This window comes from Acartia tonsa, chromosome 14, assembly GCF_053477335.1.
Source record: "Acartia tonsa isolate MP-2025a chromosome 14, ASM5347733v1, whole genome shotgun sequence".
Taxonomy (NCBI): domain Eukaryota; kingdom Metazoa; phylum Arthropoda; class Copepoda; order Calanoida; family Acartiidae; genus Acartia; species Acartia tonsa.
Window position 1 is genome coordinate 23,768,588 of NC_137273.1, and position 60,948 is coordinate 23,829,535.

The window sequence follows — 60,948 nt, forward strand, 5'->3', positions numbered from 1 at the left end:
GGCTAATTTTTTTGTTACGTCATAATCAGTCAGACACTATTACTGTGTTCTTCTAATATGCCTAAATTAGCGAAAAAAGCTATCCGTTACGGACGGACGTACGGACGGACGGACGGACCCTAATTATAGAAAAGCTTCGCTTTTAAAAAGCTTGGACGTCTTTGCCTATATGATATAAAAATAGAACCCACAGCCATATATAGCATCATAATATCTTTAAACTGAAGCTAAATAGGTTTAATGATTTCCCCTATCTCAGGGAATTAACAAATAAAATAAATAGAAAATATTTACGCATTTCTTTCTTTCATATAGCAACAATTCAAAATTAATTTTTTTTTGTGGTTTATATTATTTATTTTCTTATATCAGAATAATGATAAATCTAAAACCATTGCTCGTGGTTTTCCTAGGGAAAAAGTTGTCACTTCAAATATTAACATGAAATAGTTCAACGAACAATGTGCTTACAAATAACTAGAATTATTAGCGTTTTTCACTTGATGTTATTAAGTAAATAAGTGGGTAAGGGTAACATTTCGTTGTTTGTTATTTAACTAATGTCAGGTTAGGTTAAATTATATTGAATACTGGGAAAGATAAAATCCTCCAAACCCCATATTTTCAATTTATTTCAAAAAATAAAAAAAAAGGGGGGGGGGGGGTTAGTTATCGAAAGCCACTACACTTTGAAAGAAAGCACCAAATTTCATGATGTACATAACCAAGAATCTTATTAAGAACAAGAATTGGAAACTGTTATAATTTAGTTTATTTGCTGCATTAAATAAACATTTTATCTACCAAAGTAAACTATAAATATCTTATAAAAGTAAAAATTCATCATGATAAATTTTTCTCAAAACTGAAGTTTAATTCTTTTAACAAAACACAAGATTTTGATAAAACAATTTCAAAGCTCTATGCAGATCTAGATAAACATAAAAACCTTAGAAAATTGATTATATCAAAATTTTAATTAGCCAACAGCAAGAATTTTTTAGAAACTTATCCTTTATAAGAGCAGAAACTGCTTTTTTAAGAGGTTTGATATTAGATGGCAATAATAACTCTTACGCCTTCAGTCATTGTCGTAGAAAAACTAAAAATGAGCATATCTTAATTATTGATAATGTACTAACAAATGATCCATTAACAATTGTAAAACATTTAAGTAAAATGCATGCAGATATAGTTGCACCTTCTAATGTTCCTATCTCTTCTTTAGATACATTATTAACAGAATTTGATATTAGCTTAGATGAAATGTACCCCAGAATAACAACTAAAGAGTACAGAGATGTGATAAAATCAATGTCAAACAATAGCTGTCCAGGAATCTCCACTGAACCAAAAATTCTATATGAATTTCTTTTTGATTTCGTCCCTAACTTTTCAACCACTCAACTATTCACTGTATTGACATTGATAAATCACCTTTCTCAAGTATAAAAGATCGCAACATAGTTTTTATCAACAAAAAAGGATCTGATCCAAAACTGGCCAAAAATCTGAGAGGTATTTGCATGATGGAAACTATGTATAAGATCTCCTCTAAATCATTAAATTGTAAAGTTAAACCTTATTTAATCCAAATAGTACATCCTGATCAACATGGTTTTATACCAGGAAGACATATGCACACAGCAAGTGTTTCAATGACTGCTACTATGAATTACATCAAAAAACACGAAATAAATGCACAATTAGTATCATTTGACATTCAACGTGCTTTTGACCGCGTTTTACCTGAAGTGCTTCATAGAATACTTAAACATATCTTTCCTAGTGGAAACTTTGCTGATTCATGGATTAACTTAATTTCTAAGGGTAGATTTAGAGCAATTGCTAACAACTGTGTGTCTGAGTTTATTGATATCATTTTAGGGACGCCTCAAGGTGTTCCTTCAGCTGCAACTTTGTATGATATTGTTCATCATATTTTTTTGTCATGCCTTGACAGTAAATTATTTAAAGCCATTTCTTTGCATGTAAATTCAAAAATTATACCTGCAGCGGCATTTGCAGACGATTCTTGGAAATTTTATTGCTATAAAAATAAATAGATGTTGAAAAAGTATTTACCTTGCTTTCAAAATTAGAAGAAACAACTGGATTAAAAGTAAACTTCACTAAAACTAAGATATTAACTAATAGTAGCGCACCTGCCAACCTAGATATAATTGGAAAAGTTCAACCTTATTTTAAACACCTTGGTATAATCATTTCTTTTGATATGACACAAGGAGCAAAACTAACTTATGACGAACTTATCCAAAAACTAGATAGGAAGGCAAAACAGTATCCACTATTTAGTAACTATAGTATAATAAGACGCTGAAACCTTTGCATGTCACTTTTAAACTCCATGTGTTTTCATATTTTTCGTGTCTATTCACCTAATAGTACCCAAACTTAAAAACTATGGAAAGTTATGTCTAAATTCTTGTGGTCATCTGAAGGTATAAGTTACAGATAAAAGGTTGCATCTAAACAAATTGAGCTTAATCTTTGGCAGGGTGGTTTAAAGATCTTAAAACCCAAAAATCAAAGCATCTCAATTTTTATGCCAAGCCTATTACATCTTCTAAACCATGCCCATCTATATCCCTTTTCTTCCCTGGGTATACTACTCAAATTTTACAAAGTTGACATCAATTTCTTGCTTAACAATTTTGGTGTAAAGTCACTACAAAAAAATCGCAAATTTTTAAAGCCTTCCATTTTATCATTGCATTTTAAATGGTTTCAGAGAAAAATATGATCAACATGCCCCAAGTATTAAAACAAGGAAAAGAGATGGTCTTTATTTTCCAGATATTGAAAGTTTTGAAAACAGTTTTGAAAAAGTAATTTTGCACTATAAATCTTTCTTATTAGAACAGCTTGACAGAACTCTTGTAAGTAGAAAAAAGTTAATGCATTTTGGCTTACTTGACAATGCTAATTGTCTTAAATGTAATGTAGAATCCACAACTGAACATGGGAATTTTATTGTTATTTTATTCATGCATTTGCATTATTTCTAGACCAAAAATATAATGATGGGAATCCAGAATTCATTTTTTTAAAAGAAAACTTTTTCCTTTTTAAAATCACTTATCCTCAATTCAATGATAAAGATTTTCTTCAAATTTCAACAATCATTTTAGTAGCCAAAGACAGAGCATTGAAATCTAGCAAGGACGAAGCTATACAAAAATGGACTGTTAATAATTGCTACTCTCAAACACTTTTTGTTGCCCAATTTGCCATAAAAATTTTAGAAAAAACTTCTTCACATGTTAATATTCCATCTGAATTTTTGAATTTTCTTTTACAATATAAAGATAATATTACTTATTTTCAAACCTAAAAATGTTTTTTTTTTCCAAAAAAGTTAATATTTTTAAAAAAAAACTATTAAAACAAAACAAAATATTATACATATAGTTTCATTAATGTGAAATATTTTATTGTATTTAATTTATAAAAAAAAATCCAAAAATATTATAGTTTATTTCATGTTATTTGTAATTATAGTGAAATAAATTAAGCTAATAATAAAAAAATAAAAAAAGTTGTGTGTTTGTTAAAAAAAGATAAGAATGAGTATCCTTATACTAAAGTAACAAGATCTTTGGCTGCTTGTACCAAAGGATTTCGCTAACCGCTAAACTTATATGGTTCTCCTTTACAGGGTAGCTTCTCTTAGGTCCTGAAAGGGTTTATAACTAATTTTGGGAGGGTAGCACCATCCCATCAAGAGAAATCGCACTAAGAAAAAAATTCCCCCCCCGAAATTTTTTTTACATTTTTTAAAAACTAAAATTCAAAATTGGAATTGGGGTTGGTCGACTATTCCCCCAAAAAAATTGGGTTATCGAGTTCAACTCCCCCCTCCTCAAGTGCCCCTAGAGGCCTTTAAGGCCGTAGCCACTAGTAATTAATAAGTTCTATCTAAGATATTATTCAACAAAGCTACTGACACACTGAGATAATTGTTTATCTAAGGAGTGACCTTTTTTATTTCAAAAATTTCTTGGTTATGCCTAAAATGTACCTGGATGATCCAGCAAAGAAAAGTGTGGCTAGATCCGATGATCCGGTCCAGGTTGACATCATCATGCAATCTAGACAAGTTTTTAGTATTTAATTTTAATATTTAAAATAACTTTAAAAGCAATATAGCTATCCAAAGTATTGTTAAATATATATTGCAATTGAAATTTGTATTGTAAGGTTAGTTAATGCTAATTGAATTCAGATAGCTTGGCTTTATTGAACACGTTAAATAAACTATATACATTAAACATGCATTTTCAAGCAAATATATTGGGTCAATATTTATAAACAGATAAATGCTGCATAGAGACTGACTAGTAACTACGTTCCAGTGACTATTGGACATATCCCAATTATCGAAAAGCTTCGTTTTTATTTTTATTATCAGATTTGATGTTTAAAATCGGATGCACTGATCGGAACTAACCATAAATAAACAAATAAGACATCAAAATACTATTCATAATGTGATCACAATTCAACCAAATTTATCTTAATAATAAACAATGGTAATTTCCGGCAATACAGAACAAAAACGTATTTATTGAAATATGTATAATAGTTATAGAATAGCTGCTAAAAAAAATTAGCAGCTGTACTTTCATATATGCCTATTTGTAAAATTATCTGTTTAGATTGATGCAAAGACAATTGAAATTAGTGAGAAAAGGTGGAGGGGCGTAATACTCTGATATGGGAGGGTAAGAGAAAAAATTAGTATTGTTACAAAATAACCTAAACTATTAATCATCTAAAATATATTTTGAACCTTTTTTAGATGTTTCTCGGCTGCCATCTAGGACGCCCAAGCTTTTTTTTTTGGAGGGGGGGGGTAAAAAAGGGAAATTACATTTTTTTGTTGGGGGGGGGGGTAATCTTTATATCATTTAGGCAAGGACGTCCAAGCTTAATATAAAAATTAATTTAGGGCGGGGGGTGTTAATCACCCCTTTAGCCCCCCCCCCCCCATTGGACGTCTCTGGCTGCCATTGTAGAAAATGTCTGAATTGTTTTGTGAAGTTCCCTGTTTGAATGAGCATCCATTATTTAATCTATTTGGTTCGTCAGTTATGCATCAAAAGACATTTAAAAATTTTTTTTCCGAGGGGTGTTGTAATTTCTATGATTTAATGCATATTTATCAACTTTGTTTTTTTGTCCTTTCATGAATTTTTGTGCTTCGCTACTCCTGAAATTTTCATCCTTGCCCAAAAATACTGTGTTTGTCTCTTTAAATAAACTGGCACTGCTATATATGTTCGTTTTGTATCAATAGTAGCATTAAAAAGTCGACTAAATATTCACAAAATAGTCAGAGGTTTCTAAAGTTATTTGATTTGTTTGTTACCTTGTATGTTATATATCTATTTTGACAGTTACTGTATGGTTACTAATTGAAATAGTAGATCTTTAGAAATCGAACAATATAAATCTTTTGTGTCGAATTTAAATTCACAAATTTACACCTCCCAGATCAATTATAATATAGAGTAGAAATAAAGATATTTGAACTATAGCTTATCTTTTCAAAAAGCGTAGATATTTTATGTTTAGGTTCGGTCCGTAACAGACAGCCCTGCTTGTAGATAGAAGCCTAAAAAACCGTCCTAGCGCAATTATTCTATTTTTTAACAAATTGATTTCGAAATTTTTATTCCTAGATAAAATTTTTGAATCAATAACCATTACAATTATATTTAAGCTATTTATTTGCTTTTTCTATACTTCGATTTCAGATGTTAGGGATGCACATTGCACAGTGGCTAGTAAAAATGTACAATATAAAGATATACAATCATAATATTATAACCAGTTTTTAACAGCCCGTGCCTTAAGGCATCTCCGGGGCTAACCCAACTGGATTTATTCTTATAATTGTACATTTTTATATCAGCGGAAAGCTTTTATTATTCGATGCGATAAATAACTATTCCAGCACAAGCTTTCCTACACAAATATTGTGATTTACATATGCTTAATTTATTGCCTATTGTCAAGTGGTTTATAATTTATACACAAAAACGTTTTCCTATCTGATTGAAATCTGTCTACAAAACTCCAAAAACTTTATATGTTATAGTTTGTCTCTGCTTTGTATACCATTGAAGCGTAACTTTGATTAAGTCCAGAATATGTTTAGATAAATTAATTCTACGTCTAATGTTTTATACATTCAATTTTAGTAAAAAAGCTACTCTACAGATTATTTGCCTGTCACATTTCTTATCACACACACATTTTCAGTGATAAAACTAACCAGGATTATTGTCCGTATGGGGCGAAGCACAAAAACATAGATTAAATAAAAATAGAAAAATAAATAGAAAGAAGGAATGGAAGAAATTAAGAATAGAAAAAATCACGAAACCTTTATAAAAAGTATTTGCATGTACTGACAGACAAAGTAAATTGTATACTGAATGCTAATCACCACTTTCCCCCCCCCCCCCCTCCCCCCTTGGACGTCCTTATAACCAACCAATTATAATTTTAAAAAAGTACCTAAAGTCCCAAAAAATAATGGGTAAAACATTGGGTATCAGTGTAATTTACACTCCTCGATCCAAGGTCCTTTCCTTCCCTGGTTTTTCATTTATGATGAAATAAAATGAAAATCACGAAACCTCTCAAAATTAAAATAAGGTTTAGTGATTTTTTTTTATTTACTGAAGGATAATTCATATTAATTCTTTCAAAAGAATCTGACCCCAAAAATCATCAATCTGAAAAAGGAACTCCTGCAGCAGACAAAACACCTTAAAATTTTTCGAGTATATTGTTTCTTGAAAGCAAACTTTATTCTAAGGAATTTAATTATTCCTAGCTAAATATGTGAATGTAAAAATTTCTCATCTGGTTATCAAATCTTAGCATTTTCTAAGCACCTTTCCTTAAAAATGGAAAAACAAGGAAAATCTGAATTTTTTGTTTATTATAGTGTATCCTGGGATATTTAACTTGTCATATTTAGTTGAAACAATTTACTATCTGTTAATGATTCATTCATATGACATAAAATTGCCAATTCATGTTTTAATAACATAGTAATTAGGAAATAAAGAATTATTTTTAATTCGTGTTATTGACAAAAAAGTACCTCACTGTCTACAAAGGGTTGAATCTCAGAGGTTTAAAATGATAATATCCTTTTTTATTGTGTCGGACAGTAAAAAATCCACTCAGGATATTTAGATATTTCACTTTTATCAGACTGTTTATAAAGAAATATTGCACCTTTATTTTTTTAAAGTTTGTAATCAAAGGTGGGCAAGAGATGGGCCAACTGAAGTAACTTGGTTGCTAATAAATAAACCTGTTTTTAACTTTGTTATTGTATTTGATATTAAATAAGAAATCTTGCTTATTTTATCAATTTCTAAGTAACTAGTATACATTGGTTAAAGGCAAGGATTATGTTAAAAGTAGGCTTAACCTTTAGGAAAAAAAGAGAACTATGTCAAAAAGTTTAGTTTTATCTATAGACAGAGAAAAAAACAATTGATTGCACAAGCGGAAGAAGCCGTTTTTTAAGCAAATATTTCTCTCCCTCTCCAGCTACCCTCCATACAACCTCACCACCTGTGTTTAAGTCAGGAACCACTAAAGCAATAAGGAGCAAACTTTTAAATAAAGATTTAGATTTCCAAATTGCTTTGGGGAAGTAGCAATGTGTTGTCAATATTTCTTTTATAAGTCCAATAGGTTGGAGGAGATTATGCAGCAAAATAGTTGTACTAGATTGGGAGGGTTGTATTTTTAAAACAATTTTATTTACCCATACCACTTCCACTATTTCCAGCAAACGGAAGGGGGGGGGGGGGATTCAGCAATATTTGTAAAAGTAACTAATATCCTAAAAAAGCTTAAATCCAAAGTTTGCTTAATATAATTCAGTGATTTCAAAGTAACACAAGAGTATTTTCCACATCCACTGCCCCCCTCCTAATATTTTGTGGTCTAAGAAGGGGGGAGGGGGTTTGTTGCAGCAATATTTGTAAGAGATTTTGATGCCTACTAAATTTTAAGTACTAAAGCTTATATATTTCTTTATTGATATCTAAAGAACTATTCTGCCCCTTCACCCCCTTCCAATTGAATTCAACCAATGACAAGTGTTTAATGTTCTTCCACCCTAATGCTATTGGTGAAATCAGACATTATGTCTCTTGAGTAATCTCTCTACTATTCTTTCCTACAAACTTATATCTCAGCTATATCAAAACAAAATAAATCATAAATAGTAATACGTCCAAAGTCCTATCCGTAGAAACTTACCCATAATTTGTTTTGTCCATTGTCAACTTTCTTAATCATATTGTATAAAATAGCAAGGTTTTTTGTTTTTCCGATTCAGTTATCAATTTTAAGGGAGCTTCATATAGGTTCGGGGTCAGGCTTTAGGACATTTTTTTTTTATGCAAGCAACAATCCCTTTTCCAAACAAGTACAATCAAATTCATACATCAGCTTCATAATCCTTATCCTTACACGAAAGTAACAGGATGTTGGTTTGTGTGTGTCTGTTTTACAGGATCATGCAAACCGCTATACCGATATAGTTCTCCTTTTCAGTTTAGCTTCTTTTATGTCACGAAAAGGTTGATATTAAGGGGGATGATAACTTCACACTTCCAATAATTTCCACCTCTCCATTTTCATTTTAAACTAAAATCAAAAAAGTCTGGTCAACCTCCCCCCCCCCCTTCCCTTAAGTGTCAAGAAAGGCCTCTATGGACGAAAAGTATTGTTTTAAACAGAATGACAATATCCACAAAAAAGTAGCCCCAAAATATGGATGAAGAAAAGGTCAAAGTGAATTTTAGAGCAAATGTTTAGTAGCCAAGCCTAGAAAAAGAAGGATATAGGGAGGCAAAGTTAATTCGGCTTAAGCTTCACATTGATGTCTTAATAAGAGAGTAACTAGTCTAAATTATATTTTGCGTCATAATAAAACGTTGTAAAATTCCATTTAATAAGCAATATGTTTTTATTTTTATTTATGGAAACAATCATATTCAATACTCATTTTGATTTTTTTTTTATAATTAGGTTGTTGACATTTGTATCAGTCTTTTTAAAAGCGAAGCTTTTCTATAATTAGGGTCGGTCCAGCCGTACGTACGTACGTCCTTCCGTCCGTCCGTACGTCCGTAACGGATAGCTTTTTTCGTTTATTTAGTCATGTTAGAATTGTCCTATCGATTTCAAATTTTGCATGGTGATTCCTTTAATAGTCAATCAAGCAGTTTTTCAACAAATTTACTTACAATTTTGCTTTGACTCTTATACATATATATTATAATGTTAATGTCCATTTGTCCTACCGTTTCAGTGCTTCGCTTTTATGGATGTTGTCATCCTTGTTTCATTACAAATACACAACAATTACCACAAAGGATGACTCATTGTGATCTAACAGACGGCGAATCAATCCATAGGTTAATGGAAATCTAAAATTTTTATTAATCCTCTATTACCAGCTGGCACCCTAATCATGATATTTTAAACAATCTTGCAGTTGCAGGTAGCTATGCTGGCCATTTTCTTGGCCATTCTGCAGTCTTTTAGATTGGTTCAGCCGTAAAATAACTAAATCAGTGATTGTCCTAACTTTTCTCTGTCGCTCTTATAAGAGTAGTTCTGATCTTATGTTGAAAATCTATAATACAAAGTAGAACGATGTCTGTCTGTTTGTCTGTTTGTTTGTAGCGAAGGATCTCGCTACCCGCTGAACCGATCGGGTTCTCCTTTACAGGGTAGCTTCTCATAGGTCCCGGAAAGGTTTATAACTAAATATTTTCTTGGGGGGTGAAATGAAAAATGAAAACATTTTTTTTTGTAATTTTTCTGTAAATCTAAAATACGAAAAATTGGTTTGATTAAACCTCTTGGCGAAGCTATTCGCTTCAAAATATTAAAGAAGAACAAGGATGAAAACATCCAAAAAGTAAAATTCTGGTTGATTTAAAAACATTTTTGCCGACAATATTTGAAGTATTCGATTATTTATACGTAATTTTGGAATAATGATTCCTAGGAAAATAAGGTACAATATTATAAGCGAAGCATCTCTAGAAACAACTTCTTGAAATAAAAGTATTTATACAACAAATTTATGCAATTTGTTTAGATGTATAAATCAATATTCTACTGAATGGCAAGCAACCTTATGGTATAATAGTTTACTGTCTTTAGTTACAGATATCTTATAAACCACAAAACCTCTAAGAAAAAGATGTACTTAAGTCTTTTTTGTTTATCGGTTCAGAGAATCATCCATTAAAATTTCAGCTTTAAAATTTACGAATGTCAAGATGAACGGATAGACGGAAATTATATAATAACTTCCCCAATAACAAATTTAAAAGAAAATCACGAAACCTTTCACACGTTTTTATATTTTGATTTTTTTAAATGACTGACAGACCAAGTTCATCAAATACCAGATGTTTATTGTTATTTTACAAAAATTCAGCCGCCTGTCTTGAATAGCAGACTACATAATTAAATTTCTCCTTGAGCGTTGCGGACTGTTGGACGGACAGACAGACAAAGTAAATTATAGAATAGCTTTGCTACTAAAAATACTTGCTTTATTGAGTAACGAGCAAGAATGTGAAATACTAGCTCAGAAGATGCAATTAACACAAAAATAAAAAACTATTATTGCCTGAGGTGATCGTTATATAAGGAATTAATATTAAATATGATAGAACTTATATTACAAACAATTACAAGGAAAGAATCCTTTGACGTCTATTGTCGACTAGCTGCTGCGCCACTAGCCACTAGAGCTTTTTTTATTTCGGAAAAATTTAAAGCCTACATTGCAGGGGATAAATAAGAAGCCTTGATGAAATGCAGATTTGAGTACGAAAATTGGTTGGCGAGAGCTTAACAGACAAACAAAAAATCCTTACCCTACATCTTAAATAATAAATAATAAATCAGAATGTCGGACAAAAGAGAGACATAGAGAGAGTTAGAGAGATAGAAAAAGAGATAGAGAGAGAGAGAGAGAGAGAGAGAGAGAGAGAGAGAGAAAAGAGAGAGATGGAGAGAGAGAGAGAGAGAGAGACAGAGAGAAAGAAAGAGAGAGAGTTAGCGAGATAGAAAGAGTGAGAGTGATAGAAAGAGTGAGAGAGATAGAAAGAGTGAGAGAGAGAGAGAGATAAAGATAGATAGATAGATAGAGAGAGATAGAGAGAGAGAAAGAGAGAGAGAAAGAGAGAGAGAGAGAGAGAGAGAGAGAGAGAGAGAGAGAGAGAGAGAGAGAGAGAGAGAGAGAGAGAGAGAGAGAGAGAGAGAGAGAGAGAGAGAGAGAGAGAGAGATAGAGAGAGTGAGAAAGAGAAATAGAGAGTGTTTGAGACATAGAAAGAGTGAGAGAGATAGAGAGAGTGAGCAAGAGAAATAGAGAGTGTTAGAGACATAGAAAGAGTGAGAGAGATAGAGAGAGTGAGAAATAAAGAGAGAGAGAAAGAAAGAGTGAAAGAGAAAGAAAGAGAGTGAGAGGGGGGAGTTGTATCTACTACTGTGATATTGTTGCGTATGTTAGAGAAAATAGTTTGGTCGCATTATCTGTACCATATGGACGCACACTAGCAAGACCAAGTGACAGAGTGTGTGCGTGTGTTGTGTGTGTGTGTGTGCCTCGTATAGAGGGGAAGTGCAGTGGCTCCTAAAGTTGTTTGTATAACCATTAAAATCTCCGTAAGGATACGATAGAATATACGGTGTCAATACATTTATAACAAACTAAATTTTAGCAAAAAAAATACATTTATAAAAATTGTAAATGTTAATTAGGTAAGCTCCCATATTTTCAGGATTATAGATGGTTATATCAATAAACATTTTTTTTGTGTCTGTTGTATTGTATTGTATACTTAGACTAATTTTGACCACCATATGGGAGAATATGAAGCAATTCAGTTTTCTATAACATTTACACTAGTTAAAACTACTCTTCAGTAAAACATTAGATTTATAAAGCATACATGATTATAGAAATTCATAAAGTGAAAAATTGTTTAAAATTTATTGGTAAAAAAGCTACTTAATAATCTAGTACTGCTTCTGTCCGTACGGCACTGTCTTCAGTATTAAGGTTTCATAATTTAAAAAGGAAGTTGTTAAAAAGTTATGTTATGAAATTACTTAAATATCCTACAAATCAATAGACTATAAACTAAACTAAACTTAAAAATAAAATCATATCTTTGATAATTTAGTTGATGTTTTAAGAGATTTATAATCCGTTGAAATTATTGATTTTTATATATTATTTTTTCTTGTATAAAACTAGATCTATAATAAAAAGGTTTTTTTTATTGTTAAGTAATTTGATTTTTTTTATAATTATTGAGGTGTTGATTTGTACCATGCTCTCGTTTGAGCTTTGCTATTTTAACACTTACAGATCGGGGGGAAGGGGGGGCTAAATCAATGTCATTTATTTTAAAGTTTAGTAATTAATTATACGTCGGCAAGAGTTGATTTTATAAGAATATATGGTCTGTGTCGGTCGTGGTGTCCGGTGTCGGTTAGGTGGCATCAAAATTAGATAAAATTCTATATAAATCTAAATTTCTACAACATGAATTTTGTGTACAAGGTACAGACCTAAATTTTTTTTGGCGAATACTTAGATATCAATGAACATCTGAGAAAAGTAGTGTTATGACCGTTTGACCGCTTCATGGCCGATTTTTTGTCCAGCTTTTACTATAGACATATATCATGAATACCGTGGCTTCTATTACAGCTAGAGACCTAAAGAATTCGTGAGCAATAATAAACTTCCGTAAATAGTAAGGTCATGACCGTTTGACCACTTCTTGACCCATTTCCTACCTTTAATTTTGCCGTTTGTTAGCTGCCAGCCATCGAATTTCAAAACAGCTCTAGATCAGCCAAATTTTTATCTAGTCTTTTATTGTGATAAGAAACAGATAAAAATATTAATTGGTGCCGCCAACCGCCGTTTTACCGCCGTAACCACCGAAAACAGGACTACTGTAATAGTGTAGAGTAACACAATAAATCATTATATACATATCCTGTTGATGGTCCTGATTTTGGGTGGATGATTCCAACTTAAGACCTCTAAAACTTCTTTTGTCTTTTGAAGTCATACTTGACCTAAACTGCTGTATGGTCAAGACACGCTGAGAAATTCACGTTTCCTCTCGTTCTTACAGACGGGCGGACAGATATTTTATATTATAGATTATCTTCACTTCTATAAAGGATATGAAAATGATAAATGGTTGGTGCACGTGATTTCAAAGTCAAGTTAGTCATATGGTCTTTAAACATTATTATCAAATATTTTTAGCTTTTCTTCCTATACAACAACATAAATATTATATTTATAAGGATCACAATATCCATAACAGCGAAACTCAGCAGATCAGAGGGTCAAACAAGCAAACATAAATACAAAGCATAAAAGTTTTAATATTATTTAGAAGCCTGAACAAAATTCCTGAAAGTAACCCCAAATAAATATAAATTTACAGGAGGAATCATCATAGAAAGTTTAAATGGATAGGACGATATTATTTATGGACGGACCTACCCTAAATGTAGGTCCGTCATTGTTAACATAGGATCATATATATTATATACATAAGTTTACATATTTTAAGAACATACTATATAGGCCCACATACATTGTTATCAACCGAGTTTTTCATTAAATAATATCTAATTGTTGGGAAATATTGAATATTCAATTAAAACTGTTTTTAAAAGCGAAGCTTTTCTATAATTAGGGTCGGTCCGTCCGTACGCCCGTAACGGATAGCTTTTCCCGTTAATTTAGGCATGTTAGAATTGTCCTATCGATTTCAAATTTTGCCTAAAGATTCCTTTAATAGTTAGGTACGATTTAGAAAGCGTAGCAACTCTATAATCATTACCAAAATGTCCGTACGTCCATTTCAAACATGTTGATTTTTTTACCTTTTTAACAACAAATTTTTATGTGATCTAATCATCGGATTGATCTGATTTTTGGTATATTGATTCCTGGGACAAAAAAGTATAATGTAATAAGCAAAGCAACTCTATAATCAAGTCCTAAAAATGTAAGTAAGTATGTCCATAAAAATTATCCTGTATCAAGCAGTTTTACAACAAATTTACTTACAATTTTGCTTTGACTCTTATAAATTTATATTATAATAATTAAGTTCTAACACTATACAAGTGTTAATGTCCGTTTGTCCTACCGTTTCAGTGCTTCGCTTTTATGGATGTTGTCATCCTTGTTAATTTAATGATTTTATCTCTAAGGTATCCATTTTAAGACTCTATCATATCTTGTTGAATATCTTGTCGTCGATAAAACTGTCGTTGTCTGGAATGAAATCAAAGTAAATTGTCATAAAGTGATATTATAGGAATTTTTGTATTATTCTCAGTAAATGGAAGTGGAGTAGCTGCAATTGTATAAAGTTCCGTAAATCAAACCTATTAATAATTGGCTTCCTTCAAAGAAAACTAATAAGAAGTGTGTAAAAAATAATCACAGATTCTACATTTCAATTTATTAAATCATGATTGGTTGGATATTAACTACATAAATTTTTTTTTATATCTGTACACAACCAAAATAAAAAAATTAAAGATTTTTAAGAGATTTCACAAATTATATGTAAGTTTCGCTACTATTTAAGTCATATCACTGCTACCATAAATATGAAATGTAATATATCATTATTTTTGCAATTTAAACTTGTTTCAAACTTAGGTATATTTTCTTACCTTAAATTTTACACCATACAAGGATGACAACATCCATAAAAGCGAAGCACTGAAACGGTAGAACAAACGGACATTAACACTTGTATGGTGTCAGAACTGAATAATCAGAATATAAATGAATAAGAGTCAAAGCAAAATTGTAAATAAATTTGTTGAAATACTGCTTGATACAGGATAATGTTTATGGACATACTTACACTTTTAGGACTTGATTATAGAGTTGCTTCGCTTATTACATTATACTTTGTTGTCCTAGAAATCAATATACAAAAAATCTGATCAATCCGATGGTTAGATCACATAAAAATTTGTTGTTAAAAAAGTAAAAAAATCAACATGTTTAAAATGGACGCAGGGACATTTTGGTAATGATTATAGAGTTGCTACGCTTTCTAAATCGTACCTAATTTCTAAAGGAATCACCATGCAAAATTTGAAGTCGATAGGACAATTCTAACATGCCTAAATTAACGAAAAAAAGCTATCCGTTACGAACGTACGTACGGACCGACCCTAAGTATAGAAAAGCTTCGCTTTTAATAATCCATGTTGTAGTTTACTGCGTTTAAATGCGGCCAAAATAAAATTTAGCGCATGCAGCTTCTTTCTTTCAAGCTTTTTTTTTTAAAGCGAAGCTTTTCTATAATTAGCGTCGGTCCGTCCGTTTGACTTCTGTAACGGATAGATTTTTTCATTATTTCAGGCATGTTAAAACTGTCCTATCGATTTCAAATTTGCATGGTGATTCCTGTAGTAGTTAGGTACGATTTAGAAAGCGTAGCAACTCTATAATCATTACCAGAATGTCCGTACGTCCATTTTAAGCATGTTGATTTTTTAAAACTTTTTTAACAACAAATTTTTATGTGATCTAATTATCCAATTGATCTGATTTTTCGTATACTGATTCCTGGGACAACAAAGTACAATATTAAAAGCGAAACAACTCTATAATCAAGTCCTAAAAATGTAAGTATGTCCATAAACATTAATCTGTATCAAGTTTCATCAAATTTACTTATAATTTTGCTTCGACTCTTATACATTTATATTCTGCTTATTCAGTTCTGACAAAATACAAGTGATAATGTCCGTTTGTCTTACCGATTCAGTGCTTCGCTTTTATGGATGTTGTCATCCTTGTTTTATCAGAAAGGACTTAGCAAGATTTAACAGCATTGAGAAATAATATTTTACAAATAAAGGTAGAAACTGCTTGTATGATCCAGTTTACATTTTTTCCAAGTGTCGTATTTTAATAGTATAAATCACTTAATTTAATTCAGGATACAAGTAAAATTTATGATCATTTTATTCAATAAAAATCTGAACATAATGCACTTTAAATGGATTATTTATATTTCTATGATGTTTAAAGACATCTTTCACTGACAAGGAAGAAATTACTGAATAAAAAAGTTGTCAATAACATGTCTTTTTCCTTGAAGATACTATTGTACTTTGTCTTACGAATTTTTACAAACATCAGCACAGCTTTATATTTTAAAAGCATGGACTTTCTTGTAAAGTTTCATAGTCTGATGAATTGTTTAGTTATTAATAGCAAATATAACATGGGCAAAAATCACAAAATAAGCACAAAATTCTGTGGAATAATAATTTTGATACTATAGCCACCAAAATTTTTAAAATCAGACCAAAAACATAAGACATGGGGAAATTGAGAAAAACACAAAAACAGATAAAAGCTGCTTACAAGCAGTCTTACTGCCATGAGCAAGTAATACTTAATTATAATCTATAATGATTGGAATGTTGACATAAAATTTCAGTTGTCTATCTTAACTAAGAGCTAAAAAATCACGTATCCCCAATTTCGTTTCTAACGAACAGATGGACGGAAGGACATTTCGAATTATAGAGTAGCTGCAGCACGGAGACTTTTGTTTGAAGTAAAATTGTAAACATATGGTAGAACCGTCATTTTAATTTTACTTCTCTTCAACTTACAATTATAAAACGATAGATACAAAGTAAGTTTAATATTTTATACAAATTTTTTTTTACTTTTATAACCCTTTATTTGAAATTGAATTTTGTGGCTGTGGCCAAGGGAGGCTTAGGCTGTGTGTGGCTGCAGCTAAGGGTAGCTTAGGTAGAATGAGGCTAGTAGCTAGTGATGGTAGATTTAAATTTGCTATGATACAGAGTTGCTTTTTTTATTTTTATTTTAAAAGTTATAGAAAATCCTCAACCATATTTATAGTAGAAGGACTGCCTAGTACCTTGAATACTATGAGGGCTAGGAGCTGGCCCTCTTTTATTTCTATTTTGAGGCTTGTTGATTGATTGACCTAAGTAAGATATGCGGCTGGCGTTGATGCTTTTTAATCCTGTTTAAAAATGTATATTAATATAGACAGTATGTCCTAACTTTTAGAAACATTGGATAAGATTAAAAATACGCAAGAAAGAAGTTCATACAATGCATCAAATTTAAGAGATTTAAAATGGGACTTTGTAAATTTGAAGTAAAATGTTTGTAACCTTCAAATTGGATTGTAATTTTAAAATTCTTTTTATAAAAACAAAACAAAATATTAATATAATTTTTCCAATTCGTTCAAAATATATTGTTCCTACTTTTTCTTGCAGTACTTGAACTGAACTACAAATCTAGTTTCATTTAATATGTTATCTAATGACCATTAATGATCCTACAGCGAATTAGGCATTGTGTCGTCACTAGATATTGATAAAGAGCGAAAATTGTATCCTTAGTTTCTATTTATAATTACAACTGTTGTAACACGTTGTAATTACAACGTTGTTATTGCTAAACCTTTCCAAATCGTAATTACTGCTGCAATGACAGACGAATGATATTATCTTATTGATATTTTTTGCCCAGCAATATGTAAAACATTCAAAGAAAAGACTTTCTAAGGATTTGGGAATTATGTTCTAAAACGTGATAACTTTATTTTGTCACTTTCTAGAAAATATGACTTTATAAAGCTGCCAAACAATTTATCTCACTGCAGTCCATGACAATACATATTCTTAGTATAAAAATGTATATAAAAAGAAACGTAAAAAACATTATTGAGATTCCTTGCTTCTCAAAATATCTAATAGGTTAATAATTTTGATAATTACAGAGTCAAATTTATAAAATTTGTGTATTTTATCTTTTGGTTAGTTTTACAATTTTCTTATTCATAAACTTATAATTAAAAATTTAAAAAACAAGGATCACAACATCCATAAATGCGAAGCTATGGAATTTCAGAACTTGGTAAGCAGAATATAAGTTTATTAAACTAAGCGAATTGTACAAAATTGTTTAAATACAGGATATACTTAGATTTCCAATACTTGATTATAGAGATCCTTCACTCATAACATTTTTCCTTTTTGTCCTGGGAATCATTATTTCAAACATTAGAATAATAATAGAAGATGATTAAAGTTCCTCCACAGATTATGACGTTATACGATAGAATAGCCAATGAGAGGCCAGTATACACTGTAATTGACCAATGGTAAAAAATATTCTCGCCTCTCATTGGGTATTCTATCGTATGACGTCATAATCTGTGGAGGGACTTTAATCTTCATAATTGTAGCATATGTATGGAGATGCGACCTCCAAATTTCAAAATTCTTTGAACGTACAAACACGACTTTTACAGAAATGCTTCGCATCTAGTCCGACGTCACCGAAACTGTCCCAATTTTGTATAACTGTTGCGGAACAAGTTCCAATTACGTCATATTTTTCTTTCCCAAAAAAGAGAAGGGGGAAAGAAAGAAAAGGGAAGGGGGGAAGAAAAAAGAGATGGGAGAAAAGGGGGTTTTCCCCATCTCTTTTGAAGAGATTTTCTTCCCCCCCTCCCTTTTTCGGGAAAGAAAAATATGACATAATTGGAACTTGTTCCGCAAAAGTTATACAAAATTGGGACAGTTTCGGTGACGTCATCTAGTCCACTTACTTATATTCGCTATAAATTTTACACCATATAAAACTCTGATCTAAATAATGATTGACAAGCCATGGTAATTATCGCGCGTAACTCAGGCACAAGATACAATTACTCTGGCTAGCCCTTAGGTACTTTTTATATGTTTTTACGAATTTATTAGTCTATTCTTACCAATATAATACCTTATATGGGTAATACTAGCCTAATCATGGTAAGCTGTATGTGATTGAATATTGTTATATGCTTATAAAAACATTATATCTATTGTTAAAGTAACCATGTAACCATCCTGTACTAGTATGTATGCCTACAACCATAGCTTCATTTACGTCACAAGTTTAACATACAAACACTTTATTAAACAGACAAGGGCTTAGATCCTGATAAATAGTTGTTGTTATAGCTTGCACTTCTTAAAATATCTGAGTTATTCATTGACTCTCAAACCATCAAGTTCTTCTGGCTTAAAGGTAATGACTTAGTTGTTTTGGCATGCATTGTGCCTGGGTCTTATGTTAGAGATCTAACACTATGCACAATTTAATGCTTTGGACTTAGGGCATTTTCTGTCCTACACTACTTATGTTTATTATCACTTATCCTGTAAATATTTTCATACTTAACTGATTCACTTGTAATGTAAATACGCTTTATAAAACCATCTTCCTTCTAAGGTGCTTAATATACTTATATGATATAGATCGAACATCTTAACCAGCCATTTATTCTTAGATTAAAGCAATATAATACTTCGCGTGGGTATTTGTTGAGCTACCACGGGTTCAACCAAATTTGTATTATACTTGTGGGAATAAAAGGAAAAGCATTCTACACTGACGAACCGACGATGAGAATGTCTATGTGTATTGCAGTAAAAGTAGGATTTTAAGTAGTACTCATAGAAGAGTGATCTCCATACCATAATATTGGACAAGCGCCCCATTCGCACTACCATGTATAAAAATTTATTTATTGAAAATTGAAATAATCAACATGATTTAAATGGATCTACTGACTTTATTATCTATAATACAAAGTAGCTTGATGTCTGTCCATCCCTTAAGATCTCGGTAACCACTGAACTGATCGGATTCTACTCTTCAGGAAATATTTCTACTGGTCCTGTGGCGGTTTTAAGCTATTTTCTTTGGGGGGGGGGGGGGGGGGGGACAACCCAAACCCCCCAAAAAACAAATAAATCCCCCCCAATTCTAAAAAAAGAATTTTTATGAATTTTGCAAATTTGCCATTTATTCGCGAAAATTGCGATTCATTCGCATTTTTTTCCGCTGGGTAGGTAATAGAAGAGCTAGTAATAATTATAAAGTTTCTAAATCGAAACTAACTTTTTGGCGAAACCACATGCAAAGTTTGAAATCGATAGTACTATTTTAACCTGTCTAAATTAACGATAAGGCCCATCACAGATGCTTTTAAAAACCATTTCCTAAACCAAATTATGTTCAAAAAATATTTCTAAATTTTGATATACACGATTAGGAATGATAAAGTAAAAATGCAAATTATAGAGCAGCTACCTTACTGAAAAACGTGAATATAATTTTTTTGAAAAAGGAAACCTTAAAAAAAACTTCTCTAAAAAACCTCTTTGGTAGGTAAAATCAATTTACGATTGGAAAAAAAAATAGAAAAGGAAATCTTAGATTTATTAAAGTGCAGAAGAACAAGGACGAGATGTTTTGCTTATATATCGTGCTTGGAATCAACAAGCGTACAGCTAGGATAATTTTTGTACATAAAAATCATTATTTTTGAAATGGACTTAGTGTTTATGATCATAGAGTCGCTATTCTTTCTGAATTGCACCTAGCTTTTACAAGAATCATCATGCAAAGTTTTACATCGATCTTACGGGGTAGAGGGGGAGGAAAAGATATTTAGATGGGTGCAAAAAGGCTAAACCTATGAAATTACAATATTCATGGAAACTTTATACTTTAAACTGTATTAGTCTCGGGTTTGTTTTTTTTTCAAGAGAGTTTTTTTTTATTACAATATAATATTTAAAAAGTCTTTTATTGTCTACACTTTCATTCTAGAAAAAGGCATGAGAAAAAAGGGTGCAAGAAAAGAAAAATTGTTTTGGTAGAAAATTCTGAAAGTAGGTGAGACAATAGTGGTAAAATCAATTCTTATTTATAACTTTAGAGGGAAGAAATATTTTAAAAACTCTGCATATTTTTATTATTTTTCCTTGGTATTTTATATTAACAGTCAGGGACACAGATAAACAATAACATAACAAAACATTTGGGTCTTCAATTAATAAATTATTAATGTTTTTATTAGAATTCTACAAGGGTTTAAACCAAAACAGTGGAGAAGTCAAGGAGCACTCTTATATTTAAATTGGAGAGGCCTGCCCTTCCCTCTTCTTGACTTCTTTCATCCCCTCAAGGTTTTAATCCCCCAAGCAGAACGCCATTGGTTTACAAGCATATACTGTAATTAATCCACCTACGGGTGCCGAAATCTCATAACAATCTGTCCAATATATGAAATGAATGAAATCATTTGACTCCACATTTTAAAACTTTAAATATCTTTTTCCTGAGTACATGTATTTTATTATCGTGGTTGCTTATAATTTAGGTACAAAGACAATTCTTATTAACTATATCTACATTCTACATATATTACAAGGATCGGAAGAAATTCAAATCTGAATTACAAATTAAAAGACAATAGATTAAAAAAGCGTACATCTTATCTGAAAAAGCCAAGACCCCATAATAAAAAAGGATTGCATAAATGCGCTAAGACTTCATGCTTGTTTCTTCAAGCTTCATATCCAGTCATTTGCGTTCTCTGCCGACAAAAAGCTATTTCAGTAACGAATTTTGTTTAAGTTTGTGTGCAGCTAAAGTCTATGAAACAAATTGATTATTATCTATTAATTATCAGGTTTCTGCTGTTTCTTTTTCATATTGTGTATCTCTGTCTAACTATAATTATAATTCGTATTTTTTATAATGACATGGGAAAAGCAATTTAATATTTCCATGTAAACAACATAATTTCAATTTCTAATATCTCAAAATACTTTGAATTTTTTACCCTTTTTATGTATTAACTTCAATTACACAAAAATTTAGGTGAAAAGAGTCAATGTATTCAAAGTATTGGAGCCAAGGACGTTCAGGGGCGTCCAAGATTTTTATTTGGGGGGTGGGGGGGTATAATGGCAAATTTTTTTTACCCCACCCCAAAGTTTTTACCCCGGGGATAAAATTTGCTTGGGGTGGGGGGGGGAGGTAATTACCCCCCCTGAAATCTGTTGGCAGGGGTAATTTTTTTACCCCCCCTAAAATCACCCACCGTTGTAAAATTTTTGGGGGAGGGGGGGTAATCACCCCTTTACCTTTTCCCCCCTTGGACGTCCTTGAGGACGTTAAAGCCTTTTCTCTTTTTAGGTGATGGTTACCATATCCCAAATGGGGGGGGGGGGGGTCCCGGGGGGGATTACAGTTTGAAGGGAGGGTCGTAATATTAGCGGAGATTGCCGAAATGTTTTTACCTCCTAATTTTTTTATACTTCAGGGTAAAATTAAAATAAGGGGGTAATTATGTAAATGAAACCAGCTCAATGCAGCTACGAAAGTGAAATAGGCATTATTAAACTGCACTGCCAAACGAAGCCACAGCCAAAAGATGACTCAAGCTACCAAACTGGAAAACTATTTCATAATTGATGAGCAAATATCCAATTTTATCAGCAACTTATTAGCTGGAATCACAAAAAGCACTTCTAAATCTAAAAGCACTTAGGTATACTTATCTACATAAAAGTTATGCCTACCTAATACTGTCTAAATGTCAATGGTTTCAATATGTTAACTATGTGAATATGTAGCTGTGAATTTCTAGAAATATACAAGCTTAAACAATTTTTTCTGAGAGATAAGACTTAAAGGGACAGCGTACAAGAAAAGATATCGCACACAATTTTTAGTAGCGTAGCTACTCTATAATTTGAAATGTCCGTCTGCACGCAAGAAAAGGGGGAAACATGATTTTCTCGGCTTCTCTTCCAGATAGATAGCTGAAATTTTTAGTGAAGATTCCTATGACATATGTCCATCTAGATTAATTCCTAGATTTTGAAGTTTTCTTGATTTTCTCAACTAGTTTTTCATAGCGAAGCTACTCTATAATTCACTTTGTCTGTCCATCAGTCCGTCCGTCCGTCCATCTGTTTGTCTGTCCGTCAGTCCATCTGTCCATCAGTCTGTCTGTACATCAGTCTGTCAGTTTGTCCCTCAGTAATGCTATGGGGAAAATGGGATTTACTCAGCTCCTATAAAAGATAGAATGCTGAAATTTTTTGATAACATTCCCATCATTAAGGAGCACAATTAACTATAAAACATCAATGGCAGTCGGACAGCTTTTTAGCAGGTTTTGGTTTTTTTTTTAATTTTCCACATTTTTCTCCAGATCTTTGGTGTTTATGGTCGGATTTTCAAAAAATTTTCAGTTGAAGATATCAAAATTAAATTTCCTGTCGTTTGGAAAAACAACAATGATGGTCAGACTGCCTTTTTGCAGGTTTTTGGCTATTTTATATTTTTTACATTTTCCCCCATATCTTTTTTAGTCTGATTTTCAAAATTTTTTCAGTTAAAGATATCAAAATAAAATTTCCCATCGTTTGAAGAAAACAACAATGACGGTCTGTCCCATCCACAAATTATTGTTCTTTGCTACTTATGGATGTTGTCATCCTTGTTTAGAATGAGGGCTGAAATTTTAAGGGATTAATCAATTTTACATTCTACATATTTTTTGGGGAAACGTGATTTCCTCAGCTCCTATTAGAGATAGACAGCTGAAATTTTTAGTGAAGATTACTATGACATATGCTCATCTAATCTATACATTGTTTTGTCCATCTGTCTATTAATTGGGGTGCTAGACAGATTCCTGGATTTTTACATTTTTTCAATTCCTGTTCAAGATAAACAGCTGGAATTTTCAGGGATTAAATAAATTAACACTCTACATATTTCCATTATGTTTTGTTAAGATGCCTTAGTGGTTGGGGTGCTAGATTGATTCCTAGATTTTAAAGTTTTCATGACTGTTTTGATCCCTATACAAATGTTAATGTTAATGTTGTATGAGTAAGTTGCACTAGGACTGAACAGTCAACTTGTCAACTTAAGGCCAGACTCTTGGTCCTTCACCTCATACCCGTAGTACAGTACATTGCAGACAACCAACCCTTTGATTGCACGATCTTTGTCTGGAGATCCTAACAGTGCATGGTAATGAGTTGCTACTGTTTGGGGCCAAGGTATACCCCCAACTCTATTTTTTGAAGGTTTGTGCCAAACAAAGCAGGGAGGTACCATTATTAATATCTTTGGTATGATGTGGATTCAAGTTGCATCCTTCCCATCAATTTCCTTGACACTTTAATTACACTAGTGAGCTACTACACAATGCTAGTCCAAAAGGACTTTTCAATCAACCTATGATCTGCAGCATTTTACGATCACTAGTTCACCATGCAAAGGACCCCCCAGGCATAACTGATTAAGGGCTAAGGCTTCCCCCCCTACTCTTACTTCAAATCTCTAAAGCCTGAACAAGCAGCAGTAGGTACTAATATTACATCTTTAGTATTGATGCTGTCTGGGGACTTGAACCCGACACCTTCCCGACAGATAAGTGGATGTTAAACTACTGAGCCATATCTGTGGGTTCCCTAATGCCACACTTTCCCCCTTCTAAATTTGGGTTTCCTCAGAGCATTCCCTTGGCAAAGCCCTGTGCATGCAACTGATTTAAATGCACTCTAATGCTTTAAATCCTGTATACTTTTCCTGCTTATTCAGATTTTCATATATTAATTTTGTGTGTCAATACTATTTAAAAAATAATATTTCAACAGAAAAAAAGATTTGTAAATATTATGTTGTTCTTTTCCTCCTAAGTAAAATGAAGCTTCCATGTAAATTATTTCAATAGGTTTCTCCACATTTAATTTTTTCCTATGTATTCATTTTCTTGATAGTACACACACTATAAATCTTCCTTCAACGTTTCACCTAACGACTTTAACATATAATGTTTACATAGGTACTGTGTCGCTCAATAATGAATGTGTGTTGATATATTTTTTATGAATACTGACCCTTTGATTTTTCGTGAATTTATAAAACAATACTTCAAGTAAAAGTGAAACGATAACAATAACATAAATCATATGTTTTTTTTATTAATGTGAAGTGAAGGGAATTTGTATCCTTTTGGCTAAATTTCTGCTTGAATTTTAATCATCGCTATACTGATAATAATACGAAAAAACAAGCTTTGAACCGGGATGTGTCAGCATCAAGCCATCCATCTCTTATCTAATGTTTCAAAAATTAATGGTTTTTGTTACTGAATAATATTTTACATGAAAAATGAGAAAAACATATATAAATAGGATGTTATTTATTTTGATAATAGTGATTATTGTATGATATTATTGACATAGATCTGCCATTTATCATAATCAAGAGAAAATACTCTATTTACATAACACGATATAATTGTAATAAGCAAGGAAAGCACTTTTTTCATGCATTTTACACTTCTATCTGTATGTCCGCCAGAAATATCAAGATATAAATTATGATATTGAATTTGAAGTAAACGGCTGAATTTTTGTTTCTCTGACTAGAAAGCATTTACAATATGACTAACTTTTTGTATACGAAAAATTATATTAATAAAGTTGTTCTTTTTTTTAAGCTATGTGATAGGTCTGGAATAGGTTTTATATAAGAGGAGCATATAAATATCAAATATTACTTTTATGGATATTAGTATATAGTCATACAGATACAATAAAATATACAATACGGAAACAATCAACTTAAAAATTATCATGGTTTCATTAAATTTGTTTATTAATATCTCTCTTACTTCATAGTTGAGTTCTCCATTATAGGCAATCTTCAGATAGTTCCTGGGATGGTTTCCACAGAAGCTAGGGAAGCATCAGGTTCTTAACATACATTATACATATATCATTATTAATTTAACATTAAGTATTTTTATTTTCAGAGAAGGTTTTTTGAAAATGGCAGTGAATAGACTGCTTATTACTGCCACCTACTTTAGTTTAGGTAAGTGATTTTTAGAGTAATGTTTCAACTTCATTACTTTTGTCAGTATGTTTTAAAAATTTGTTATCGTTCTATTTTAATGTAAAAGAATGACATAAAAAAAAAGATAAAAAAAACAAGAAATAAATTAGGAAATGTAATTTTGAAGCCCCTACAAATAATTATTAAGATGAAGAAACTCATTTATGTAGCTGTTTTAATCTTTACTTCTAAATTTTATTGCAAAATACAGCAAATACTTTTTGGTTGCTCAAATTTTAACTAATTTAAAAAACTTTTTGAAAAGTATAATATTTGTTGATTTGATTTAAATTTCCAATAACATTCTGCCTAGGGCCTTTCAAAGTGAAACTTTACCGGTCTAAAACAGAGCACGAGAAAACAAGGATGATAACTTCCAACAACCTTGCAAATTAACTAAACATTTATAGCCGTAGGAACATTAGAGCAACAATAATTGAGTCTTCCGTTTTATCTTCATAATGATGATAATATCCATAAAAGAATTATTAGACAAACGAACATTGACATAGAGTAACAACGCATAATAAATTAAATGATATTTAGAATTCTTAAAGAAAATTCCGTAAATATCTTAACAAGGATAACAATTCTTCCATTAGAAGCGAAATAAAAGATGCCAAGAAAACAAAAGTACAAAAAAAAACAATTTAGCTGAGTAAATACTAGTAATTACTTTTTCCCTAATTTGAAGTGCAGCTGCGATCCTAAAATTGGGACAAATCTACTAAAAGTGTATATCTGGTAAGCCGAGCGTTCTCGGCCCACGGGGTAACGAGTTCGGATTCAACGAGCCCTAGCCTTTAAGTATTCTACCAAACAAACAAGCAGGATTCAATCATACAGAAATTATATATTTAAACTGAATAATATTTACAAGTTATGTTTACTATATATATACAACAAAGTATAACAATGGTTAGGTTTGAAGGGGGTGTGGGGCACTAGGGCTTAGCGCCCGACGGTAGACAGGCTGTGGGGGCAGTGGTGGTAAAAGGGGAGGCAGCGCCTCCCGATTATATAAGCGCGTGAGGGACTCGTGATAGTTGCATGTTCAAGTCCCCTCCCCACATTTAGGCAGGCTAGTTTGACCGCTGGGTGCGGGGTCAACAGCGGTCATGAGATGGATAGTGATATAATAGGATTAGTGCGGGGGGTTTGTTATCATAAGTCACAGCGAAGCAACTCTGTAAACGGCCTGTCCGTCTGGGTGTCGTATTACCACAACCTCCCCTTCAAGGGTTGCGTGGCTCCTGAGCCACCAGGCCTTGAACCTGGGGATACGACAGCCGGCTCCTGCGCCGGACAGGCAGTTCTTGGGGCACAGCTCGATGGAGGACAGCTCGGGCTACACAGGCTCCCTGGGACACTCGTTGCTCGGTCTGACTGTGGTTGGTGATCAGCATTGTCAGCTCCTGGTTGGCTTCTAGGCGTGGGTTGGCGACGGCCAGGCCTCGCCGCTGGAAATTTTGCCTCGTCTGCAGGATCAGTTCTGTCGCGGCTGGTAGCTGGACACGGAGGCCTAGGCAGACTCTGGTGGTTCCTAAGGGTGGAATGGTGATGGCAAAGGGTGCATAGAACTCCATGGGGGCGCCTGCTTGATTCAGGTTGCTTGGCCTCCTAGCTCCTACCCGGATGGGGATGGCTGTCATCAGCAGGGGGCACATGGCTTCTTCTTCTTCTTCTGGGGCGGCTTCTTCCATCGCTGTGGCTGGCTCTTCTCCTACAGGCTCGCTGCTGGCTGGCAGGTTCTCCATGTCCGCGTCAGGGTTCCAGATGGCATCTCTGAGTGGCTCTGGAGCGGGCGGCGGCGGCGGTGGTTCGTTGGGCTGCTCCTGCAGGTTTTCCTCCACTGGGTCACGATCTTGGCCGCTAGGCTGTGGGGCGGCTGCAGCTGGCTGGTGCACTGGGAACTCCCCTGGGTTGCTAGCTGCGGGCGCCGCCGCTCCAACTGGCAGCTCGGTGGCATCCTCGTCGCCGTCCATGTCAACTTGGATGTCTTCTGGGATCTGGTGGGCAGTCACATCTCCGGTGTATTTGCGCAGTCGGCCTACATGCGCGGTAACTTCTGAGATCCTGGCTACTGGAGAGGCAGGTTTAATGACATAATGGACTTCTGTAGCTTTCCTCACTACTTTCCAGGGGCCAGTCCATCTCTTGGTAATCTTGGCTGCCTTCCCTGGCACCAGGCGGGGGGCCAAGTACCAGACCAAGTCTCCAACCTCATACTTGGCCGTGCCTTCGTAAGCTGCCGCGCTCCTCCTGATGGCTCCCTCCTCCTTCTGCTGGATGGCATCATACACTGCATAGTAGCGCTGCAAGAGAGCTTGGACGTTGGCTGGAACTGAAGCATATTCGGTCTCTGGCAGCCGTAGCACCATGTCCACCGGAAGTTTGGCCTCTCTCCCAAAGAAGGCCAGGAACGGGGTCACACCAGTGGATCTGCAGGCCTTGGTGTTGTAGGCAAAGGCGATGGCAGGCAGGTGTGGCTCCCAGTTGTTATCGTCTCTGTCTAGGAACAGGCGCATGCCTGTGTTGAGCGTCCTATGAAACCTCTCCACTCGGTTGGACTGCGGGTTGTAGGGTGGTGGATGTGTCAGGCCAATCTCGAGCCTGGAGGCCAGTTCCTGGAATACCTGGCCGGTAAATTCCATTCCATTGTCGGAATGGATCTTCAGGGGGCATCCGAACGTGGCCAGGTGGCGGTGCAACAGGGCTTCAGCCACCGTGAGGGTGCGCTTGTTGGGGATGGCGTAGAGGCTGACAAACCGGCTGAATCCATCTTGGCAGGTGAGGATGTAGCGGTTCCCAGCTGGGGTTTCTGGCAGTGGCCCCACCAGGTCGATGAATAGGACTTGCTGTGGATACCCCTGGCGGGAGGGCACGTGGATCCCCTGCTTCAGCCTCTCCTTGGTAACTTTCTGGACACACTCAGGGCAGGTTTGTACCATCAGGCGGACGTCACGGGCCAGGTTGGGCCACCAGAAGTGCATGGCAACGCGGGCGATAGTTGCGTCCATCCCAAAGTGCCCAGCCATGGGGGTCCCATGGGCTAGAAAGAACGCGTCCTGCTGGAGGGCCGAAGGCAGCAGGTATCTTGTCCTCTCTCCTGTCAGAGTCTGGTCAGTGGTGGTGAGGCAGCCGTGCTCGTCAAGCCCCAGGGCTGGGAAGCGGCTGGCGTACTGCTGCTCGTCTCGTTCCTTGCCACGCAGCTCAGCCTTGGTTGGGGCCTTGCCATCAGCCACCCATTGGCGGACACGGAGCAGGAGGGGGTCCTGTGTCTGGGCTTCCAATACTCTAGCTGAATCCAGTCGGGCGGCAGGGGGCCGGCTAGCTGCGGCCTCCCCTAGCTGGCAAAGGTTGTGGATATACTCAGCCTGCTCTGCTAATTCTTCGGCGCTAGCCGTTGGCATGTTGGCATCCTCCCGGCGGCTGAGGGCGTCGGCGTTGGTATTCTGGGTGCCAGGCCTGTGGCAGACGGTAAAGTCTAAGGCCGCTAGCTCCTCCTGCCAGCGGGCCACCATCCCTGTGGAGGTGTTCAGTGATTTCATCTGTAGCAGGGCAGAGGAATCAGTGTTGATCTGGAAGCTGCGGTAGGACAAGATGCCGTGGAATTTTCGGATCCCATAGATAATGGCGGCCATCTCTCCCTTCCAGGACGGGTAGCGCGTCTCAGGGTCGGTTGTCTTGCGCCCCACGGCGGCAATCAGCCTCTCCTTGCCCTCCTGGCATTGACTCAGTATGGCAGAGATGGCGCGGCTGCTGAAATCTGTGGTGAGCTGGAACACTGCTGGCAAATCAAACCTGGGCGGCGCTCGGATGGGGGCCTTGCGGAACTTGTCCTTGAGTTGCAGCAGCTGGGCTTCCATCTCAGGCGTCCAGGTTAGGGCCTTGGCCGTCTTCTGCCGATTCATCTCGTAGGTGAGGTCTGCATACTCTGGGATGAACAGGCGGTAGTATCCAAAGAAGCCCAGCAACGCCAGCAAATCCTTGGGGGTGCTAGGGGCTGGCCAGTCCAAGATGCGGTCAATATAGTCCTCTTGCATGGCTATCCCCTCACAGCTGAGGGTGTGACCCAGATAATCCACCTTGGACCGGAACAACTTGGTCTTGGCTGGCTTGAGGCGGATCCCTCCCCTACGGTGGGCTTCCAAGACTTCTCGGAGCCTGGCCAGGTGGGCCCAGGTATCCTGATGGAAGGTCAGGACGTCGTCAAGGTATGACTGGAGGTTGGCTGTGCCTAGTGGGTTTAGGACCCCTGCAATAAACCTGGAATAGACAGACGGTGCCGTAGCCAGGCCAAAGGGCATCCTTTTCCATTGATACAAGCCCCTGGGGGTGGTGAAGGCGGTGCAGGGCCGGCTATCCTCAGACACACGGATGGTGTAGTATGCGGCCACCGCGTCTAAAGCACTGTAGACACGGTGCCCGCCAGCTCGTTCCACCAACTGCTGGATCCTAGGCAGGGGGTAGCTGTCCAGCTCCAGACACTTGTTGAGGGCTCTGTAGTCGACGGCCCAGCGGGTGCTCCCGTCCTTCTTCTTGATGGGCACCAGGGGGCTGCTCCAGGCGGAGTCCGACGGCTCTATAACTCCTTCCTGTAGCCAGGTGTCCAGTTGTTTCTCCAGTTCAGCCTCTTGCCGCGGGTTCAGATCCCTAAATCTCTGGCGGCCGGGGGTAGAATTGGAGAAGACGTCCCTGTACTCTGACAACGTAGTCCAGATCTCCTTCTTGAGCAAGGGGTCCTTGCGTAGGAACTCATTGTCTTCCATCTCCAGGGCCTCCCACAACTCCTGCATGTCTATAGGCTCAGCAGGTTCTTGGAACGAGTGGAGACGCGGGGGAGGCGTATCAGAGACCTCTAAAATGTCAGGTTTGACCAGCTCCCCTGCCACTGGGAGGCCAGCATCCAGCAAGAGGGGCACCTCCCCCTCATTGACCACCAGTACTCTAAACACAGTGGCAGAGCCAGGCCTGTGGGCATACAGGCCCTCTGGAATAACAAGGTCCTCCCCAAACCTCTGTTCTGGGGCAGCTAGTTGAATGGCATCCTTGGTGCGATGGCCTACTAGCTCAACAGGGACCGCCATAACCCCGCGGCCAGGCAGGACCACCCGCTTGGCTGTGCGGAGCTGGGGTGGTTGACCGTCAGTTGGAGTGACAGCGCTTAGCCTATACGTGGCTGGTGCGGGGTCAGCCTTGGCTCCGGGACCCACCGGCCGCGACTTGACGGGCTCGGCTTCTGGAAGGGCTGACGTGTCGGAGCCAGGCGTGGCTCCGGGGGCGTCCGGCCACGATTTGACGGGCTCGGCGTTGGGAGAGGCCAAAGTGCTGGGTCCAGCTTTGGCTCCGTGGGCGTCCGGCCGCGACTTGACGGGCACGGCGCCGGGAGAGGCTGGGGCCTGAGAGTTGAGTGTGGCTCCGGGTACATCGGACCGCGACTTGACGGGTCTGGACTCGGGCTTGGCTGGTGGACTGGCTGGAGGTCCCAGGTAGAGGGGGCCAGGTGGACACGGCTGGCCGTTGATAAAAATGTCGGCGGAGAAGATTGGTTCTGGAGGGCTGGCAATCTCAGGAAACGTTGTTGGCAGGCTCTCCCTTGGCACCTTGGGCACTGGGGGCAACCCCATGGCTAGCAGGTTAGCTCCCTTGTGTGCGTTGAGCTCAGCGTCCACCCAGTGTGTGCCTTTCTCAACCACACGCGGCTGCTCAGGCAGGGGGCCTGGCAGAGGCCCCTCATAGCTTAGCTCTCTCTCGGCTGTCTCCCGGTCAATGGGGACGCCACGGAGTGGGATAAACTCCCCACGCACCCACAAGCAAGGTGGTTGCATGTCGAAACAGAGCCTAGTTCCGAACTCCTTGAGAAAATACCCTCCTAGGTTCAGAGGGTGTGAGAGATTCCGGACCACAGTCACGTGGTATAGATGGAGTATAAGAGTGTGTGAAACTGCCATATATAACTCTTTTAATTTTCCGATTACCTGGAGGGGCTGGCCTTCCTCATTAGCAGTCAGGATCTGGGTGTTGTCCGGAATCAACATGCGTTGCACGCCCATCGCGTGCATGAGATGCTCAGAAATTACAGCAGACCCTGGTACACGGTTGCCAGAATCAATCATGGCATCAACCTGTACATGCTGGGCAGGGTCAGGAGTAGGAAACCTCACCCTGACATGGCAGGGGAAGTGGAGGTCCTGCCCTTGAGACAAGGGGGCCTATCGTTCGGCTGGGGTTGGCAGAAACTTTGGTGGTGGCCGCACCGCAGCTATGGTGGTATCGCTTACCATGGTGGCTTAGACTGTAGCTTCGAATCACTAGAGCTTATTAATTATCACTTGGTCAACAATTTTATATTTATTTTTATCACTTGGTTGACATTTATACACAATGATGTGTTGTTATCACTAGGAGCTCTAGGTGTGATTCTGGAAGCACTGGCAGCAGGGAATGTCCGTCCTGCAAGGTTCAGAGGGGTGACGGCGGTAGGGAATGACCCGTCCTACAGCGCCGCTGGTTCGAATCCCGAAAAATGGCGGCAGGGAATGGCCCGTCCTGCAGCGCCTCGGGTTCGAATCCTGGGAGGCAGCGGCAGGGAATGTCCCGTCCTGCCGTGCCTGTGGCTCAAAATCTGCTATCCGTCGCAGTGGTAGGGCTTACTTGTGTGCTGAAGCTTCGCAGCCACACATTGCCTTCTTAGGGAGACCAGCACACAGTTGTCTGTCTCGTAGGTTTGGCCTGGGTGTCCTGGGGCTTGTCCCAGCTACACTTGCCAATTTAGACTCAGTTCTGTAGCCGTCTGAGCTAAATTATCCGATTGCCGTGGCTGCGCACCTAGCGCTACTCCTACACGACACGGAAAAAGCGTCTTAACTGGCGCTTTTAGCAGGCTAAATCTGCTTGCCGTAGGCCAGAGGCCCACATATTGCGTTCAAAATGATGGAAATTCGACCTAAAAAGGCCGTCTCACGGGTCAGTTGGCGGCTGATTGTCCCCTTACTTGCCAAAGGGTCCAATCAGAGGTAGAATAGGCTAGTTTCTGTAAGGCTCGATTGAAACACGCTGACACCAAGTTCTGGTAAGCCGAGCGTTCTCGGCCCACGGGGTAACGAGTTCGGATTCAACGAGCCCTAGCCTTTAAGTATTCTACCAAACAAACAAGCAGGATTCAATCATACAGAAATTATATATTTAAACTGAATAATATTTACAAGTTATGTTTACTATATATATACAACAAAGTATAACAATGGTTAGGTTTGAAGGGGGTGTGGGGCGCTAGGGCTTAGCGCCCGACGGTAGACAGGCTGTGGGGGCAGTGGTGGTAAAAGGGGAGGCAGCGCCTCCCGATTATATAAGCGCGTGAGGGACTCGTGATAGTTGCATGTTCAAGTCCCCTCCCCACATTTAGGCAGGCTAGTTTGACCGCTGGGTGCGGGGTCAACAGCGGTCATGAGATGGATAGTGATATAATAGGATTAGTGCGGGGGGTTTGTTATCATAAGTCACAGCGAAGCAACTCTGTAAACGGCCTGTCCGTCTGGGTGTCGTATTACCACATATACAATGTGCATGATTTAAACACACATAATTTCGTCTATGAGTACTATGTAGCTTTGATACATGAATTATAAGATTTGATATGTTTGACGTGCAGTGTAGACCCAAGCTTAGCTTTTACAGAAAATAGGATTGGCCGTGAGAATATTTTTTTACTTATATTATGAAATAAGAAATATAACATATCATTTAGAATTTTCACACACAAAAACTACACACACACCCACACAATATCCTAACTCTAACGATAATCTCAGCGATAGAGAATCTGTGTAAAAAAGCAATATTTGTTCCAAATAAAGCCTGTCATATACTTATACAAAGCTTCCCTGAAAGGGATTTTTTTGTTATTGGATAGTTCTTTGAAGAATTAGATTAAGGTAAAAGATTTTAATAATCTTTTGGCACTGTATAGAAAAACAAATCTTTTATGTATTTTTCTCGTATTTATTCGAATCCGGTGGATAGGAACCGGTTCTCATCCATACGAAAAAACTATGTCTAGCATCGTATTATATCCAGTTTTCTACGAATATAGAAATGTACAATCATAAGATTAAAACTAGTTTTTTTAGCCGGTGCCTTCGGCACCACGGGGCTAAAAAAAACTAGTTTTAATCTTATAATTGTACATTCTATATCCGCGGAAAGCCGTTTATAATACGATACGAGAAATAACTATTCCTTGATTTTATTTTGGGTACAATTCTAAAACCAACCAATGAACCATTTAATATTAATTCTATTAACAATAACCAAAAATTAATATTCTTTTATTAAAGGAAAATTATATCAAATATTTTTTTCTAGATTTGACTACAATAAAGTTTTTATCTAAGATTTTCTTTTAATAGTTTTTAATTATTTGATAGAATTTTTTTATGAGTTTTATCAGAAAAATAACTCAGATATTTAAAGAACAAGTATATTATATCAAAGTGTAGCGAAAAAAGTATAACTATATATAGTCTAGACTCTTTACATAATATCTATGAAGACTAGACTCTTCAGTATCTTCTTTACTTTAAATATTTATGAATTGAAGACTCAATAGTATCTTTATAGTCTATACTTTAAAGTATCTATGCCGTTTAGAATTTACATTATCATCGTAGTTTGGACCCCAGAGTATCTAGACTCTTCTGTATCTTCTTTACTTTAAATGTCTTTGTATCTAGACTTACAAGTATTTGCTTATTCTAGACTCAGTAGTATCTAAGTAGTCTAGCCTCTTCTTTATCTTCTTAACTCTAAATACATATTTAAAGTATCTATAAAGTCTAGACCCAACATTATATACATAGTGTAGACTCAACAGCATCTACGTAGTCTAGACTCAATAGTATCTATGTAGTCTAGACTCAATAGTATCTATGTAGTCTAGACTCTTCAATATCTTCTTAACTCTAAACATATATTTAGTCTAGACTCAAGTAGATTTGCCTCTTCAGTATTTATTTAACTCTAAAAATTTATGTCAACTTGACTAAACAGTATCTACAAAGTCTAGACACAACAGTATCTAAGAAGAACATATATTTAGTCTAGACTCTAGTCTCTTCAGTATCTTCTTAACTCTAAACATTTATGTAATCCTGACTCTAGATATCTACACATCTTTGATTTCTAATTAAAGTTGAAGTATTAAAGAGTAGCTTTGCGGCTTAAAAGGATTTTGACACCTTAATTGAAAGTATATGTTCTTAATATGATAGACACGTAGTTATTAATTTATTCTGTCATAAATGATAAAAATCTATATCAATTAACTATTCCTTATCCAATATGAATTAACTATCTATTTTCTATTTATTTTCAATCAGTTTCTTTAGATGCCTTAAAAAAAATTGATGATTTCCTATTTAAAAAGTGCTATTTAATCAAGTTTTTTTTTCGGGGGGGGGGGGATTTTAGAAAAACTCAGATATATGGTGTGAAATGTGATGAAAAGTGCTTGATTTTCAATAAAAAGGGGTGGATTTATCAATAATAGTTGGCTAGACACAATTCCCTGTGCACGCCCTTGTAATGGAATTCCTTTTATTGGTTCTTTGAGGTCCAAATTCTGAAATGTATCAAAATGAAATTTCAAAAGTAACGTTATTCTCTACATATCAAATTGTCCGTACGCCATCAGAAACGTTTATGGCTGCTTAAGGCAATGAGATATTTACTTATTTGATTGTTAAGTAAAGAATACATTATACTTTGTAACAAAAAATAAAACAACGTGTTAATATAGAGTAAAATATCATGTTCAGTTTTACAAAATATCTCTGCACCTTAGTAAGTGTAAAATTTATATAACTGTAGAATGGATTCCAATTATTAAATATTTTCCGAATATAGTTTTAAATTGTTTGGCAATTGGCATAAGTCTATTTAAAGGTGGTTAACTTTACAAAATATGCAACCACAGAAAAGCTAAAATAAAAGTAATCCTTATAATAAAGTAACATGATGTCTGTCTGTATGTCTCTTTGTACTGAAAGTTCTCGCTAACCTTTACAGGGCACCTTGTCATCAATGATAGATTATTTGTCATTTTTCTAGGACATTCTCATCTTTCTATAGTATATTTTTTTTTCAATTGGGTTATAATTCTTTTCTTTGTAAAACTCGTCATAATTCAACTAAATTAATAATTTTATTTCCAAGGGGATGAAGTTATATTTTTAGTAGCGAAGCTACTCTATAATTTGAAATGTCCGTCTGTCCGTATGTCCGTCTGTCCGTCTGTCCGTCTGTCCGTCTTAGTTTGGGGGAAACGTGATTTTCTCGGCTCCTATGAAAGATAAAAGGCTGAAATTTTTTGACAACATTCCTATTATTAAGGAGCACAATTAACTATAAAACATCGATGGCGGTCGGACCGCTTTTTAGCAGGTTTTAGGCTATTTTTGTATTTTTCACATTTTTCTCCATATCTTTGGTGTTTATGGTCCGATTTCCAAAATTTTTTCAGTTATAGGTATCAAAATTGAATTTCCTGTTGTTTAAAGAAAACAACTATGACGGTCAGACTGCCTTTAAGCAGGTTTTAGGCTATTTTTGTATTTTTGACATTTTTCTCCATACCTTTGGTGTTTATGGTCCGATTTCCAATTTTTTTCCGTTATAGATATCAAAATTAAATTTCCTGTCGTTTAAAGAAAACAACCATGATGGTCGGAATGCCTTTTTGCAGGTTTTTGGCTATTTTTAAATTTTTCCCTTATTTTTCCCTTATTTTCATATCTCTGATGTATATAGTCCAATTTTCCAAATTCTTTAGGTAAGATAAAAAATTAAATTTCCTGTCATTTTAAAATTACAACCATGGGGGTCAGACTGCCTTTAAGCAGGTTTTTGGCTATTTTTATATGTTTTACATATTTCCCCATATCTTTGTTGTTTTTGGTCCAATTTTAAAACTTTTTTGGGATATCAGTATCAAAATAATCTATTCTTGATTTTAATAAATACACTTTAAATCTACTTGTACCTATTCCCATCCATGATTTTTTGTTCTTCGCTACTTATGGATGTTGTCATCCTTGTTTGTATATACTGTTACAATTGAACTAGTGCATAGAAGAATATGAAATAATTATCAAAATATGTTATTTTTCTATTTAAAACACTTATGGCGTGTAGAATTTATAAAAATATTTATTATATTGATTTTACATAAATTTGATTTAAAAAACAAGGATTACAAAATCCATAAAAGTTAAGTTATAAAATAAGACGGTAGGACTAACGAACAGTTATAAAGTATCAGCACTAAATTAGCAGAATATTAAATTGTTTCAAAATTGCTCAATAAAAGGATATTATTTAATTAAGGACATACTTACAATTTTAGAACATAAAGCATTGTCTTAGAAATTATTCCAAAAATCAAACGAATAGGATAATTATAGCAAAATAAAAATCAACAGGTTTTAAATGGAACTACGGACTTTCTGGTAACGATTTTGAGTTGCTACGCTATATAAATTGTACCTAACTCTTACAGCAATAATCAAGTTCTATTCTATCAGAATTAACGATAAGAGCTGTACGTTACGGATCCTAATTATAGAATAGCTTCGCTTTTAATAACACAAAAGTTAAGGACAAACACACGAATTTTGCTTTAGAAGAAGGGAGTTAAGTGTTAGAAATGTTGACCTAACGCTTAAAAAATTATACAGTGGGGGGAGGGGGGGGGGGGGGGGTGGATGCTATGTTATGCTTATTCCTCTTAGATTTAACTTTTACCTATCTCTGTAAAATTTTCCCTGTCCTCGATATGCATGCCTTTTTCTATGCATAAGGTAAATGGAAGAAATACAATGGTTAATTGTTCTAAGGATTAAAAAGTAAGGTATGACAACCACGTTTACAGCTGAATTAGAATTTCGTAACTGAGAGTAGCTTAGGTGAGTCTGAGAATGTCTAGAGCTAAAACCCTTCGGCAGCTTCCCCATTGATTGCTGTCTGAGAGTGCGGCTAGGGATTCCTGTTGCTGAGGGTGGCTTACACTGAAGCTGTCAAGCCCTGGCAGAATATTTCAGCTAAAAAAGATCAATTGTTAAATTAATGGACGTAATCGATTTCATTTTTTTTTCTCGTGGAGTTTCCTCTTACCTACAAGCATGTACTAATCACACTTTATTCGCTTTCGTAATTTCCATCCTTTCTGTCACAAGTTGTAAAGTTTTCATAATTTAGAGGTCGTTAAATTGTGAAAAACAAATGTTATAACCATTCATATTGACCAATTGACTTACAACTATTCAAGTTTATTCCAGCAAATAATGACAAATTGTTATTTGTACAAATTTTGTCTGAGTCAAAACAACGAAATGTTTTGCTTTTAATAGCTAAAAATAAAAAATCCTAAAATTGATATGAGACTGTTTTTAAATTTTAAAATTTAAATATTATAAACAATAAAAATTTGCATATAAGTAAGGAGGGTCATAAAGCCATGTTTGCAAATGTAAAAAAAAAAATTGCTGGAATGATAAAACAACTGCCTTAAGAAATTGGCCTTATGGTGAACATTGTAATATGTGCATATGGTGATGAAATCAAATAACATAATAAAAACTTGGTACTTAAATTTAACAAAAATAATGCCATCACAGTACATAATTGTATCATATAAAAATGAAAACTTACAGTAACTTTTGTTACAGAAATGTATGAAGAACCGCCAATAGTTCTTCTAAAATATGTAAAGGAATATTCAAGGTTTCTGAATTGCGTGTCTATATAATGTAACAAGATTTCTAATAGATTCTTATCATTAAGATAGAAAAGTACAACACTCAACAATCAACAGATTTTCATTATAAATATATTGTATTATTCAAACAGATTTATATTCTCACCTTACCTTCCCTTGAAAAATTGTTGGAAATCTTTAAATTTGCAAATCTAGCTGTTACTAGTAAATCTTTTTTATATTTATTAGCGGAACACTAAAATGTTAGATGTTATGCAATAGGACACATATGCAACACTTATATTTTAATTGATAATTAATTTAAAGAAAAAATCAATCACAGTTTTGACTAAAATGTCTAAGAGGGGGGGGGGGGGAGTGAGATCTATTTATTTTTCAACATTAAATAGGCATTTCTTGCTTTCCTAATCAAATAAACTTTGAACTACCTGACATCTAAGAATTATTTTTTTTTATTTAGCACACCCACCAGGCAAAATCATTACCTATTGTTTTTAAAATTGACGCTTTTTTTGTGAATAGGATTTGACGGTATGTCCGTCCGTCCGTAACGGATAGCTCTTATCGTTCGTTTGGATAGGTTAGAATTGTATAGACTTATCAGAGACTTAAAAACTAACGGTCTGCTTATTAATTTCTGGCACTCTACAAGTGTTGATGTTGTTTGTCCTACTATTTAAGCTTTGCTTTTATGAATGTTGTCATCCTTGTTTGTTTATTACAAAAAACTTTATCCTTTTATTCTTTTAATTGTAACATGTTTTGTAAACAAAGGCACACTAAGTTTCATGTTGTGGTTAGGAAATATATGGTGTAATATAGATATTAAGTTCATAAGTTTTAACATCATATCTGTCGTTTTTGTACACTTTGTATTTGGTAACATTATTTAAGTCCAAACATTTATTTTAATGTTTATTTTTTAACATTTTGGAAATGAAATCATCCTAATAACATTAGCTATTTTATTTACCTTCCCACTGAAACAGCCAACAAGGGTGTAAAGTTAAAAATTCACACCTCCTTTAAGATGTTGTGTAATTAATTTTGTGTGTGAATTTTTTTTATAACTAATAGATTTGTTTCATCAGTAAACAACATTTGTCTGTATTGAAAGAGTCAGCTAATTATCCTCAAATTTAAGTGTTTGGTACATACAATTTATTTGGAAGGAGGGTTTCAAATTTTTCGGACTTTGCGAATCCCACTCAGGCACTTATTCAGATCTAATTGATATATTTTTTTTACTATAAAGGACGTCTGGGGGGGGGGGTCAGGTTGATATTTTTTATGTATTTTTTAAACTCTACCCGCAACTGTAGTGTAAAACGTTGTTGGGTAGTTATTGAGTTCAAATCTCAGCCTACACAGCGTCATAACTAAAGACGTTATATTTATCACTTGTGCTGCTATATAAAAGCAGGGGAAATATCTGGACCAAAATCAAGCGCAGGTCATAACTATGCATAGTCAGGACAAAGGTAGTGTAATTCAATATTTGGATGTTGATAGAACGTTTGGCTAGAGATTATCCAGTTATTTAACCAATCAAGGTATAAGCCAATCAATAAAATAAACTTTGAAAATCATATTACTTTAGGATATCGTATTATATGGATTTCTTAAATATCAGTTTTGTGTTATTTTTTTCATTATATATTTCTCTATAGAATCTTTTGTAAGCTTATTTTTTATTAACTTTTCATAAATTTTTTTATATAGGGCGGATTTAAAAGATAACAAGAATGACACCATACATAAATAGAAAAGTACGGAGAAAAATATTTTTTTTGTGTGTAAAAAAAAGACATGAACAAAGTATGTTGAACATTAGATGCTTATTAGACTAAATCTTAATCTTCACGTTAAATGCCTTAGAGAAAAGCACTAGAGGGAGAAAGGGTTAAATAACTTGTTGTGCAACCTTTCTATTGGGTCATTGAAATCAACCAATGGTGTCGCTTATATTAACACAGCCAAGTAGCAGAAAAACAATTAGAAGCAGACGAAGAAGGTAGTCGAAAAAGGAAGGGAGGTAGTTGTCTGTATATAAATCAATACTATAGATCTGTTGTAAATACAGCCGCACTCCCTCATTGCTTAATGAACTGATTGATGGACATTTTAAGTTTTAGAGAGCTTCATTGCTAAAAATATAATCTTTTTTACAGAAAAACGTCAATAGGTAACTACAGGGTGTTTTTTTTAGTAAGACAAAAATATTACTTAATTTAACCCACTTGCCATTGACAGAAGTTAATAATCTATATCTTAATTTCTTCATTAGGTTAGGGAGTTTTGTATAAGAAAAAAATACTTAGCGGTTTTTAACAAATTATGCATTAAAAACCGGTTTTTCCAAAGTACCTATTTTTGGAAGATTTTTGGATCATGACAAATTTAAAGGTTGTGCAAAAATGTATACATTTTTAAAATTTAAATTGCGCAGCTTGTGTTAATAGTAGAAAAATTTAATGCACACCGTTAGAATCGTCATAAACTTAGGTTTTTAGATATTAAAGAACTATTCCTGTGCTACGTATAGTTCAGGAGCTACGTGGTAAAATGTCCCAACTGACTTAAAACTTTTTAACCTTTCTCACATTTTCCAACGTAGCTTCTATACTATATGTTTCTAAAAACTAGAGTAAATGACGATTCTAACGGTATGCATAGCATTTTTCTACTATTAACACAAGCTGCGCAATTGAAATTTTAAAAATGTATGCATTTTTGCACACCTTTTAAATTTGTCATGATCCAAAAATCTTCCAAAAATAGGTACTTTGGAAAAACCGGTTTTTAATGCATTATTATAAAAATCGCAAAGTATTTTTTCTTATACAAAACTCCCCAATCCAATGAAGAAATTAAGATATAGATCATTAACTTCTGTCAATGGCAAGTGGGTTAAATTAAGTAATATTTTTGTCTTATAAAAAAACACCCTGTATAATTGATTTTACTTTAATAAATCTTTTTTGAAGTGAAGCTTTTTATATTAAAGGTGACTACGTTCTTCAGTCGTAAATGTAATGATTAGCTATGATTTGAACTAATGCAAAGTCTAAAACCATGCATGAAGCTTTCTAAATGATGAAAATCTGAAAATCAAAATTCCATACGCAAGAATAACTATTTTGACATCGAATTTTGAAAATATTATCCAAATAATTTGATTATGGATATTGTCATTATTGTTTTCTCTTTGATTACAAATAAGTTAAAAATTAAATATTAATTTGAATCTCAATTATATTTTCCATAATTTTTACAAATATATTTTTATACTTTCTGATCCTCTAACTAATATAATATAATCGTACTATCATATTTTTTTTTTCGGGAGGAGAATCTGAATATGAATGTCAAAAAAATCACCTGATTTTGAGGTGTAAATTTTTTTAGAGTGGTTAAGTTAAAATCTATTTCCGAATTTTTTTTTCGATGGGGTTGAGGCTTATTACCCTTACCTATCCTGCCCCAATTGATGACTTTGAAGACCTCACCAAAACGTTTAAAAGTCAAGGTTTAAGATATTCTTTCATCTAATACATTTATGTATATTATTTTTAAATTAACTTAGATAATCATAATATTAATAAATAAGAATAAAATTTGAGGCTTAGGAACGACAGTGGTTTACTGTAAAATCTCTTCTAAAAATAAAAACCCTCTGTTAGGTTTTTTTATTTGGACCTAGCCACTTAATTTCTGTTGTTTGTTATTAATAAATAGCACAAATTTCTTACATATTTTTAACAGCAATGCGATTCCATAAATAAATACTTTATAAGTCTTAAAAGTTCATGTTCACATTCCTTAGCCAACAACAGACAGACATTGTTTTTTCAACCAAATGACAGAACACAGCATAAACAACAGGTTCCTTATTCCGCCTGGTAACATTTTAAGGAATTTAAGGAGTTCGCCATATTATATTTGGGACTAGCATTATTGATGGTCCCTCAATTAACAAAATAATGTTAGGCCAAAAAGATTGTTAAGAGCTGAAGGTTTTGTAGTTCGTTTTAAACTGTTCTTGTTCTATGTTTTTGACAGTAGAAAACAAAAATACTTTTCTATTAACTGTATATGAGTAAAAATTAATGTATTAATACTTTGAATCGAAATTTTTGTGCAAATTGACATGTAATTCATTTAAGAGTGAAGTGTATATTAATTTAGGTAAAACCTCCATCACAAATCTTTTATTACAAAAATTTTGGAAAGGTTCCCAGACTCACGATTTTTAAAATTTTCCAATTTGTATTTCCTTTCAAATCTATAATACAAAGTAGAATGATGCCTGTCTGTCTGTCCGTTCGTCTGTCTGAAGCTTAAGATCTCGGTAACCACTGAACCGATTGGATTCTACTCTGATTTTAATGTTTTTTATGTTTTTATATATTTTTTATAAATTTTTATATTTTTTTATATTTCCAATTATTTTTCTTCTTTTTAAATTTCTTTTTTTCTTTTAAACTTTGTTTTTATCAAATTCAAAACGATTGAGATACCTTCCTTCTCCTGTGGGGGCGAAGCCCCAAAAAGGAAAATGGCAAAGAAATTTTTAATAACATTAAAAAAAGAAAAAAATTGAAGGATTTAAATAATATAAATAAATATAAAATGTTATAAAGAGTTATAAAAAGTTATAAAATACAGAAAATATCTAAAAAAAATTGAAACAAAATTTTTATAAATCTCTGAACCTTCAGGAAAAAGGCCCATAGAGGCTAGGGGCGAAGCCGCTAGTATTTTTATAATACAAGTCAAATTTTATCAAAGGGGTATCTGGCTTATAAACTTACTGCCATCAAAGTTTATAAACTCGTTCAGTATAAAAACTTTGGTTCTTAATAGTAAATCTTAAAACTATTTATAGTGCCCATAAAAAAGTGATAAATTAAAAACTATTGGTCAATGTATCAATGTATCAATGTAAAACCACTATAAAGAGCTTCTAAATCTTAATTGGTTTAAAATTTTAAAGAAAATATGTGAAGTGTAAGAGATCTCAAGTCCCACCTTTAACTCTGCGGATGCGGCTGAATCCAAATTTACCGAATATGAAGCCGTGGCTTAGGGTAGCTGCGATTAAGTAGATTTTGGTAAGAGTACCAAAATTAATCACATTTATAATTTTAGGTATGGTGAAAGAGGTTTACATGGAGGCTTGTAGTGCTGATATTATGTCCAGGTAATTTAATTAATTTCTACAGAATGACTGGGTTAATTAAACAATAATTAATTTAGTTCTTATATATTTAGAATTAAACCAAAATGGTGAAAAATCCATAAATATAAAATAAATCTTAATCCTATTTCCACATGAATAAAGTCTGACCTTTTCCCCATTACCCTTTTATTGCAAAACTTAATTTTTCTCGTTGTTATGTTTAATAGATACATATATACTTAATAATGAATAAAATGAAATATGTATTTTGTACATCTATAATACTAAGTAGAATGATGTCTGTTCGTCCGTCCGTCTGAAGCTTAGGATCTCAATAACCGAATGGATTCTACTCTTCAGGAAATATACCTACTGGTCCTGTGGTGGTTTGGCACCCTTCCCCCCCAAAAAAATTATAAAGCACACAGTTTTCATGAAACATTTGTCTTTATTTTCTTTTTTCCCTTTTATTGCACATTTGCGCGTTATAGCTGTCTTCGGTCATAAATTCAAAAACCCATTGTTGGCTATTTTTAAAAAAAATATCCTAGAGTCATACTTGTGATAATTCAAAGTATAGTATACTCTCCGAGCATGAGGTAATTTCATAATCTTAGATTCTATTATATGAAGTCATTTCATATCAGTTTTGAAGTGTTTTATGACCATATGCTATCCTGTTTTAATAAATGTTTCTAATTGTAGATGTACTGAGCCTCTCAGGGTTGTAACTGATAATAAAGATTTAGGCTTCGCTTCCTCACAACAAGAATTACAAGAAATGTGTCCGTAAGTTCATTTTATTAGCATGGCAACTCTATAGTTATAGGGAAAATTTCTCTGGGCCTGATTTTAAATCATCAAACGACTATTGCTACGTTGCAACAACTTGATTCCGCTCTTTAGAAAGTATGCCTTAGATTTAATAACATTAGTTTGAAGTTTCATTCACTGAATCACACGTAACATTATAATTCTTAGTTTTACAGTGCAGTGCTTGAAATTTACTATGTAGGATATATCACTAGTATACAGTAAGTTTCATACTAAAAAGTACCTTTAATACTTTGAAGAAGAAGGTACTAAACAAAGAATGATTATCTAGTAAGTACTTAGATCTAGTCAGAAATACATATAAGGGCTGTCTACATACAAACGGCCGGACGTACAGACAAAGTTTGAATATCATAAAATCTAATACAACCTAAATTAAATATAATCTAAAAAGAGATTTATTTGCACCATTTGTAGGGCAGGTTGTCAATAGTTTCGTCACAAGCAGAAGTGGATTCTTAAAAAAAATTTGCCCCACTAATCGCTTAATGGGGCAAAATTGTTTTCGTGAAAAATCTTCAAAAATCTACAAAAATTAAATAAAATCTTATGTTCATAACCCTTCTATCATTTTGTTTAAATTTTGTAGATTTTAAATGTGATTTTGGTGGATTTTTCACGAAAACAATTTTGCCCCACTAAGCGATTGGTAGGGCAATTTTTTTTAAAGAATCCACCTCAGTCTTCTAAGTTAGCACAATTTATGTTTCGTTGTATTTCTAACTTAATCCAAATATTTTATACGTACTGAATGATTCAGTAGACAACAATAACAACTTACATTATTTTCTTGTCTTCAAGGACACATCTGCCCGGAACATGAGTTTGAAAGCATTAAATGTATCTGAGTTGGAATTTTTTTCCCTATGCCTCAATATCGGGGACTATATCTGCGGTACCCATCCCTGCGGGTCCAACCAGAACACAATATATATAACCTGACCCAGGGCTGTTCCAAGAGAGCTATAAGTGCAATTTTTCATGTACACAGTGAGCCTTGACTCGTATCGATGGAAATTTAGATTTATCTGCTTTCTTTAAAAAATTGACAAAAAAAGTAACTTCAACAAAAAGGGAGTTTCTTCTATTGCTATGTTTATCAAACGCTTTGCTAATGTTATGAAATTTCCCCAATTATGAAATTCTATTATGTGTTATTAGAGTAGCAATCATTGTGTTGGTAATTTTAGAAGATAATGGAGCTAATCAGATTTTAAACTCTTATTTCTCCATAAGCAAAACTTTAAAAAAAACCCAGTCTACTCAACTCTTTGTTACAAGTCTTTCAATGTTTAGAAACTCATGTTCTAGCATGGGGTTAGGAAGATAGGTTCTTTTTATAGTCACAGAAAATGGTCTAATAAAAACAAATAGTAACATATATTAACCTTGTGCATTTGGGTTTTGCCTTTCTAATTAGGGAAAAGCTAGAGAATTTTTTATCTCTTTCGCCTTCCTCCCAACCCTAAAGAACATGGGATAAGAATTATTGTATATAACATTATAAAGTGAATAGTGATGTGAATTTGTTCAAAATATGCTAATAAGATACCTCACTGGTTGTCTAAGTAATAATGATAATCTTTTTGAATCCCTATTACTCATCCTGGAATAAAAATGGTTTGTTTTTCAAGACATGAAACAATGAAAAGACAATTTGTATACATGCCAGAGCAAAACATGTTCACCCAAAACTGTTGCTTTCCAAGACCCCTGTTTTCCTTGTCAAATAGTCTGTAGACATTTGAATTCTATTTATGGCATGGCTTGTTATTTTGTCTGTAACAACTTAATCAATCTAATAAATGACCAGAAATCTTAGTTCTTTAATATCTCATGAAAAGTATTTGTTGTATCTTGTTACATTTTTTTTCAAATGGCCTTTATGTGGTTGGTTCAATAAACTGAAAATTATTTTATGGGGGGATATCTCGAATATTCCTAAATTGAATTTAAAAATATTTTTTTTAGAGATTAATAATTAATTTATTAAACACCCAATTAGATTATACATAAATTATTAAATATTCTATTTACAGTCTTAAACTTTATGATTTATCTGGTGAGATAAAGAAAATTTCTTTATGGAAGCCTTAAAAACTGAATAAATGATATCAAACTACACTTCAACAGAACAATTACAGCTATTCTGTAACTTACTAGATAAACATATATTTTAAAGCTCCTAATTGAAACATTTTCCACAAATTTATTTGTTCCTATTGAATCTATTATCTATTGAATTGAAGTTTTCAATATATGCTTTTATTACAAATGCTAATTTGTATGTATTGTATGTATACCAGTAAATAAATTGACCAACAAATTGGAAAGGAAAAATAGTCTTAAATAGGAAAGATAATTAGAACGGTTTATTGGTGATTTACCCAAAACTTGCAACACAATAACTTTTGATCAAATGTATTTAGCAATGATTGCAAGAGGCTTGCCTAGCCTAAATAACAATCAACTTAACCTAACCTTATTATGTAATGGTTATATGCATTTCAATTCTATTTTGATGCTTACTTTTCAGCATTTAGTATGTATGTTTTTAATTGGTGTATACTATGTATACTGTGTATATACTATTTTGTTCAGACATGTTGACTACATATTTATTCCTGTAGGGATGTAAATAAATTGAGCTAAGATAAAAAGACAAATAACAAAACCTTGGGCAATAACATGGATATTAAGGGAAGTGACATTAGATTAAGAATTCACTCCAAAACAAATGATGAGCAAAGTTACCCTTTATAGATTAAGATTATTAAATTAAAGACACTGTGATTTTGTACAATCCTATCAATATTTAATTTTACTTCCAAAGCTTTTACACTAGAATAAATTTTATGGCAATATTATTACCAGTCCACAGGTCCCTGGTTATTAATGGTTAAGCTACTTTTCCAGACAAAGGACTAAGAAAAAAAAGATATAAATATCTAGGTTCAGCAGCTGCCAAGATGCTGATCCAAGGCTGTAAAATACCGTGGGCTATATTTAATACCCTTGGGATTGATATTGACAATATTTTTTTAATAGTAGTGGAAGCATTTTCTCAGTTAATCTTCGCTGCTCTACATAGTTTGGTATACTTGTCCTCCTTAAAATACTATTATTATCTCCATGGTTACATATTACATAATTTGTTTTTCTAAAAAGTTCCTTTTTAATTAAATCTTGTTTGATGGAATAATACACGTAAAGCAAAACATATATCTGTATTTTTCTAGAAAAAGAGATTAATTTCAATAGATCTTAAAATAAGTAAATTTGTGTTTCGCCCCTAGTCTTTAGGTTTAGGGAAAGGGAGGTACCGAAAATAGCTTTTTTCCAATTTAAAACATTTATAAAGCTTTCCTAAAAAGAATAACCGATTCGGAACTGGAATTTCGAGATTCTTAGCTTCAAACTAAATATTCTTACTCTTTATATTGTAGGATAGCTTTAATATCAAAGAAGTTACTTTTGTTATTTTCCTCTTATTTTTTCTCTCAGTGTTTTTCATGTACTTATTACATTTTTCCTTTAAGAGTAGTAGGATTTGAAAATATGTCATTTCTCGATAATATGACTGACATCTTTCAAGACTATACAAACCATAATTTCCTCATTTCGTAGTCATTTAACAGCACTCAGGTTGACCAAATTAGAATTCGTTAACGTGTTCTCTATTTTCAAGTTTTAAAATATTGTTTTCAAGAGTAATAAACGAGTAAATAGCTAAATTCATCTTTCTATAAAAACTTTGAAACACTTTATTTTTCATTAAATCTAGGTATATTGTTTCTCGTACTTTCAAAATATGAATTATTTGTTGTTGCTACGCTATCGAAACTATTTCTTGTCATTTGAATATTTTTTTTTTATTTAGAAAGCTTATTGATGGGCTCAGATGTATCGACAATTTTACAGAGAACTGTTTAGAGAGAGAACACAGAGCATATTTCAATACCTTATACACAGGAACAACTCAGGTACACAGAGCTTATTTTAATACCCTGTACACACGAACAACTCAGGTACACAGAGCTTATTTTAATACCCTGTACACACGAACAACTCAAGTACACAGAGCTTATTTTAATACCCTGTACACACGAACAACTCAAGTACACAGAGCTTATTTTAATAACCTGTACACACGAACAACTCAAGTACACAGAGTATATTTTAATACCCTGTACACACGAACAACCCCAGTACACAGAGCTTATTTTAATACCCTGTACACACGAACAACCCAAGTACACAGAGCATATTTTAATACCCTGTACACAGGAACAACTCAGGTACACAGAGCATATTTTAATACCCTGTACACACGAACAACTCAAGTACACAGAGTATATTTTAATACCCTGTACACACGAACAACCCCAGTACACAGAGCTTATTTTAATACGTTGTACACACGAACAACTCAAGTACACAGAGCATATTTTAATACCCTGTACACAGGAACAACTCAGGTACACAGAGCATATTTTAATACTTTGTACACACGAACAACTCAAGTACACAGAGTATATTTTAATACCCTGTACACACGAACAACTCAAGTACACAGACCTTATTTTAATACCCTGTACACACGAACAACTCAACTACATAGAGCATATTTTAATACCCTGTACACACGAACAACTCAAGTACACAGAGCATATTTTAATACCCTGTACACACGAACAACTCAAGTACACAGAGGTTATTTTAATACCCTGTACACACGAACAACTCAAGTACACAGAGCTTATTTTAATACCCTGTACACACGAACAACTCAAGTACACAGATCATATTTTAATACCCTGTACACAGGAACAACTCAGGTACACAGAGCATATTTTAATACTTTGTATACAGGAACAACTCAGGTACACAGAGCGTATTTCAATACCTTTTACACAGGAACAACTCAGGTACACAGAACATATTTTAATATATTGTACATAAGAACAACTCAGGTACACAGAGCTTATTTTAATACTTTGTAAACAGGAACTTTGAAGGCAACTAGTCTATAAACATAAAAGGTTGATTTGAAGCAACTTTATGATTCCAAATGTCCGTCCGTTTGTCCATAAGACATGAATTTGGAAAAAACTTGATTTACTCGGCTCCTATTCAAGATTTACGGCTGAAACTTTTTGTCAACATTCCCAATACAATCATAAGTTTTATATGGATAATAGTATCAAAATGAAATTTCCCTTTTTTGAGCTTCCAGTATATAATTTACTTTGACCGTTAGTCTGTCAGTCATCATACAAAATATAAATATTAAGAAATATAATGTACTTGAGAAAGGTTCGAGATTTATTTCTCTAATAGGTCTATTCTTGATTTTGATGAATTCTCTTAAAATCTCCTTGTTTGTATTCTTATCCATGATTTTTTGTATTCTTCTGATTTTTTGTGCTTCGCTACTTATGGATGTTGTCATCCTTGTCTTTTTAATTAATATTCCATTTTTATGCTTGTGTTATCTTAGAATAAAGAAAAATTATGAGAGCATAAAAATATTAGATTCTTTGTAATTTTTAGTTTCTATTGTTGTTACAGAGGTTGTCAAAATGATATCATTCATAAACTTTTTTGTTACTTTAGTACAAAAATACAGGATCTAGTATATTTAACGGTAAAGTACATTACTGCAATCAAAACTTGCCTGTAAAATAAGGACCTTTTTTGGCAGCTAGCGGCCTATCGGCTAAATGTACGTATGTATTACATTCTCTTGTTATTTTATCTGGAATAAGAAGGTTAATGGGTAAATGGTTAAATAATTTACAGCTGTCTGATAAAAAAATGCGAAAAAAACCTAATTTTGTGTGTTCAATGTACAGAAACCTTTTTATTGTGGTTATACTGTTTATTATAATGATCGAGGGAAATGATCAGCCTTTTTACCTTAAATGTATATATAAAGTATAAGTATAGAAAAGGTTCGATTCCAGTAACATTTAATTGTAATCTGTACTGGATCTAAAATGATTACACACAGACAGGCACACACTCACAAATATATACAGACCTTTTTTTATAAAGATTATTTATGTTGTACTGTAAACATTCTGGTTTTTTTATATTTGCTCACAAAAAGTATCTTTTAAAATAGAAAAGGGTAATTTTTAGTTATGTCCAAATTTGCCAATAAGGAAAATAAATCAAAATATTAAAAGATTTTAACATCATATTTTGATACAATAAAATTTGATAAAATATAATACAAAAATATTTGAAAGCGTAAACTAGGGTAAAAGTGGGTGTAATAGAGACAACAACAGGTGTATAATTTTATGGTCAGTTTTGGGGTGATTTGATGTAAATGTCAAAACTTTCCAAAATGGATTGGTAAAAGGCGCGCGAAGCGCCCAAATTTATTATAATTTTCTTAATTTCAAGGGGTGAGATGTGTGTAGGGGGATGGATCCCGCTTCTGCACGCCTCTGATCCAAATTAAAAATTTTTACAATGTTAAATTTTTAGTAAAATGTGCCTAAATTAAAAGTGTAGATCCCCTTCTGACATTTTAAATGGGATAAATAAATAGGGAAATTCTTCTATTTGATTGTTGAAACCCCTTACTTCCCAAGAATGTTTTAGAATCCTCTAAGAATTGGAGAAATTATAATTTCTTCACCATCTTTAGAGTAGAGAGCTTTCCCTTGAACACTGAATCAGTACAGAGATCGGTTTTTGATAAATGCCGAGTTTTTTCGACAATTTTTTAGACATTGATTGATTGAACGAAGACGATGGGAGAGTATACAACATAAGAATTTAAAATTTTAAAATTAATATTTTAGCCATACAACTTAAATCCATTTTCGCTGCATATTTATCAATGCATCTTTTTAGATCTGTATTAGACATTATACAAATGGCCAAAATAATAATTTTAAAATTTTGAATACTTAAGTTGTATACTCTGCTAAAAACCTTATTCCATCTTGAAGATCAATGCCCCGTACGATTTTAACAGAGTATACAACTTGAGTTTTTAAAATTTTAAATTATTATTTTAGCTATTTGTATAATGTCTAACACAGCTCTAAAAAGACGCATTAATAAATATGCAGCGAAAATGGATTTAAGTTGTATTAGACATAATACAAATGGCTAAAAAAATAATTTTAAAATTTTGAAATCTTATGTTGTATACTCTCCCATCGTCTTCGTTCAATCAATCAATGTCTAAAAAATTGTCGAAAAAACGCGGCATTTATTAAAAACCGATCTCAGTTGTTTACGAGACCTTAATGGACACTCGGACAAAATACATCCTGTTACTGTGGTATAAAATATCTATTTTTAATTGCAAATTTCTTTTAATTTGCTTGTCTATTAAAAATCTAAATAGAAAGTTCATTTAATAGTTTTATTAATTTATGATGATCCAATTATCTTACAACTTTTATTATGCTGGGTAAAACAAGGATGATTACAGTACAAAATTTAAATTATACTTACACTAAAATTTATCTAAATATTATCATGCACGTTCAACTAAATACTTTAATGCTAAAGTTAATTGATTGGTTTCAGGCTATTTAATTTTTAATTCTTTTTTAAAGTCTTTGGTTGATTTTTGGTTATTTTTCTGTTTTTCCTACCCCATTGGATACAAAGCTTCTAGATGCTAAAGACGCAGCTGCTAGTTTCTTACAGATAAATAAAACTTTATAAATTTAAGACTCATTAAGTCATATAGTTGGTTTAAAAAGGTATAAATTGTGTATAATTGTATAAACCACAGACAGCTATATTTTCTCATATTATTTTAGTGTTTGAACAAAATAATTACTTAAACCTGCAACTTTAGGATTAGATAAAAAATATATATGAACATTGACCAAGAAAATTCTAATAATCTAAATAATCTAAATCAATTCTAATTTTAAAGAGTAAAATTCAGCAAAATAACGTTTCTAATTTTTTTGAAAGACAAAAATTGAAGATAATTGCTCTAATGTGAATGCAATGAAAAATGAAAATGTTCAGATCAAGCAGCTGAATGGTTATTATGTTTGGTCATCATTGTGATCGGTATAACATAAATTTGACGTGGTTTCCTTCATTCCCCAAAGTGCTTTGTGAAGCCCAGAATCCCAACGCCCCATTTGTATGTAACAAAATTGAAAATATGAAGGGGGGGGGGGGATTTAATTATGGCCACAATAAAGAGCTTTGCTTCCTTAGTGAGATAACAGCCATTTCCTACTCCCGCAGAAAACTATACTATAATTTGAAAATATAAAGTTTACATGTATATTTGGGGAGAGTTATTCAAAAGAGTAAAAGCTCCTCAAATCTATATTTATGGCTATATTGTCTTTAAATCTAGTTCTGATTTGTAGTTGGTATTTGATGATAGCGAAGCTATTAGCTGTCTACTTTTAATCTTAATATTCAACATGCATTTAATCAACAATTCGCAGTTCTTTATTAAAAGGTATTTAATAAGGCTACCTATAACTAGACATATTATGTATACTGTTAGGATCAGGATTTTAGAAGTAAGATGAACTGAGACCAGGTTGCTAATGTCGTATGGGTGAGTTGCACTGAACAGTCAACTTGTCAACTCAAGGCCAGACTCTTGGTCCTTCACCTCATACCCGTGGTACAGTACATTACAGACAACCAACTCTCTGTGATGCACGACCTTTGTCTGAGAAGTCCTAACTGTGCATGGTAACGAGTTGCGCCTGTTTTGGGCCAAGGCATTCCCCCCACTCTAACTATTTACGTCGCGCATCTGACATAGTAGCAGTGGGAACCATTTTTAACGTTTTTAGTTATGACGCGGTGTCGGACCGAGATTCGAACCTAACACCTTCCCGACGACGAGCGGATGCGCTACGTGTTGAGCCACGGTTGCGGGTAACTGAGACCAGGTTAATTATTGGTTTAGTTTAGTTTATCTCAGTAGCAAGTAAACTTCTGATTGATTGTTTTTTTTAGGTGATAATGGATCTTTGTAACCCTGGAGAATATCAGACAGGTTAGTTATGCTTGTTCTATATGCTGTATCAACATAAGCCTACAATCATAATGCACTTATTAGAATCATTTTATATTTCCCCCCTATATAAATTTTAAATTATTTTGGGTTTGGGAAATTTTCGAAGGGCAATTTTATCTCCCCCCCACCCCCAAAAAAGCTTTAACGTCCTTGAACACACATACATATATATATCACATACAAAGACAAATGTGTAAAAAATTACGCGCAACACGTTTAAACTTGGTGAAATTTCAATGCCATGTGGAGTATGGACCATAATTCATGTATACAATTCAGTTAATAATTAGAGTTACTATTATTTAAACAAAATATACTTTTTTTTACATCTTATCCGGAGGAAAAATAAGATAGGAAAGAATAGTTCTCAATCTCACATAGCTATCACCTTCTCAAAAGTTTACAAATAAAAGTTTATGAAATAGATTAAACAATAATTTCTAATAAAAAAAGCTATAGCTGTTCAGTCACTAACGCATTAGTCTAAAATGCAGACATACTGAAGATATATTACAAATATACACATATTATACAAGTACTTTAGCTGTGTTTCATACAATATGGTGCTTTTAAACATGTTCAAAATTTATTATTGATTACATTAAGTAGAGCTTTATTTTATGAACTAATACTTCGCCCCTAGCCCCCTAGATGACTCACCAATCACTCAGGCGTAATATATCCCTTTAATATTCTATATATTCAAAGTAATATTATTTATTCTCTAAGTTGTAGATATAAATATGTATTCTAATGTATCCTAACCGTCAAAAAACTAGCACATATAAAATCAACTTTAGAGAAAATTTGCTTGGAAAAATTGAATAATTAAATAAAACTTTTCATTGACAAAAACATAAAAACCAGGCAAATTATTGGGGAAAAAACAATTAATTATCTCCTTAACAATTGAATTTTATTTCCCATGTCCTTAATTTTCAAGTATGCAAAAATGTATGATTTTTTTGTGAAAAAATATTAAATGTGAGGAATTGTAAAATAATGATTGAAACATGAATTCAGAGATATTCATACCGATAAGTAAATGGGAATATTATATCAATATTTCTTGTCTTTCAAACTAAAAAATGTTTGGATCATTTCTTAGGGCATTCCTTTTTTAATCATACATTCATACATTCCAACAGTCACTTCCAAATGTGTGCCAAGGGGTGGAAATCTTAAGTGGTAAAGAGGTGAAGGCAACTTTTTTGATCATGCCAAATTTTTAATCTTAGAATGAGCTCATCTATCAACTTTAATTCTAACCTAAAAGCGTTTTCTACTTGTATTGAAGCAAAATAGATATTCAAAGCATTATGATCGAAATCCTTAAAAACTTACCATAGAAAGTACATTTAAAGGGTGAAGTATTTAACTATGCTGTTGGGCAATTCCTCTGCCATATGTATCATTTATAGATATAATCAATTATATCAAAAGACTAAGACTCTTTATTATAATTGAGCAGTTTAATCCCAGTCAAGGCTAAAAATATAAATTCATCAATGATATATTTACCACAGTAAAGGGTTTATGGATAGTTTACCTATGAATGGTTCATAGAGTCAGTTAGGGACGTATCCGTTAGTGTTGGATAAACGAGGTTAGATAAACAAAAGTTTTCAATAAATTACCTTTTATAAAATTTTCATTGTCTTTTTTTACTTATTTTTTTGATATCTTTTTAATAACTTTTTTATCTATAAAATATTGTTTGAAATAGTAAAATAGAGTCAGTTAGGGACGTATCCGTTAGTGTTGGATAAACGAGGTTAGATAAACAAAAGTTTTCAATAAATTACCTTTTATAAAATTTTCATTGTCTTTTTTTACTTATTTTTTTGATATCTTTTTAATAACTTTTTTATCTATAAAATATTGTTTAAAATAGTTAAAATTTACTAAAAACATTGTATATTTTATGTATATGTCTATCAAAGTAAAAGATATAACTTTCCTTGAGGTTCTATCGTACCGACTTGTTTTTTATAGAAAAGATGTACTTAAGAAACCGATCTATCAATCAATCTCAAGGAATGTAAAACAAACTATTCCATTATCATAACACTGAAATTTAGCAGTTACCTAAGAAATTATTCAAATTTTTTATTCTTTGTTTTGAAACACATATAATACATTCTTTAAGTGGTGTGTAATAGTTATTTCTCGCATCGTATTATAATCGGCTTTCTGCGGCACCTCGGGGCTAAAAAAACTAGTTTTAATCTCATAATTGTACATTATTATATTCGTAGAAAGCTGGATATAATACGATGCTAGACTTAGTTTTTTCGTATGGATGAGAACCGGTTCCTATCCACCGGATTCGAATGAATACGAGAAAACAAGATTCCATTATCTTATTTCGATGTAAAAATCTTAAAGTTAATGTAAAACCCCCTGGCAAAGCCTCTACACTTGCACGCCATTGATTGGTTGTCTGTAGGACATTTTGACATGTACTTATTTTCTATTATCAAAAGCGAAGCTTTTCTAAAATTAGGGTAGGTCCGTCCGTACGTCTGTAACGGATAGCTCTTTTCGTTAGTTTAGGCATGTTAGAATTGTCCTATCAATTTCAATGATTCATATAGGAGTCAAGTACGAGTTAGAAAGCATAGAAACTCTATAATCGTTACCAGAAAGTCCGTACGTCCATTTTAAACAAATTGCTTTTTAACTTTTTTAACAACAAATTTTTATGTGATAAAATTATCCGATTGGTCTGTTTTTTGGAATACTGATTCTAAGGACAACAAATTACATTGTTACAAGCGAAGCATCTCTTTAATCAAGTACTAAAAATGTAAGTATGTCCTAAAACAATATCCTGTATTTTCAGTTTTCAACAGATCTACTTACAATTTTGTTTCGTTCGACTTTAATATGTACATATATATTCTAATCATTCAGTTCTGACACTCCACTCAAGTGTTAATGTTTATTTGTCCTACTGTTTCAGAGCTTCGCTTTTATGGATGTTCTAATCCTTGTATCCTTGTTATGTTTAGAATATTTGAGCCACGCGCAGTGTATGAGAAACGCGCAAGCAGATTATCAGTTGTGTGCACAAGAATATCAACTCAGAATTAAGAGTCTCAATGAGGTATTTTTTAATAGCCAAGCAACTCTATTATTGATTGTGTAAAGATACTTTCTTTTCGGTTCCCTACTACTATAACTGGTTAATCTAGAGGACTCCTGGGGCACTTGCAGAAGGAGAGAACCCACACTTTAATTTTATACAAAAAAACATTTTTGTAGGGGGAGGGGGAATCATTAAGTTCCGGGATGGTGCTGGTACCCTATCCCCTCCTGAACAGAAACACACGTGACAGTTCAAAAGGGCTCGAGAGGCACAGCAGCCATTAGTCCGACCACCTTCAGTGTATCAGCCATAGTGCAGCTAACCTAAGCGGCCTTCATTACAATAAGTCTCAGCCACCTCAGCTGCAGCTGAGAGGCTTAAGACGCGGTTTTCAAGTCATGAAAAATTGTTAGTTTAAATACTAATAAGGACTCTTTTATAAATACAAATTTACAAACTTTAAATACAAACTTTTCTTTTAATTAAAGTTTACTTGAAAACATTTATTCTTAGAGAAAGTAGAAACTTTTCTCGGAAGGAATTAAACTCGTTTCTTCTAATCGATCATTATTATTATGTTATTGTCTTTATATTATATAAACTTTTCTGACTAGGAAGTAATTTAAAAAGCTATAAAATTGACATACAATATAAAACACACAGCATTAATAAATTTGTCTTCTGATAACTAGTCATAATTAAATTTTTATCGTTATTTGGGGAAAAACTCAATTACATCAAAAACAACAAAATTCAAAGAAATTACAAACAATCACAAGTAAGCACATAAAACCATGAAATAATGAACAAAGTATGTTATAGATGTTCAGTTTTTATATCAAAGTAATAAAAAATATATAGAAAAGCCGATTGACTGACGGACTGACTGGCGGACTGACTAACAGACTGAGTTAAGGACTGACCAATAGATTGACAAACTTACTGACAAAGTGAATTATAGAGTAGTTTTTAAAAATATATTTTTAAATATTATGTGTTTTTGTTGAAGGTGAAGTCAACCAGCACAAACACAGAACAAAATGTTCAGGTAAAAATTTTCAAGCAAATAAAATAAATTGTGTATTTTAGCAGCGCATCTATTCTATTCTTTGAACATCTTCCTACATCTATAAAAAAAATTTGTGAAAGTATTTTCTTGCCCTTTGATTTAACCCGATTTAACCCATGATTTTTGTTTTAACTGCAACTGAGAGCCGTTGACAATAAATAATGAATGAGTAGTAGTACCAGAATCGTGCTGAAAAAGGGGGGGGGGGGAGGCGTTTTACCCCTCTTGCAAAATAAAGTGGGATTGATTTACCCCCTGAAGCCCTCTATACTCTCCTTGACAAGAGTTTATACACCTAACCCCTTAAAAATAGCTCTATAAAAATAAAAGAAATTTTGAATTCATGCGTTAATTTACCAATCAAATAACACTTGTTTGACTTTTTATGTATGTTGATTATGCAGAAGGGGGGAGGGGGACAACTATCCACAGCTCTCACAATAAAATAACACTTTTTGGGACTTTTGAATAAATCTATATATTTTGTTGCTTAAAACTTTTGTTAACATAATTTCTTACAAAAAAAGAAAATTTGATAAGGATTAGATTAAGAACTCCATCATTTCATATCTAGATTATTAAAACTTTTTTTTACAGAATAAAAGTTTTCTTTTGTTTGTTTTTTAACTTTTAATCAAAGAGGACAAGAAAGTTTGAAATATTGTTTTTGTAAAGTTTAATTATTTTATATTGTGCAATATTGGTCTCCTCATGTGAAAGGTTTCAACTTTCCATCGGAACGTTATTTTATTGAAGAGGGGGGATGGGGGAGGGTTATTGTAGGATTGTATTCTCAGCACATACAAAGTCCTCCAGACTATAGGTCGTCAAAATATAAATCTATTATCCCCCCCCCCTCTTTTTTAGCTAAGGGTGCGTCTGCTAGTAATTAAATAAATTACTTAAACATTTTTACAATATTTTCAGGTTTTATGCTGCAGTTTCAAACAATACTTGTCTTGTAGTGAAGAGGCTGTTAATCAAACTTGTGGAAAAAGTACAGCAAGATTTACAAAGGTATGTTTGATAAATTTGTCGTAATTAATTAGAAACTTTTGTGTCTTGGAGTGGTCACAAAAACTGTTAAAAAATCTATTCAAAATGCAAAGATTTATGCAAAGATGCAAAATCGACTTATAATCTTGACATTAATATGTTAACGTGAACCCACAAATTACTAAAAAGGATTTAAGAAGATTAATATATATTCAAAATAGTATCTAGGTATATAGTATCTACATCATAAACCGTGAGAGTTAAGACCTACTTAAAACCATTTGCAAAATAAATTTTTAGAATAGTTATTATACAATAATTATAGAATTTTATTTTGTTATTCATCGAATATTGTCTGTAATACAATACGATACGTTTTTTCAATATGGCTAAAACCCGTTTTTAATCCAGTGCAGTGGATATTGATTGGCTTCAAAGCTATACTCAAAAAGAGTTTAGAAAATAAAAAGTACAGGGTAACGCCTCATAAAATGACATAAAATCGTCACATTTAAAGATTTTGTTAAGTTTTAAAAAGTGGGAAGCAAACGAAATATATGACAATTAGATCATTCAATAAAATCGCCGCCACCATCAATCAACTCCTGTACCCGCCCCCATATCCGCCCGCAGGCCCTGGCTACCATGTCCCTGTCCAAGCTGGCGAAGATCTCCTTGATAGTGGCAATAAGAGAGTTCTTTGTGGTGTGGGAGAGTCTGTTGGTGTATGCTTTAAAGTCCATTGGATTAAGTGTCCAGTTTTATATGGCGCACCCTGCATGTAGTCTAAAAGTTTGAATAAAATGATTTGTATGTACGCTTCTATGAATGTTTTCTGGCCCTTGTTAATTAAAGTAAAAAGTTGTATTTTCCAATCAATTAGAAGAAGTAAATTTTTTAACACAAAAACTGTTGTAACTAAGCGTTGACGTCTGTATTTTTTGTGCAATTTTTCTCATACAAGATCCTTATAATTTAGCTCATGTTTCAAATTTTGTGTTAGAATAATTTTACCTTCAACCCCTCCCCCCCCCCCCCACTCATATTTTCTGACTGTATATAAATACAATAAATACATTTATTCAGAAAAAAAGAATATTGCGATTTCTCGACAAATTTTTACCGGTCAAATTTTTAGTATTTACATCCATAAATTAATCATAATGGCGACCTAAATATCTTAATCTTTAAAACTTCTACGTTTAACAAATATATGAATTCCGACAAGAGTCGAAGTTTATTTTCTATTACTTGTACTTTAGGAAGTCTAATTGTCTACATATTTGTAATTGTTCTTATAATTGTAATTTATTATCAGGGATTCCTAGATCGTATGTCAGGTCCTCTGGTGCAAGCTCACTGCCAGGATTACAGCGCTGATCCTGATATCTGTCCAATACTTCTTAGTGCTCAGGAAAGTGTTAACATTAAAATTAATTGACCTATAACCCCATTTATTTTCAACTAATGGGAGAGAGAGGACAATGGAATAAAAATTAATCTATCCACAAACTTATCAAACTTGCAATGAAAATGTTATACAAAATTTTAGAGGTCTATCTTAAATATCAGCCTAGTTATCAACATTTTCCCTTATAGTATTGAACAGACAAACGCACAATAAAAGTTATAAGACAGCTTCGCTACTATAGAAAGTAAAAGGTAAAAGCAAAGAAAAAGAAAAAACTTGTGGCTGTATGCAAAAGCAGAGACTTTGAAAATAGCTAAGCATGACTGAAAGACAAACAAAAGCAAATACGTTGTATAAGAGGTACACCTAAGGATAAATTTGATAGAGAAAAATAAATTATCTATGGAAATTAACACTTTGCCAACAATACAGGAGCAGGTATCCTCTGCTAGTGAAATAAAGATGACGAGCCTAGCAACCACAGTAGCCATAGCACTTGCTTGTTCAATATTTTTGAAGTAAATTTCATTTCTATACATCTAGAATCTAATATATTGCCAATAAATCAGCCTGTTAGTATCATTATGCCTATTTTTAATCCTCGCGGGAAGCGATAGACCTCTTCTAT

The 60,948-nt window shown here is 33.8% G+C and overlaps 2 protein-coding genes across 2 annotated transcripts in view; one reads left to right on the forward strand and one right to left on the reverse strand.

Annotated features, from left to right (window-relative positions):
* Positions 1 to 4,108, reverse strand: part of LOC145305373 (uncharacterized) — a 15,312-nt gene extending 11,204 nt beyond the window's left edge. Inside the window, exon 1 of the mRNA XM_080146991.1 lies at positions 4,043 to 4,108. Within this exon, the coding sequence (XP_080003117.1) occupies positions 4,043 to 4,107 (65 nt within the window). The 5' untranslated portion in view covers position 4,108. The remainder of the gene's footprint in view (positions 1 to 4,042) is intronic.
* A 21,738-nt stretch (positions 4,109 to 25,846) lies between these two features.
* On the forward strand, positions 25,847 to 60,365 carry LOC145305664 (uncharacterized). The gene is made up of 9 exons (XM_080147369.1): positions 25,847 to 25,904; positions 43,852 to 43,903; positions 44,588 to 44,671; positions 48,597 to 48,699; positions 53,693 to 53,732; positions 56,768 to 56,862; positions 57,854 to 57,892; positions 58,841 to 58,930; positions 60,228 to 60,365. Exons 1-9 carry the CDS (start codon positions 25,859 to 25,861, stop codon positions 60,348 to 60,350), a joined length of 672 nt encoding a protein of 223 aa, XP_080003495.1. The 5' UTR covers positions 25,847 to 25,858; the 3' UTR covers positions 60,351 to 60,365.
* The last annotated feature ends 583 nt before the right edge of the window (positions 60,366 to 60,948 follow it).

Excerpts from the sequence above, each read along its gene's own strand:
- LOC145305664 (XM_080147369.1), top strand. The coding sequence starts at position 25,859 with ATGGCAGTGAATAGACTGCTTATTACTGCCACCTACTTTAGTTTAG. Across the intron at positions 44,672-48,596 it reads GAATTACAAGAAATGTGTCC|AAAGCTTATTGATGGGCTCA; the intron begins GTAAGTTCATTT and ends TTTTTTATTTAG. Across the intron at positions 58,931-60,227 it reads GTACAGCAAGATTTACAAAG|GGATTCCTAGATCGTATGTC; the intron begins GTATGTTTGATA and ends ATTTATTATCAG.